At 43.4% G+C, this 72,089-nt stretch overlaps 1 long non-coding RNA gene across 2 annotated transcripts; it reads right to left on the reverse strand.

The window, feature by feature from the left end:
* Positions 1 to 5,042: 5,042 nt before the first annotated feature.
* On the reverse strand, positions 5,043 to 49,191 carry LOC146007979 (uncharacterized). Of its 2 annotated transcripts, XR_014444438.1 has the most exons (6): positions 48,769 to 49,191; positions 45,973 to 46,175; positions 38,730 to 38,800; positions 37,752 to 37,823; positions 32,990 to 33,032; positions 5,043 to 9,275 (listed from the first exon to the last, which is right to left on the reverse strand). It is a non-coding gene; the product is annotated as an uncharacterized LOC146007979 (long non-coding RNA). The 2 variants fall into 2 exon arrangements; XR_014444437.1 differs by lacking the exon at positions 32,990 to 33,032 and having other exon boundaries at positions 5,043 to 6,939.
* Between the last annotated feature and the right edge of the window lie 22,898 nt (positions 49,192 to 72,089).

The raw sequence follows: 72,089 nt of genomic DNA on the forward strand, positions 1-72,089 counted from the left end.
GGGGACCGCGTATATTCACTACACCCGATCGTAACGATCGGGTGCAGTGAATATATGAATATCTAATGAGTGGCTCGGCTCCGGCGCCCCCTGCTGGCTGCTGTGTAAAAAAAAAATATATATATATTTTTTTAAATTAAATATATATTCATGTGCTTACAGCACATGAATAAAAATAGCATGCCCCTCCTCAGAATAAAATTCCTGATTTTTTTTACACCAAATGTAAAAAACAAAACACTTTATTTTAAAAGTTCACATTCCACTTCTCCATAAAAAGATAGCGATTGCTACTCGGTGAATCATGGCGAAAAAAACCTTCAAATGTATTCGCCATGTGGTCATTGAATAGGGTGATTCACGGTTTTAGTCAAAAATTCGCCAAACAGCACAAATTCGCCATAAAAACATGGCGAATCAGGCTCATTGAATACCGCCCAGTGTGTGTCTCCGGCAGGGTGCGCGATCCTGAACAGCTAATTAGCTGTGCGCTACTCCCTCACCTGCTCCTGCGGCTTACAGCTGGTGGTTCACTCCAGCGGCGGGTGGAAGATATTGCAAGACTCCCTTACTAGGAAGGGAGCTTCACATAGATGTCACACTTGGCGTCTCGGGTGTCTGCATATAAGTGTCTCTAATTTTCTCATAAATCTCCTTTCTCTCCTGTATATTCCTGCAGTGAGCGACTGACTCCAGGCTGCTGCCCCCTCCCCCCCCTGTGCCTTGCCACACCCCCTGCTGCATCCCTCTCATGCCCCCTGTGGTATCCCAGAGGAGGCAGCCAGGTAGTTTGCAAGTAAGGAGAGCAAAATGTGAAGTTAGATTTGGCACTGTTCAGTGCCAGAATACTATGTTTCATAATATCTGTATCTGTTTCTTTGTGACTGTACGATGCCGCTCCTTGCCTGTTCCCTTGGTTCTGCTTCTCATGATCTTCTGGTTCTGACTATGGGCTTTTTGTAACCTGTTCTGCCTGCTCTTTTGGTGCTGCTTCTAGTGATCTCCCAGTTCTGAATGTGACTATTCCTCTGACCATCCCCATGTACTACATTTCCAATATGGTTCTGACCTGCATTCTGTTGATTATGCTCTTTGGACAACTGTTTAACAGAGTTGAGAAACAAAGGCACAACCAGGCACAGATCATGTGGTGTAGAGGGTTGGTGCTATGCAGTCTCCTCATGAACAGCATGAGCCACCACCTATAGTTCTGATTCAAGTCACTGGAGTCTTGTCTCAGTTGCAGTTAACTATTCCCTAATAGGTTGATGGCGCCCCAGTAGTTTTTTTTAACTAGTGCTCAGTGGAATTTAAATTTACAGTGTGCCAAATTGCCCATGTAAAACACAAAAGTGGCTTTTTTCTTTTGTCTGGTCAGGCCTTGGCTTAAACATCCTCTTTGTGGGAAAGTAACAGTCCTCTGGTGCACATTGGTGCAAACTTCCTTGTCCTTTTTAAAAAAGGTTTTTGACAAGCCTGGTCGAGTATTGCCTGCAACCTCCACCATCTTGCACCTAAAACAGTGGACCTAATGCATAGGCCAATAAGCAGTATATTTCAGGACTCTTTCTTCCAAGGAGTGTGGTATGCTGGGCTGACAGTCAGGATTCCGGCTGTCTATATACCAACATCAGAATCCCAACCGTCGGTATTTGGACGCAATGAAGGCCTTGTGGGCAAGCTGCTCTTGCCATGCTGCAGGCTGGGTGGCGTGCTGCTCTAGCCACAGGTTCTATTTTCCTTCTATGGGGATCGTGGACCCCCACGAGGAAGAATAGCCCCTGTAAATCAGGACCCAGATGGTCAGGATTCCGATGTCGGTATAGTGACCATTGGAATCCCGACTGTCAAGAGGTCATCTGGCTTTCCAAGCACCACTGTAATTACTGTTCCAACCTTCTGGCAGGGATTATACAAACTAATCATAGTCAAATTAGCATCCAGGGAGCTGCCACCATCCAGGGGTGGTGGGGTGGTACCTGTCGTTCGGCGCTGTCTATTTAAATCTGGCGGCGGAGGCAGCGGGGGTCCCTGCAGTCTATTAAAAATCACGAGCACTATCCGCCGGGCTATGCGGAAGCGCTTCTAGTGTGAAAACACTGGCAGCACGCTGATTGGCTGAGATCAGCGTGCGCCGTGCTGCCAGAGTTTTCACACTAGAAGCGCTTCCGCATAGCCCGGCGGATAGCGCTCGTGATTTTTAATAGACTGCAGGGACCCCCGCTGCCTCCGCCGCCAGATTTAAATAGACAGCGCCGTAGCTAGGACAGGTACCCGGGCGGCATTTTCTGCCCTCCAGTGGCCGGCGCCCTAGGCAAATGCCTAGGTTTGCCTAGTGGTGGCGCCGGCCCTGCTTCTATGCCTTTTGTGAGGTATCATAGGGTGGTGGAATATGGCCCTTTAAATTTAAGACAGAGCTTTATGTCAATCCCTGACATTGGTTACTGTCTCCATTACTGAGCGGTAGTTCCGCTCCTCAACTGCTTCAAGGACCACCAGCATCTCTTTCTTGCTGCGGCTTTCATCCCTGCAGCTCATGTTGGAAAAGAAGAGCAGATTAGATGGCCCAACTGCTTCTTATCTGCTGCAGAATTTTAGGTCACTATGTTTCAGCTGCAAGTTTTGTCACAGCCGCTACTGCAAAATTATGCTAATACTGGAGCTGATGTGAAATGTACACCAGCTGTAGCTCTCTGTTCTGCTGCGTACAATGGAGTACCATCAGATTTCTGAGCAATCCTATGGTTACTCAGACTGCCCAATGCTATTTGGCTGCTGGTGTCTTTCGATGCAGCCCCTGACACCGAAAAGCTGCCGACATGAGACACGCCCTCTGCCCTGCCTAGAAATGTCTATTAAACTTGCATGCATCTGCATGCAGTTCCGATCTGTGCCTGCCATCGGTGACCATTGAGACACAGTGCTAACATTTCAAATCCTCACCTCATTTCCCACTGTTGTGTCCCGTAATATTTTTGCCATTTTGGCTTATCTGCTTTTTAGGTTTATATGGCAGATTATTTTGGGTTTTTCCTATTGTCGATTCCTGGAACACCATACATTACTTGTGGCAACCGGGTGCAGGCACTTAAACTGATAACCAAGTGAAACTGATTTATATTTTAAAGCCCAGGCCAAGACATAGCTGGCCGTGACGAGTTCCATTGTAGTCAAGTGTCTAGTTAATCTTTTGAACTCTAGCATTTTTCATTCTACACATATATATGCGTGACTTTGTCAGGACAGCAGAACTATGCCAGGTTCTTCAGATCCCCTTGTTCAAAACGCAGAGTCCCGTGTGCTTTCTTTCACTTGTGCCAAAGTCCTTCAAAAGGAAAGGAACACGGTTACAGCATTTGGCACCAATAGTCTGATATGACTTAAGCTCTAGACTTGGACGGCATTATTTTGCTGCAGTGTAAAATAAAAAGCCTAGAATGATATGTCAGACAGAAGTACAGCCCACATCTATGCGTCCTGGGCTGGCATTACCGAATGTGGGCAGTTTGTAACCCTCTCATTGCCGTTCAGCAGATTCACAAAATATGAACCTAGATCCTAATTTAGAATTAGAAGCACATTTTTGATGAGTGCAGCAAATCCTGTGGCATTTGTTTGCATTTCTGTGCCATTACTGCATTCGCTTGCATGCTGCACACAAAGTCAGCAGTAGGGTATCCTATTATCTGGAGTAATTTGCAGCATATAATTACTCAGATGGAGATATTCAGTTAGACCATATGCCGGCACTAACTGACCATTTTTTCTCTAAAAAAGTGGTGTAAAAATAGGTCTGCGGCTTTTTGCAAACCTTACGTGTTTTCGTGAGAATATATATACATATTCTCAAGAAAACACATAAGGGGCCAAATGTAATAGGGTGAGAGTTTCAGAAAGTTAGAGATTTTGGGAGAGTTTTCCCATGTTTTTTAAAGCAGCTATCAATTACATGGCAAAATCAACCTGGTTTTGCAGTGTAATTGATTGCTGCTTAAAAAAAAAAGGGGAAAACTCTCCCAAAATCTCTCACTTTCTGAAACTCTCACCCTATTACATTTGGCCCCTGGTCCGCAAAAAGCCACAGACTATATATAGAGTGTAGCGAGCCACCAAGCCAGAAGCGCGTCGAGCGAAGCGAGCCCCACGAGGGGACGCAGAATACACGTCAAGTAATCCGCGTCCCCTTGTGGGGTTCGCTGCGCTCGCCACACTTTAGAAAATCAACATGGAGAGTGGGTGTATGAACAAGTTGGGAGGATGCGTACCTCGTACCCTCGCGGGGCTCGCTGCACTCCCCACACTTCGGGCTGGCATGGGGGTGCATGTGATACGATCGCACATGTGATACGATCGCACATACGATACGATCGCACATGCGATACGATCGCACATGAGATACGATCCGCGGGCAGGGGAAACATGAAACTACAAAAGTACCATCGCATCGCAATTTTCCTGCCACCGTGAAACTACACAAGTACCTTTTATTCCTTACGTGATAGAAGTCATATAATTTATTTATTTACAGTTTCTTATATAGTGCGGCACATTCCGTTGCGCTTTACAATAGTAGACAGTGATATAACAAACTGGATAACAACAGACTTGGAGGTAGGAGAGCCCTGCTGCAAGCTTACAATCTATAGGGATATAGGAGGGAAACACAAGGACAGGCACCAGTAATAGCATAGCAGCCCGCAACATTTTGATCCTTACCTGACCTTCCTCAGGCCAAATAACAGAGCAACAGGACATTAGTATCCTCCGGAGTCTCGCTCCTGGACTCCGGAGGATACTGATGCCGTGAGTGGCTATGGATGCATTCAGGAAGTCAAAGTTTCTTGCATCTGCGTTGTGGTTGCAAAGGAGAATGCAGTTGCTGAGCATGTTGGGATGCCGGAAGGGGATGCGTGTGCATGGGTCACAAACGCATCCCGTTCAACCGGAGCACCCCGCCGCATCGTCGCCGGTTCCAAACACAGTCCCCCACCTCCCTGCCCCCCCCCCTTCCTAACCGTCTCCCTGATGCGGAGATGGTCAGGATTCGTGTCCCAGCCTGCACAGTAACTGGGACGCACGTGCGTGTGGGCACTCGCATGTCCCAGTCAGTTGGAGCGCCTGCTCGCCAGAGGAAGTAGTCTGGTGAGCCCCAGCACTGAACGAGAGGCGCTCCATCTGTATCTCTGTTCGTTTGTGGGCAGCTATTACACTTGCGTTGCTTCGCAGTTTCATAACTAAATAAGTTTCATAACTAAAATAAGCAAAATTGAATAGAAAAAGAGAGCATATCTCACCGAGTGTACCCTCTATAAGAATGACAATAACAAAACAAAAGTAATCCAGAAGTGCTTACATTAATACCCCTTTACACTGCACTTGTTAAATGGTATATTGCCATTTTTTCCCCATTTCAAAACGTTTAAGGCTGCAGTGGGAAAGCGCCAGAGTTGATTTACCGGTTAAAGATAACCGGTATTTCAAAACGTTTAAAAAGCAGAGTCCTACACGTTTCAGAGCCGTTTTTTATGCAGTGTGAATGGCTCTGAAACAGTATTTAGTAAAAACAACAGATTACAGACCTGTGATAGGCTGTCCCCTGCATTCTGCTTTGAAACGTGTTCAGGGGATTAAACGGGTTGACTGATGTGAATGGTACTTAAACGGTATTTAAAAACGGTAATCTACTGCAATGTGAAGGCTCAGACCCGTTTTAAATACCATTTAATATTTACAGATTTTTAAAACGTTTTGGCAGTGTGAAAGTGGTATAATACACTGTTTTACTGTATTTGTAAAAAAAAAAGTTTTTATCACGGTTATGAAACAAAATGCTTTATTTATAATGCTGACTACGGGTTTGTATCTGTATTTTTTGATTACTGCATTTTTACTTTATTTGCTTTCTTTTAGTGGAACTGAGATCCTATATACTGTATATGGTTTGACAAAAACACTAATAAAGTGCTGAAACTTTGCATGTACCAATCTTGTGAGCGTATTTCTTTCTACAAAGTCTGGAGCACCGCTGTCACTTCTGTGTTTGTATTCCTGCTTCTCTCTCACCATGGAATATACTGAAAGCACCAGGCAAGTATACTACTGTCTCCACTGAGTGCTTATATGTGGGCATTATATATATATATATATATATATATATATACACCAGTACACCAGTTTTTCACTTGCAATTTTTCACCTGCACCAGTTTTTGTATTATGCATTTTAGATTTCAAGTGTTGACGTCTTTCTCCACTCTTTCCCTACAGTGCCGCCCGCGTCATACTGATCTGCCCATCCAACGGGTTACAGCCTCCCGGAAGGTTGCTAAGGCAACCAGCAGTTTGCGCTCCACTTGCGTGTCAGACACACACAGCGGCTGACAATCTCCGGCTGGTCAGGACGCACTTCCGCCCTATGGCGTTCAGGCTGGTGCGGACGAACGGGGAACAGACACGGAGGAGGGTCCTTCCACACCTATTTAGGTAAGATGATTTCATTTTGCACTGTTGTTTTTGAGCACCTTGACAAAGGGGTTACTGCACCCCGAAACGTTGGTTTCTGTCTCACCCCATTAAAATCTTTGAAAATTTCCTCGGAGTGCCGTCCATCCTTGTCTGCATATATATATATATATATGTATATATATATGTATACATATACACACACACTCACAGTATATATGGTTAAAAGTATAAATATTAATAAGTAAAATGATCGGAAATGGTTCCTCTTATACCAATAGCTGTTGTGCTGAGCTCTGTCCTGCTCTCTCAGTAATTAATTATTACTGCCATTCCCATTGGTGAACTAACACTTCTCTCTTCCAGTAACTGTACCGAGCTACCAGGTATCCAAACCTTTGTCTTTGTCTTCTCATTGTCAGCATTTTAATGCTTCATTTGTCCTTAGGTCCTGTGCGGGAATCTGCTTTCCTCAGCTCTGCAGTGAAATAAGTGGAAAACAAGCCAGTTTGTAATTAAATTGTTGTTTAGCGAGTGTAATGAACATAATAAATTTCTGCTTTCATAAATACACACTGGTGCGTACAGTATATTCCGATTTACTTAAGACACCGTAAATTCAATAAAGGTACAATACACAATGAATGTGGATCTATGTGCACACAATGAGTTCTAATGTCATATTTTATGATGATAATGATGTTACCGCTTCAATGTTACTGGTAAAAATTGTGTAAGGAGCCATGCACCATTTTCTGTTATTTATACGATGTGTAATAGAGATGGGTGGTGGAATAAACTTTCTACTTCCCAACATTTCTTCAGAAGGTATTCGGAGGTAGGCTGTCAAAAGTGTTGTAGCAGATGTATTCTGCTTTTGTGTTTCTGATCTGTGGAAATGGGGTGGATTAATAGATTGACAATGACTAGTTGGTTATTAGGCCAACACCATACAGCCGACATTATGAATGTTAATATGCCTCCTACATACCGGACCAACCCTACCTCCTTGTGGAAGTGTATATGTCTAATACCAATACTTATTAAGGGTGTATCTTATGGGAAATTACTGATGGATATGAATTGCCATCCCTGTGCTTCCAGTGATTGAGATAACTGACATAACTGACAGTCATCTTCTTTCATAGATAATGCAAAGCAAAATACATTAAGCATCTTATACTGAGGCTGTCATATAGCGGGTATTTCAGTTGTGATGACTATCTCCATTCAACACTTTGGAAGTTATTTATTAAATGACTTATCAAAGCTACCACTTGGTATGGTCATGGTTACAATATCTAAAAGTGCCAATGCCAGCATACTGACACAGGAACATTCAGCTTTACCAACCTTTATGAAGCTATACTGCTAACACTGTTAAAGTAGTTTAAACTGCCTGATAGCTGTGCCACTCATGGCACCAACTACACTTTGCAGGTTAGATTTCGTTACATATGGGTTCCCTGAGCACAATATAATTCCATTGCTTTTATACTGAACTCACCACTGTTGTAGTACTGCCTTTAATGCCACTGTCTTTTCATTTTTCTTATATTTTCCTCCCTCATAGACCCCCACATGTTGATTTATTCATATAGAGTAGGAATTTCTGGCCTCTATCATTGGGCGCCCTGGCAATGCAGGTATTTGTGGTATCCAGGCTTCAGTACAGAGGTACTAACTGTGTAACCTAAGCTCAGGAACAGATAGCATTGGGCCAGTTTGGGAATGCCTGATGTAAAGTAGATCATATTCCTCGCTTTCATTTTTCCCATATATATAACTTGGGTCCTTGTATCTCCCACAGTGTAACCTTTGTAGTGTGCCCTGCATGACTGCTTGGTATAAATACAGTAGCCTGATGTTGTTAGGACCCTACTACAAACGCTAGAATGCTGCAACCAACATATTTTGTGTATTCTACTCTAGGAGTGGTCTGCTCAATACAGGGTAATCACATACAGGGCGCCCAAGTTGGCTGCCTCACCTGGTACCTTACATGGGAGGAATATGTAACTCTTGGAATTTTATACCCAAAATGACTGCACCATCCTGCATTATACTTTACATTTGACTCCTGATGGACAAAAGCGGACTAGAAATAAAATTATTACTATCTATGGAACAAAACCTTTAATATTGTGTTCTGATGCACCCTGCAATATTGACAATTAGTAATTATACTTTATGTAAACTGCAATACTCTAATGGTAAACATGTAGTGAAGAACTTAAGAAAATATATACCTTTTGGAAATCTTTGTTACTACTAAGAAAACACAAATGAAAATTGTGATGTTTACAATGGTGACGTGTGTTTTCTTGCTTTTTTCTTGGATGTCACAAAAGTTCCATTTAGACATTAACTGAAATCAATTAAAGGGAAATCAATGTTTACACATTATTGACTTGTATGTATCAGACAATACAAATGCTGATTTCCGAGGGTCACTGTAGCTTATACAGTCAATAAATGCTGCCATAATCAGCACCAATGTACCAGCTGTATAGAGCTATATTATTATCTCTATATTAATAGCAGAAGGAAGACCTTTACCAATGACTTATTTCTGTGATGCTGAGATTTCCAAGAGGTATCAATACTAAGGATATGGTGCAATGCTTTTTCATGTAAATATGCATGCGGATATGTAATGCTTTGCCACGGCAGTGTTCTCATTGGATGCAGTGTTCTCATTGGATAGAAGACGATCCAAATATTTTGAGTGCTGACAGTTGAACAACAATTTCAACGTAAGAAAGGGGCTTATGGATTTATTCTCCAATTGTGCGAGAGGTGATTTCTGTTTTGCTGCAATGACAAAGATAATACAACGTAGCTTGAATTTATAAAATGCAGAGTGGTAAGAGTTAATTTACTGCCTCACTGTGACTGTGTCTCTAGTCCCACACATACATCCAATGGTTTTTGCAGCTCAGATTTGCAGAATGGAACCAAAAGCTCAGAGTTGGGTATACAGATCCATGAAGGGACATAACGCTAGTGGAATCGTTACTGGTGATATTTATGATATTTCCAAGGTAACTCATATTGTGCAATATTTGTGGCATTAGACCTGCAATCTTTTTATTTGTTAATCATGAATACTGAAAAGTTGCTCGAAGCTTAAGATTCATTTGTTTGGCTGTAGTTTGCAACCTGCAAGGTTGCTGCATTCTCTGTAAATATGATGGATTTTATCAGTATATAATAAATTGTATGTTTTTCTTGTCAATTGAAGGGCGATTAAATCTGTGGACATCCAGGAATACAGATGCAAAAATCATCCAGACCGCAGTGTATTCATTAGCCTTCAATGCATAGAACAGTGAAGTGCTGATGCCAGGTCCTCTGTGAGGTTTAATGACACATCACCGCTCCACTGGACTCAATGACTCTCCAACCAGCTCTTTTCTAATTCTCTAAAGATCATCGAGCTGCCAGCCAATGACACCATAATACAGTTTAAGTTACTCAACAATGCTCTCTACTGGCCAAAGAGGTGCACAGCAGTGGTGGATTGCAGAACGCTCTGAAAGGATTTACAGCTGCATAAATTTGTCTGCTCGGTAGATGAAGGGTCATTTATATCAGCCAGCACTGGAGTAAATGTATTTATTGTATTCAAATTTTTTTATAACTTTTTTATGCTTTTAATGAAATGCAGATGGTATATTGCAGCAACATATATTAACATCATTATCTTGACGCAATATTTTGATAATTTTGCCCCTGCAAACCATTACCAGATGGTTATTTTTAAAGGACTTGTCTGGTGCTGAGCATCTGTATATGCAAGGTTGTTTTTACATATATGCAATAAGACTTGTGCATACCGCCATAGTTCATCAGCTCTAAGCACATCCAATCTTACTGCATGTTCCTGGATCTAGCAAAAAGCTTAGTTATTTAGAGAATAACCAATTTCCGCTACCTAAAATTTGGACATTTTCTAGTCCATTTTCTCTGCATCTCCCTGCATCTAATCATGCTCACACACATCTCATTTTTCTTAAAACATTTATTTTAATGGTTTTCCTAATTTATATATTGCGGGTTCAGTCAAATGGTATTATATCATTGATCAAGGTTATAGATTTAAAGAGGCGATCATTTAAAAGTCAAAATCAGGTTACATTGGGGCAGATGTATTAGGCCTGGTGAAGCGATAAAGTGGAGATAAAGTGGAAGGAAATAACGCACCAGCCAATTAGCTGTGTTTGAAATATGACAGTTGGAAGGTGATTGGCTGGTGTGTTATCACCTTCCACTTTATCTCCAGTTTATCTCTTCACCAGGCTTAATACATCTGGCCAAGTATAGGGGGAAAAAGTGTTTAAATAAAACAGTTAATGATTCTGCCTTAATCTAAAACAAGTAGCACAATACCCAATTATTGTTGCTTAAGTGCAGGTGTAATTTTGGATGCATTCAAATATTTTATCCATTAAATTCATCTTATTAGCTCTCAAATTTGTCTGATTTGTTTCTTAGAACAAAACTCAGGAGCAAACAATAAGTGATAAAGGGGGACATTTACCAAAATGGATTCGTAGAAAAAAGGTGTATTCGTAGGGAGAAATACACCTTTTTTTTACGAATTTGTGTTTTCGGGATTTACAATCCCAAAAATACAACAATTCGTATTCCTAAAGATGGAACATTCGTATTTGTATTTACAAATACGAATGTCTACACCATCGATAGGATACGACAGAAATCACCATTCAAAAGAATGGTGGTTTCTGATTTACTAAGCAGCCGTACTGATAATACGGCTGCTTAGTGGTGTAAAACAGGCATGCAAATACGACAGGAAAATAGAACACCATTTTCCTGTTCTATTTGCTTTAAGCCTGCACGGATCAGTCAGATCCGTGCAGGCTTCAGTGTAAAAAAATCGAAAAATTAAATAAATAAAAAACCGGCGTGGGGTCCCCCCCACAGCCGAAACCAGCACCAGGCTGAAGGAGCCGGGGCCGGTAATTAAAAATCAGGGAACCCGACAAATATGGGTTCCCTGATTTTTAACAACCTGCCCCAGGCTCCTGCTCTGAGGCTGGTTCCCAAAATACGGGGGACAAAATGACTAGGGGTCCCCCGTATTTTAAGAACCAGCCCCAGGCAAAACCAGCCAGCAGGGTAATGCCACAGCCGGGGGGAGACTTTTTATGTAAGTCCCCCCGGCCAAAGCATTAACCCTACCGACCAGTCAGCCTGGCCAGGGGCCCTGGGGGAGTGGGGACCCCCCCCAATAAAGGGGTCTCCCCCCTCCAGGACTTACCTGACCAGGCTGAAGCCTGGTGCTGTCCTCGATGCCCCTGGATGGTGGGCATCGAGCTGATAGTGGTGTAAAAAATAGAACAAACTATTGTTTTTTACTGTGGCACTACAAGTGCCAGCAAGCCTCCCCAGCAAGCTGGGACTTGGAGAACCACAAGTCCCAGCCTGCTGGGCATTAAAGGGCCCGCTGGGTCTTGTAGTGCCACAGTAAAAAAAATAGTTAAATAAAACACACTGACACCCATTTTAAATAAAAGTTTAATCAGGAGCCGCCTAGCCGCCTAGCGGCCAATCAGGAAAGGTCTTTCCTGATTGGCCGCTAGGCGGCTCCTGATTGGCCAGAATTCATTCTGAGCCCAGACGCCGAAGAGGAAGGATCTCTCCGGCTCTGAAAGCCGGGGAGCGTCGCGGGAGATGCCGGCAGCTGCTGGAAGTTGTCAGCAGCTGCCAGAAGACCTGGATGTCGACAGATGAAGAAAGAAGACCATCCATGGAGGACCTGGGTGAGTAGGATTTCCTTCCACAGGTCCAACATGGATTATCCTCGGACAGGACGCCAACCCCGGAGCCGCCGACACGGAGCCGCCGACACGGAGCCGCCGACACCGGAGCCAGCGACCTACCAACGGGATCAAGATAGGTTAGTATCAGTATGTGTGTAATGTGTGTATTAAACTTTTATTTAAAATGGGTGTCAGTGTGTTTTATTTAACTATTTTTTTTACTGTGGCACTACAAGACCCAGCGGGCCCTTTAATGCCCAGCAGGCTGGGACTTGTGGTTCTCCAAGTCCCAGCTTGCTGGCACTTGTAGTGCCACAGTAAAAAACAATAGTTTGTTCTATTTTTTACACCACTATCAGCTCGATGCCCACCGCCCAGGGGCATCGAGGACAGCACCAGGCTTCAGCCTGGTCAGGTAAGTCCTGGAGGGGGGGGACCCCTTTATTGGGGGGGTCCCCACTCCCCCAGGGCCCCTGGCCAGGCTGACTGGTTGGTAGGGTTAATGCTTTGGCCGGGGGGTCTTCCATAAAAAGTTTCCCCCCCCGGCTGTGGCATTACCCTGCTGGCTGGTTTTGCCTGGGGCTGGTTCTTAAAATACGGGGGACCCCTAGTCATTTTGTCCCCCATATTTTGGGAACCAGCCCCAGAGCAGGAGCCTGGGGCTGGTTGTTAAAAATCAGGGAACTCCTATTTGTCGGGTTCCCTGATTTTTAATTACCGGCTCCAGGCTCTGTCAGCCTGGTGCTGGTTTCGGCTGTGGGGGGGACCCCACGCCGTTTTTTTTTAAAAAAATTTATTTATTTAATTTTTTTTTACACCTTGCAGCCTGCACGGATCTGACTGATCCGTGCAGACTAGTGACAAGTAATTGGTAAGACAATCGCCTGGGCGCTGTAATTCTCGCTGTTTTGCTGCCTGTCCTACACCCTGTGGGGTTATTCCTAGGTACCCCGAGTAGTAATCTTGAAAAAAGGGGTTTGTTGGATGTGGGATATGGCGCTACACCGGGTCAAGCACGATATTCGAGTGGGGATACTTAGCTTAGGTGTTTCTGGGTTCTCTTTTTCTCCCTCTTGATTTTTCCTTCGCGTATTTTCTCGTCAGATTTTTCAGGAGAAAAACAGAAGGAATAAAAATATTTAGGGTTTGAGCGGGGATGGAATTTTGTTTCCAAAATACTATTGTTCTTGTCCCAGTTTTCTGATATTTCTCACCTCACTTACATATGTATGTAGTGAGGGTAAGCTTATCTGGGTTTCTTTTTGTTGGGTGGTGATTAGTGAGAGGCGTACCTCACTTACACGTTTCTGCACATGAACACTCTCATCAAGGTATCTTTATCAAGTAAGCTGCGTACCAGTACTCACGATTGATAGTGTGTGTACACGTGCATCAAGGTATCTTTAATTAGTCCAGGCTGACTTCTTTTTCTCAGGGGGAAATCAGGTTCCTCAAAAGAGCTTCCAGCAGAGAGTTAGAATCCAAGGTCAACTCAAAAGCAAGTCCTCCTGCCGACGCGTTTCGAGATGTGCATCTCTTTGTCAAGGCATTGACAAAGAGATGCACATCTCGAAACGCGTCGGCAGGAGTACTCGTGAGTACTGGTACGCAGCTTACTTGATAAAGATACCTTGATGAGAGTGTTCATGTGCAGAAACGTGTAAGTGAGGTACGCCTCTCACTAATCACCACCCAACAAAAAGAAACCCAGATAAGCTTACCCTCACTACATACATATGTAAGTGAGGTGAGAAATATCAGAAAACTGGGACAAGAACAATAGTATTTTGGAAACAAAATTCCATCCCCGCTCAAACCCTAAATATTTTTATTCCTTCTGTTTTTCTCCTGAAAAATCTGACGAGAAAATACGCGAAGGAAAAATCAAGAGGGAGAAAAAGAGAACCCAGAAACACCTAAGCTAAGTATCCCCACTCGAATATCGTGCTTGACCCGGTGTAGCGCCATATCCCACATCCAACAAACCCCTTTTTTCAAGATCCGTGCAGACTGCCTACAAATAATTTGTATTAGCGGCCGTATATACGGCTGCTAATACGAATTCCTATGACATCGGAGGGTTACAAAGCAGTCGTATATGACTGCTTTGTAAATCCCCCTCCGGAACACGACTTTGCTTACGACTCAAACAGTCGTATGCAGTCGTAGGGGAAATACTAATACAAAAAACTCGGTTTTTCATATTAGTAAATTCCCCCCAAAGTAACTGAATATGGTCACTAGGTCGACACTATGAAGGTCGACATACATTAAGTCGACCACTAAACGTTGACAGGGCTTAGGTTGACACATGAAATAGGTTGACATGGCTAAGGTCGACAGGGTCAGAAGGTTGACACAAACATTAGGAAGTCAATGGGAAGCTCGACACTGACAGTGAAAAGGTCGACATGAGTTTTTCACTTTTTTTGAGATACCGACTTTGAGCCAACAAGGAAAGCATCTCACTCCCTACCATCCACTAGTGCATGTAGGGGAAATATAATAGTGTGGCGAGCTCAGTGAGGCCCCCTGCCCGCAGCATGGCGAGGGGACGAAGTACAGTGATACCATGTCCATGTTGACTCACGTCGAAATTCAGGACAAAAAAATGTGAAAAACTCATGTCGACCTTTTGACTGTTCACCTTCCCATTGATAACCTAATGCTTGCATCAACCTTCCGACCCTGTCAATTTTAGCCATGTCAACCTATTTCATGCGTCAACCTAAGACTTTTTACAGCTACTTATTGTTGTCACTTAGGGGATTATTCTGGTGAGCTTGCTAAGCAGCGGTATTTTGCTTAGCGAACCTTCAAATGCTGCCCGGCGGGCGTGCAAATGCCCACCTCCCGCCACCCAGCGAATATCCCCACCGCTTTGTGGATGGATGTTTTCCATAAACATCCATTCGCAGGGAAGCGTGCAGGGCCAAAATCATTCGATGGTCGGCAACCATCGAATGATTTCTACCCTGCTCGCAAATCTAAGTCAGTCTAGGCTGGGACATCCGGGTCCAAGAACTGGGCAGGCGACTGACTCCCTGTTATGTCAGCCACCCACCCCCAGGAGACAGATGCCCAGCTGTGTTCGCAGCGTTTTCCCTGGGCGCACCCAGCATATTCTTGTGTACGCCCAGGAAATGCAGCGAATGCCCCCTGCCCGTCTCCAATGCAGCCGCCCTTTGTGAGCGTCACGCCGACTATACAAGTATAATAAAAGTTTTGGATAATAGTAAGAGATGTGTTCAAAGCTAGCTCCATACACAATATAAATAGGGGAATTCCATGGAGAAGACGATTAATTGATTGTCATCATCAAAATAGTAATTGGTTTTATGGAGGGGATAATATATCCACACTTGTATTCTAAGCTTATCAATCATTGTTGGAGTACGGTGCCTTGAGAGATTAAGTCTGAGCCCTGGTCCCCGTCCGCTGCAAATTATAGGCTTCAATCAGTGATGCAGAGTAATGTCCACCGGAAACAGAATCCATATATTAAACTAGTCAAATTCAACACTGTTGTGCAGAATTATGACTGTGCATCGTTATTTATTTATTATTATTATTATTTATAAGGCGCCACAATTGTTTCGCAGCACCGTACAAAGGAACAGTACAGGGAGACAAAACTTGGAATAACATTGAATAAATAACAAAAATAGAGTACAAATAAAGAGCACCACAGTTCAATACACATTACAGCTTAAATATAAGTAGTGAGGACTCAATCAACATACAACTAGAGGCTTGAGGCCAATGATGGAGATGAGTATGCGGACGAAGATGGTCACTGAGTGTTTGAGTATAGGAGAGCTGTGAGTGAAATGTGAAGAGAAGTGGGCTTTGACAACAGGAGGGAAGAGGGCCCTGCTCGGAGGAGCTTACAATCTAGTAGGAAGGGGAGACAGACATATTGCGCTCATCTCCTTCCAACGCGTTTCAACAGGATAACCTGTTGAAACGCGTTGGTAGGAGAGGAGCGCACTTGCTGTTCTTTCACTGGGATTACTGCTTGTTTACGGTGACGGTCTGGGGTATAAGGCCAATACCCCAGCCACAAGATGGGAGTTGACATCCTCCATGAAAGGAGCCCCCCTCAACAATATAAAGATACCTAGATGCGTCTGTAGTTACACATTCACTTGTGAGTATGGTACGCATCCTCTACCTTTGAAGTTACACCGGTGGTGAACCTATAAAAGATACCTTTATGTGCACCATCTTTTTTTTATCGTGAGTGAGGGTACGCTTGCAGTTACCCATTCCCAGAATTCTATTAATATTCTGATGTTTTAACAGAATTATTTCTCATACATGCTTTCATTTGCTTTGTATATTCCATATTTGGTTGGATGCTTAGATTTAGCTTGAGACACTATAGATTGTAGCAGTACATGGTGCTTTGCAGTTGGGTATAAATGATTTTGACTGCATTCTATAATGCAGGCATCTTGCAGATAAGTAAGAATAAAGGCTGAATGTGGATGGGACGTTCTGTAATAATATAGTAATGTGATGTGATATTCTGCAAGCTCAGTGTCAGATCTTCCAATTTTTATGTATTTAGGGGGTCAGCACATATTTAACAGGCGCTGCAGAGCATCTCTCTCCTCACAATAGGTTTTGACCAGACCTCAAATTTCCCATACAGGCAGTATACCTCCCTGGTACAAATGATATGGTAAAGCTCTATTCTAGAGGAACGTCACCCAATGAAACAAAAAGTTACACAAGTGTATATATGTATGTACAAAGAACAGTCTCAATGGGATAAACTGAGATGTGGATGGGGGTGGAGGAGCATCTGAATTAGGCATAATGTTCTCTCAATCTAATGATTCATTTAAGACAAACATGAGGCTAACCTGCACAGAAATGATAAGAAGTATGGAAGACTTTGGGGCAGAGCCAATAAGATGTAAGGCTCAGTTGTTAATGAGTACAAAATCTACATGAACTATTTGAACTTACTGTATTATTGCACTGTCCCATAGTAATTCTTTCAGGTGCACAATTTCATGCTTAGGGACAGATTCTCTAAGCTTCAAAAGTGATAAAATCCAGAGTGATAAACAGCCAGCCAATCAGCTCCTACCTGCCATGTCACATGCTGTGTTTGAAAAATGTCAGGCAGGAGCTGATTGGATGGCTGTTTATCACTCTCTATTTTACCACTTTTGAAGCTTAGAGAATCTGGCCCTTAATCTGAACTTCCTTTAATTAATTGAACTGCACTGTCCTACACTCACTACTACGTTGGACGGTTTTACTCTTTCTGCCAAGTGCATTTCTTTCCAGCCAGATCTGCAAACCCACAAACGTTTGCACTGAGCCTTTTTTACAGCCTAGAGGAAGGGTATGTTCTTTGTTATGTACTAGCTATGCGCTTACGATGTATTGCATGTGCCAAACTGTTTATGCTGTTAGTAAATACCAAATACTCTCTATACCACAGCTTCTTTTCATTTCATGTATTGCAGTGCTTTAAAAATGCAGATAAGTAACATATTTAATTTAGTGCTGTGGTGAGACCCTGGGACAATGAATCAGATAAAGCCGTCAGTGTATACAAGCAACAAATCTTCCTGGTGCTTTCCCTGCAGTTTCCCTGATGGATCCATCTCCCCCTTTAATTACTTTCCATCATTCGGCCACTCAGCCAATGATCATTCTATGCCTGATTCTTGCACCAGCTGTGAAATGGTTAATGTGATGGTCTAACAATAGCCATTTCCTGGTGGAAGAATAAATCTCTCATTCTTATAGTTAGTCAAATCAGTTATCTCAATTTCCCAGGTCCATATGTTTGTCGATACTGATTGTGGGTATCGCTTGTGTGCCAGAGAGCACATGTGAGAGGTGTATGAGCTAGCCCACTGATTTCTCTTTCTGTACACAGTGTAGACAGGTTTAACATGTACATTTGTAAAATGCTTTCTATGTCTGGTACACATTGGCCCAGAGAGGCTAGATCCTGCTGTGTCTGCAATCAGCCCGGAACCCACTCTGCTCTCAGGCAGCGAAAGGTGTTTTTTATTTCGTCTTTTTTAGACTTTACCCTTGGAGTGCCCTGATTATACAGAACATTGATTTTACAATGCATCCTTCCATTGATCATCGTACTTCGCTCCTCCCACAGGAAACTGCCATCAGCACTTTCTGATCATGAACCAGTATTCCCTCAGGCAGAAACATCCCTACTTAAGTTAACAACGCACCGCATCCTGACAGTGGATTGTAAGCTCTCTATCTCAGCTTGATCACGTTTCCAATATGTAATATGCACAAACACAAGTTATACATGCATCACAAGATATATACCATGATTGAGCTTTCCCTGTGGAGAGGGCAAAATAATGTTTCTCAAGTCTTGTTCTCAGGAACCATAATCTCAACTGTGAGTCTTGCAACAAACCAAATTCAAGTTACGTGAAGGTTGAGGAGGGTTTCTTATTGCAAGACCGACAGTGACGTCACAAAGCGCAGAATCCTGACATCTTCGAGGTAAGTATTCTAACCCTCTTGGCTACCACTGTGCTTATGGCTACATGTAATACAATTTAACCCTTTGATCGCCAACATTGCTGTGAGTGATCCTCAAAATATCCACTAAAAACGCCAACATCGCTCACAGCGACTGTTTGTTTAGTATTAATAAATACAAATACAGCTAAGTCAATTAATTGAAGTGTAGTTAAATAATTGTCGCTGTGAGGGGCGCTCTCATGTTTAACGGATATTTTGAGGATCTCTCACAGCTATGTTGGCACTGAAAGGGTTAAATAAGCATTTACTATGGAGACAAAATTTACTTGCTAATAATTATTTTATTTATTGATGTATTTATTAAGCAAAGCTGCATAGGACTGATGGGCATTGTTGAGAGATTGAAAGTAATTTGCAGTTTACTGAGTCTACCAGAATGAGGGGCAAATGTCCTTAAATGTTAATTTACAATGGGGTGTGCCAAATTTTTACCCAGGGTTCCCCGTGGTCTACGATAGGCCTTGACTACATCTGTCAAGCCAGTCTTTTGTCCCCGTCACTCCAATCTCCTGTCTTTCCAACCTTCTGTCTAATGCTACTGCAATCTCCTGTCTTTCCAGTATCCTGTCCCCGTCACTCCAATCTCCTGTCTTTCCAGCCTTCTGTCCCATGTCACTGCAACCACCTGTCTTTCCAGCCTCGAGTCCTGTACACTGTCACTCCAATCTCCTGTCTTTCCAGCCTTCTATAGACTGTCACTTCAATCTTGGGTCTTTCCAGCCTCCTGTCCCCTGTCACTCCAAAATCCTGTCTTTCCAGCCTCCTGATGCCTGTCACCAATCTCCTGTCTTTCCACCCTTCTATTCCCTGTCACTCCAATCTCCTGTCTTTACAGGCTTTAATCTCCTGTCACTCCAATCTCCTGTCTTTCCATCCTTCTGTCCCGTCACTCACTCCAATCTCCTGACTTTCCTTCCTCCTGTCTCCTGTCACTCCAATGTACTGTTTTTCCATCCTCATGTACTCTTTCACCCCAATCTCCTGACTTTCCAGCCTTCTATGCCGTCACTCCAATCGCCTGTATTTCCAGTCTTCTATCCCCTGTCACTCCAATATGAAAGGGTTAAATATGCATTTACTATGGAGACAATATTTACATGATAATAATTATTTTATTTATTTATGTATTTATTAAGCATAGCTACATAGGATTGATGAGCATTGTTGAGAGATTGAAAGTAATTTGCAGTTAACTGAGTCAACCAGAATGAGGGCCAAATGTCCTTAAATGTTAATTTACAGTGGGGTTTTTACCCAGGGTTCCCCATGGTCTACAATTGGCCTTCACTACTGTCATGCCAGTCTTTTGTCCCCGTCACTCCAATCTCCTGTCTTTCCAACCTTCTGTCTCCTGTCACTGCAATCTCCTGTCTTTCCAGTCTCCTGTCCCTGTCACTCCAATCTCCTGTCTTTCCAACCTTCTGTCTCCTGTCACTGCAATCTCCTGTCTTTCCAGTCTCCTGTCCCTGTCACTCCAATCTCCTGTCTTTCTAGCCTTCTATCCCATCACTCCAATCTCCTGTCTTTCCATCCTCCAGTCCTGCAACATATCACTTCAGCATCCAACCCTTTGCCTTTTCAGACTCCTGCTCATATCACTGCAGCACATCTGTCACTCCAGCCAATTTCCTCATCATTCCAGCATCCTGCCCCCTCACTTTTTGCCTTGCTTTTCCAGCTTCCTGCACCTTGTGACACTCCAGCCAATTTTCTCATCATTCCAGCATCATGCCCCCTCACCTTTAGCCTTGCTTTTCCAGCCTCCTGCACCTTGTGACACTCCAGCCTGCTGTATCACTCCAGCCTCCTGTTTCATGGCATTCGGTATGAAATCCCAACGGTCAAAATACCAACAGCTATTGACCAACGGTCAAAATCCCGACAAGGTCAAAATCCCGACAAGGTCAAAATCCCAACATGGTCAAAATACCAACATTTAAAATCCAGACAAGGTCAAAATACGACATTTAAAATCCCTACAAGGTCAAAATACCGACATATAGAATGTAGACAGGAGAAAAAGTCAACATGACTTTCGGTTGACAGGTCGCAAGGTCGACATGGGTTTTTTCACAGTTTTTTTTACCCGAATGTCGACAAGGACACAGTTGGAAGTCAACCGCAGCCCCTCACATTGCTCGCTTTGCTATGCTTCGGGCAAGGTTCCTCACTGCGCTCGGCACACTATTATATTCTCCCACCAAGCCATAGTGGATGGTAGGGCATGAAATGCCACCTGTCGGCACATGTTGGGTCAAAAAACAGTGAAAAAAACAGTCGACCTCGAAACCCAACGACCGAAAGTCATGTTGACTTTTTCACCTGTCTACATTCTATATGTCGGTATTTTGACGTTGTCAGGATTTGAAATGTTGGTATTTTGACCATGTTGGTATTTTGACCTTGTTGGGATTTTGACCTTGTCAGGATTTGAAATGTCGGTATTTTGACCATGTCGGTATTTTGACCTTGTCGGGATTTTGACCGTCGGTCAATGGCTGTCGGTATTTTGCCCGTCGGGATTTTGACTGCATCCCGTTTCATGACACTCCAGCCTTCTGCTCCATCAAGCAAACCTCCTGTCTTTCCAGCCTCCTGCTAACTCCTCCTAACTAGCATATCGCTACAATTGCCTTCCCTTAGTCTGTGTCTGCTAGGAAGTGTCTAGGAATTTCTGGCTGAAAAACATTTTTTGTGAAAAAAAGCAGATTGTCTGCTCCACTCATATTTTTTTTAATGATGCATGATGTAAAAAGGACAGATATTTCCTATCCTTTACTTGTAGTGGAAGACGCTAGTTTCAAAGCCTGTCATAAAAAATGATTGATGAATAAAAACAAGAGTACGTACACTATTAAAATGTTTTACCTTATCCTATCACTTCATAATATGTGGGTGAGTTTACTTAAGATTTCACGTGTTTACAGTGATAAATGATTGGTTCAGAATGAGAGTGTTCAGCAGCATCATACAACATGTTCCCTTGCTGTTGGATTGGGCTCACTGTTCATTATAGATTGGAAGATGCATCTTGATGGACAGGGGTCTCTAGGCATCACCTCCTCCTTGCACTTATGGTGAGGAGATTTTCCAGCACTGCCGTGACATCAGCTGTTATCTGGGCATGCTTACAGGAAAGAGGTTGGTCGTAGTACCTGGAGAAAGATTCTCACAGCTTGTCTGTCATCACCAGGCAAGACTCTGGCTCCAGACTGCCTGTACCCTGATAAAAACAGACAGGCACAAAACTTGGTGCATGGGAGAATGGAGAGCAGGGAGGGGGGTGTATGAAACACAAGGCATGACTGCCTTGAACTGCAGTCAGAGCGACTATCATAAGTCCTTATCTGCTCTCCCAGCCCTTCACAGTGGAGGTGGAAACTGTGTGCCATGTCTTGTAATGTATTACCATAACATTCCTTATTAAGCGTCCTTATTTATTTATTTATTTATTAACAGTTTCTTATATAGCGCACACATATTCCGCAGCGCTTTACAGAGTATAGTTGAACATTCACATCAGTCCCTGCACCAGTGGAGCTTACAATCTATATTCCCTACCACATGCACACGCACACACAGACATTATAGGGTTAATTTTGTTGGAAGCCAATTAACCTACCAGTATATTTTTTGGTATTGTGGGAGGAAACCGGAGCACCCGGAGTAAACCCACGCAAGCACGGGGAGAATATACAAACTCCGCACAGTTAGAGCCATGGTGGGAATCGAACCCATGACCTCAGCGCTGTGAGGCAGTAATGCTAACCATTACACCATCCGTACTGCCTTGTAACTGATTACAATGAAAACATATTGATCAATACTATATAAATGTACAACTATCAATATTGTACATAATCCTTCCAGTTTTTTAGCACATGTCAAAAATAAATGAAGAAGGATATTTAAGTATGTGTATTACAGCCCATGCACTAACAACAACTTTATCCAATACTTTCCTATTGTCTGAAAGCTTTGGTTTGATCTATCAAACGTTAGCATCTTGCAAAAGTTCATAACAGTTTATGAGACCAGCAGGAGAAGTCACATACATTCAAATTCATATCTTCCCTGAAAAAACAAACAATCTGATGCTTTTTATTTAATGGGCTTTAAAAGCCTAATCAAAGGCATGTCCAGTTTATACAAAGCTTGTGTCTGTAATGACATTATTCACCAGAACACTGTCTGATAGACATCATTCCCACCTTATGTCTGTGTTGGCTTTGATCTGGGAAAGATATGCAGTCCATTTCATTGGAAAAGATGCTTCTGGCTCCCAGGCTCCCTCTGTGACATAATTGGTAGCTTCTCTAAGACTCTACGGCTTTAAAACAGCTGTAAATCTCATGTAACTGGTCTTTGAACAGCAAAATAGGAAACCTTGGCATGTGTAAAAATCCTTTTGCTTGAGATTATGTTTTTATTCCAGATGCTTATGCTAAGCGCAGTCCTGTAGCATATACAATGAGGAGGTGATTTAATACTGAAGGTTGTATTTCACTGGAGGCTTCTGCCATTGACTTCAGTCTGTGTGATTTTACTACAGTGTAAATGGGGATGTGGAATGATACACCACTATACTAAAAGTTACCATAAATTAGTTATTGGGGCAAATTCATCTAGTTCTGCAGTAGACTGCAATTGCATTCTGTTTGTCAGCAGGGGAGGTGACACTGCGTTATGGGTACGGGGTCTGGAAAGTGCAGGCATGCCGGGAGTTTTCAATGCGGTTTGGGGTGGCTGCATGATGTAAAGATGTGAGCAAAAAAATGGCGGTGGTGCATCTGCCGGCAGGGGGCTACCCTTATGGTAGCGGTTGCATTCATTTCTGCAATTAGATTGCCATCGCATCGGAAGCCACTACTTTACATGCTGGGTAGCTTTGCCCTGTGGGGGGTGACCCCCCAGCATGCGAGAGAAAGCAGTTGCTTTTTAGCAAAACTGCAACTAAACCTAAATCGGGCCTTATTTCAACCCCCAAAAGTGATTTTCAAGCAAAATAAAAAAGATTAAAACATGCATTTTTATAGTTTATATATGGGGATGCGATTAGCATCCCAGCCATCACAAAAAAGCTCGATGCTGCCTCATTAAGGATCCACTCCCTTGACTGTTAGCGACCTGTGGGAGCGCACATCATCCATCGGTAGGAGCATACACAATGGGTGATATAATGAGCGATATCGCTCACAAGGGATAATATGAGATATATCGCTCAATTAATCATCCAGTGTTTTTCAGGGCTTTTATTGGCATCGGTTTCATGGTAGAAACACTGGCCGACGACTTGTCTACGTCGTTCAGGAGGTCTACCTCTTTTTTGGCAGATACCAGAGATTCCACTAGAATATAACACAAAGGAGTAAAGACAGTTACATTACCAATAATATGCTATAAATGTAACTAACAGAAGAGAATCCTTGAGATAAAAATCTTCCATGGAGACTTATTAAAACATCATTACTCTGCATTATATTGGCTTCAGTTTTACCCCTTTCACACCTGCAAAAATATCCCGGGTTTTTGCACATGAACGCACATCAACCCGGGATTTAGCTCAGTGTGAAAGGGTCTTGAAAGAATATCCCGGGATGAACATCCCGGGATTGCTACCCAGGTCCTGACCTGGGTAGATTCCGTAATCAACCCGGGATGCGGTCGGTGTGAATGGTATGGGATTGGGTACACGGGACTTTAAAAAAGCTGCTGCTTGGAGCTTTCTTGGGCTCACAAATGCTGATGTCATCTTTCAGAGCCCTGGAGTCCATTTCTAATGAATGCATATGTATTTGCAGGGATTTCCCGGGATCAGTGTGAATGGGGCTGTCCCGGGTCGATCCCAGGTCTGAGTGCAGTGTGAAATGCTACATTCCCGGGTAGAGTCCCGGGAAGCTTCCGTTAACACATTCCCGGGTATGACCCAGCTCTGCGAGAGTGAAAGGGGTATTTGTAGCATGGATCCAGTGTACTGGTGTTTTCAATCATATCAGCCTATCAATGAAATAATATTAATAATTTTATTTACATAGCGCTCTTTCTCCAAGAGTATGTAGTCATGTTGTTGAGGTCTGGGCTGCCGAGAGGTATCTGTAAAATTTTGGCAATGTCAGGAGGCATGGTCACCCTGTGATTAGGCCACACACCCAAAATGTTTATAGGGGGTGAAAAAAGCACTCTAAAGTCGAGGGGGGGAGGGGGGGCTTATTGTCCGTCCCCCCCTCAGCAGCAGCAGCACACACCTACAGCATGTCAATGAGACGCTCATGCTGAGCCTGCTGTATAGGTGTGTGCTGCTGCTGCCTGGGAGGGACGGAGGGGGGCCAGACCAGGGCCCCCACCGGGCTCCTCCAGCAAGCCCGGCTAATTACTACCACCCCCCCCTCTCGGCAGCCCTGGTTGAGGTCTCCACCTGAGCCTGACAATTATTATAATTGAGAATAGGAAAGGCCTTTAGAGGGTGGAAAGAAAATACATAAAAATAAATAAATAAATAAAAAGAAACCTGCGGTTTTATCATGGCAAACACGCTACAGTATATTAGGGCTTGGCTTCTGCAGCTTAGCAAATAGTAAGCAAGCAAGCAAGAAGTCATTGACATGACACCTAGAACCACAGCAACCCTTACTCCTGTTTGTAGATTATTTGCAGAGCGTACTGCATCCTATTAATAATGTATGTAAGTTTGGTACAGTATCCGACTACAATTTATCTATTTTGATAGAGGCAGGAGTTAAATCAACAGCTGAAAAGCCTCTAAGTGTGTAAGTGGATCTTCGCAGTCATAATTGTTTTCTTGGCTTAGTTATGTACATCATTCACATGTGTACTGAAGGACATGCAGTGCTAATTTTCTAAAGCTTCATATAGAACACTACGCAGTTGGAAAATGACTTATGCATATTTAAAAAAAACTGAGTCCGGTCATTTTCCTGAAAAGCAATTACTCCGCTTAATAGAAATAGAGGGATAATAAACTACAAATGATTAAATGCAATTCCTCTCTGACTTCCAGCTAAGGATCAAAAACAGCATCCCTTAACATAATGTGCTTTAGTTTTACAATCACACAATTGAAACTTAGGGCCAATGATCATTGATGTACTATGCATGCGTATGAGTCACACCGCTTATGCTTCCCCATGGTCTTGTGATTTGGACACAAACTGTTTGACAGTGAGCACTTGACACCAGGTAACCTCAATGCCATGACAGATCACAGGTGACAGAACAATTTTACCAGTTATGCCAAAGGGCTTATGGCATGTGCTGAGACCCCCAGAGTAGATCATTATGCAACCATGGTTACAGCGGAAAGGTGAGTATAGCAGAGAGTGGGGACCTCACTAATAGTTGTTGCAACAGCCCCACATTTTCTCATCAGCTTCTCAGTGTCTCTCTAGCCAATTCCATTCTATCTTTCCAGTCCCCCTGTACCTCCAGCACACAGTGCCTCTCTAACATCAGCCAGTCCCCTTCTTACCTCATTTTCCAGCCCTCCATCCCTCATACTCCAGCCCACAGAAATGTACCTTTTTCTGTGTCTTCTGGCTGCAAGTGACACCATCTCCCTAGACCTCACATATAGAAATATCCAGAACTGCTGCCTGCATCGATGCAGTAATCAGCAGGATGCTGGCAGTTGCTATAGACGGATATATCTATGCCCCTTGATCCTCACTGACCCCTTGACAACTGGCACCCAGAGACCAATGCTACATTGCCTTTTGGAGTTCCACCACTGTGTTTTTGCCCAGCACAGTATAAATACAACGATTTACAGTGGTGAAATTTAATACATAAAAATAAAGGTACTTGTTTAGTTTCACGGCGGCAGCAGCCGTGCGTCTGAGTCCCCTTGCGGGCTCGGTGGCTCGCTGCGCTCGCCACGCTATCTAAAATCAACTCTATGCCAACGTGGATAGTAGGGGTATGAACTATCTATGTTGGCATAGAGTTAATTTAGTTTATTTTAGATAGTTTGGTGAGCGCCGTACCTGGAAATTCACGGCGGCCATGCTGCCGCCGTGGAACTAAACAAGTACCAAAATAAATTATGAAATCTATGCATACAAAACTACTGAGTGACTAAAGTCAGGATTACTGTGCATGGCACTGACCAGCTGCTAACAGCTATAGCATACCCTCCAACATGACCCATTCCATTAGTTACAAAATGCTCTGTCCCTGGACTTCCCTGCCAGTGGCAGTTACAGAGGTTGGACTCAAGCACAGTCCAATATTCAAAGAGGGGGGTCACATCAACTGCCAGTGAGTCCAGGACAGTGATGTTTGAGGTGGCAGTAGCTGTGGCTCCCCTTTTTGAATTTGGACTGTGCTGCAGGCCCACATCTGTAACTGCCACTGGTAAGGAAGTCCAAAAACAGAGCATTTGTACCTAATGGAACGGGTCATGTTGGAGGGTATGCTATAGGCTAAAAAAAATGGCTGCTACGAAACATGCCCATCTCACTCTTAACATGTTTTCTACAATGCAATTAAATTCCTGCCCGTCAAGCTTTGGAAAGGGACCTACATGGAGGTCATAGTGGCCACTGAACAAGCCTTCTCTGAAAAAAGTAAAGCCCCATCCAAAGCCTGAGAAAGGGAAATACAGCCCGAAACACATTGGTGGCAGGTGACAGGAGTGCTAACCTACACAGGCACTGAAGGAAAACCCCGAATCTGGAGGCAAGGAGCTTGGATCCTGAGCCTGTTTTACCCAAATCTGATAATCCTCCACGTTGCTTGCTGTTGTGTAACATATTGTTATACTGTGCTTGAGCAAGTAAATAAATCATGAACATATTTTGGATTACACCAATTCTACCATTGATTGTGTCTCCATACTGTATATATATATCATGGATTATCGAATGTGGGTATGGTAAGAAACGACACAAAGCAATTGAGTCACAGATATCACTAAGGGAAGTGTTATTTATTCATGTTGTCTCACATAATCACTGTATACTGCATAAGGGCATTCATTTGACCCACCTAAAATTCACTTAGCCTTCCAATATCTACTGCCTTTCTCTGTGAGCCATGATCATAGCGTAGTTTTGAAACACTCAGCACAAAGCAAAGCCCTCTATACAACTATCCGATTGTGGCTATTCCCCCCATGCATATGCCACATCCTGCTGTGAGCCATGTTCACGGCTGCCAATCACATCGCCTCTGCCAAAAGTAAAGACCAAACCTCTTGCTGTGAGGTATGTTCAGAGCGCACTGTGGCACTGCCCATGTGCATAATAATGCTGCCTTAAAATATTCAACACTGCTCCACTCATGGCCATGCCACCTCTGCCGACGTGCTGCCTCCTGCTGTATCTGCAGATCATACCCCCACAGTGTCTACAGATCACAACCCCTCTGCCCAAAGTAAACGTCCAATCCAAACATCTCGATGCCCTCTCTGCATACCTCAGTGGCTTAAGTATAATTTTTTATCCCCCCTGACAAAAAAAGTTTATAGCTATCCCCCACCCCAACTCCTATGGCATTTTGGTAAAAAGAAACTGGGCTGTTTCTAGGCAAACAGTTAAATTGTGTCCCCACCCCAATAGACATTTTGAAAACAAAGAATTTGGTGCCCGTGTTCTAGGAAGGGTGTGGGGGTTTGCTGAAAGAAGTGTGGCCTTGCAGGAATACACCCCAATTTTGCAGCCTGTACTCCCAGACAATGGTCATGGGAGGAAAAACCAATCCTGATTCATGCCCCTTATTTGTCATTTTCCTCCATCAGGTTTAATTTGATGGACGAACATCTTTATTCAACATTACCTACTACTATTTTACTATATACACATTATCCTACACATGGTAATGCCCAGTATACATTACTCTACACACTGTAATGTACATAACGCATTATTCTACATACATCATACCCATTACACATTTTGCCACACTACATAATGATCATTAGACAAAATGCCACACACCAGAATACCCACTACATATCACAATCCCCTTTACACATTATGCCACACAACCTATTGCCTCATAAACATTATGCCACACACTGTAATGCTCCTTTCATATTATGCCACACACTGTAGTGCCCCTTACACACTATGCCACACACCGTAATGCCCCTTATACATTATGCCACACACTGTAATGCCCCTTAGATATTATGCCACACACTGTAATGCTCATTACATATTTTTACACACAGCATAATTCCCTTTCCACATTATGCCACAAACCATAATGCCCCTTCTACATTATGCCACACACCATAATGCCCCTTACACTTCATGCCACACACCATAATGCCTTACACATTATGGCACATACTGCAATACCCATTATATCTATACAAAACCGATGAAACCGGCACTCTGTTAATAGTTTTGTGCTGTGCCCAGTGCCTGCATGATCTGAACTGATTACAGTCCCGACCCGTACACCTAACCCTGCAGCAGCATTCCAGAGCTCCCCATAAAGCCTACCTTATATACTGTTGAATACATATGAGAAAGAGCTGACAGAAGTGGCAGTGAGCCACTGCTTTGGCAAAATAGCAGTTTGTGCATTGAGACAGTTATATTGTGTTATAAATTGTAATACTGTACATTAGGCCTTCTTGAAAATGTAACCACATAAAACAACATTATATTGTGCTAATTCACCAAGCCAGTTACATAGTTCAAAATTGAAACACTTTAATTAATTTTTTAAGTAAAAATGAAAAAAAAAACTAATAAAATAATTGCTACAAATGAAAAATAAATAATAATTTTATTTATAAAGAGTGCTTTCTCCAATAGTACAAGAGTTTAAATAAATAGTGTTAAAGAGAAAATTCAGACCTGCTCATTGGGCTGCATGTGTTCAGAGCAGGCTAACGCTGCCCCGCCGAATGCATGCCCCCCTTCCCTACCATCGCCCACTGTATTTGTAGGCATGCCCATGAAACAATGGGCATGGGAAAATTTACCAAAGGCACTCGCAGCTGGGGCCTGCACATGCACTTTAGAGACAATGCGCATGCACAGATCCCCACCATCAAAAGAGGAGCCGAATTTGGACCGCTGCAAGCAGTTCTGATTCGGCTCCTATATCTCTGATGATCGCATAAATCCAAGACATTCTAGCATGTTGTGCCATCTTCAAGTAGCCAAATTGCTATTTTGTTGGTGTTTTGGAGTGTACGCAGGCTACACATAAAGCAAGGATTGATACAATTGTTTTTCAGACAACAGCCACTAGGTGGCCCCGACAACAGCAATTCAAGTGGTATGCCACTTGGACATAATCACCATTTGCGTTAACATTATTGCTCACAGTCTCTGTATTGGTGCCAAAGGATGGGTTAATACACTACTATGTAAACCCTCGGGAGCGCTTAATCAGAGTTGCTGACTCAATAGGAGCAGCTGCTTGAGTGGGGAGAGTCAGTCCCCACACAAATATAGGAAAAAAGACAACACAAAAAGCAGCGCTCACAATCAATGATGAGTGAATCAGATTTCAAAATTCATATAACAATTTATTAAAAAACAATATTAAAAATAATTCATGTGTAGCAGAATGTTTTTTTACATATAATTGATGTTGTTCAAGTGTACACTAATACAAAAAAATTATAGTAATTAATGAATAAATATAAAAAGGTTGTTTGTAAAAACAATGACTGGTGACCAGATCTCACGTGTATCGGGATATCCCCGTCCGGGGTTGGAGGATTAATGGAACCCGCACTGTCCACACTAGATGATAGTCCCAAAATTATGGTGGAGTCCGATAAAATGGCGATTTGTAATCCTGTAGGCACACCGAGGGAGTGGCTGATGTTGTGATAGCCTACCTTCAACCTCGTGGCCGGGTATCCAGGTTAAGTTAGATGGTTGATTGAGCCGTAGACTTCCAATATTTGGTTGGGAAAGATGGTGGTCAGACGATTGAGCAGGTGGAACCTCCAAAATATTATCCAGGATCTGGCACCAGCAGTACCAACGCGTTTCGCTGTCCAAACGTCAGCTTTGTCAAGGTATCACCTTGACAAAGACTATCATCTAGTGTGGACAGTGCGGGTTCCATTAATCCTCCAACCCCGGACGGGGATATCTCGATACATGTGAGATCTGGTCACCAGTCATTGTTTTTACAAACAACCTTTTTATATTTATTCATTAATTACTATAATTTTGTATTAGTGTACACTTGAACATCATCAATTATATGTCAAAAAACATGCTGCTACACATGAATTATTTTTAATATTGTTTTTTAATAAATTGTTATATGAATTTTGAAATCTGATTCACTCATCATTGATTGTGAGCGCAGCTTTTTGTGTTGTCTTTTCTGTATTGGTGCCATCCTCTTCTTACAATCAATTTATTAGTGGCGGCTGCAGCACCGACAACATATTACAGGGGGGGGACTGCTTAGCACATAAATAAATATACATAAATACTCAGCCTAACACATCACACTCTTCCCAAGCCCACCCTCAGACTCCCATTGGCTAGTTTCATATGAGTCTGTGGGTGAGGCTTAGAAGAAGTGTGATGCCTTACGCTGAGTCCCAGGGTCCACAAAACGTCTGATACACACAGCACCACAAGGGTATTGCAACGCCCAACAGCAGCAAAACAAGAGAAACAGTGACTAAAGCTGGGTACACACTATACAATGTTCCTTGAGCAATATCATTATTGTTTTCCAGCGAACTTGTGAATGATATTGTGCATACGCTCAGTGACGTCACCTGGCTCCCTGCTGAACATGCAGTCATGGGCTATATAGATAACATTGAGCTGCCAGAACAAAGGCCGGAGGGGGGGGGTCAGTTGCATGCTAATGACCCGAGGGAGAGCACATCATCAACTAGGCCTAATCAATAAGGCCTAATTTAGACCTGATCATTGCTGTATGAAGAGCTGCGGTCAGACAGAAGCCGCCCAGCGAGAGTGAAATCGTGACCAGTGCAAGTCTGCGAATGACTTGTGAATTCGCAACTCACTCACCATCAAATGATTTTTCCAGTCTGTGTAAGTGTGTGTAACTCTGACCCTTCCACAAATCTGCGACAGTGATAGGCCTTAAAATGCCCAGGCATGCCTGCGTCTTTTCTGACACTCCCAGAATATGTCTAGTTACCCCCCAAAACACTGGCTTCCTGTCAGTCAAGTTGTTTGGTGACTGCGAAAAAAGTAATCACTGATTTTTGTCGCTGTTTGGTCACACACATGCGTGCTATGGTCAGTACGCATGTGCAGTCATTCCATAATCAATCTGCTTGTGAATTCGCACATCGATCAGGTGTGAATAAATCACACAGTTTGTACACATTGGACAATATGCACAATATATCAATAACAATATCGTTATCGTTCAAATTGTTAATATATTATCAAGTGTGTACGCACTTTTAGAGTAATAGACAATGTTTTATACAATGGTATAAAAGAATTGCTACCTCAGCTGAAATGACAATGAAATAAGCATTAAGGTGACAGAAACCAAGGTTTAGGCCAGGGCATAAAGGGTCAACAGTCAATAGGTCAGCAGTCAATAGGTCATACAGGCATAAGGTCTACATAGACAAAAGGTCAATACAATTGATATGGAAATGGTTGTAATATGAAATGGTTGACATAATTTTTTCATATTTTCTTTATGTCAATTTGTACATTTCATCACATGTACCAAAGTAGTGTACCCAGGGCCGGCTGTACCATTAGGCAGCTTTAGGCAGCTGCCTAGGTCACCAGGATCTGGGGGGGGCGCCAGCCAGTCTGCCTATCAAAAAATGAAGGAGGTCCATGAGGATCCCTGTTGTGCTTAATGCAAGTGGCAGCTGTGGAACTTCTCCTCACTTCCATACTTTCCCTTGAGTCATACTTTCCCACATTGCTGCCCCCTCCTACTTGCACTCTGTTGTGGGTTTCAAAGGTAGGTCTCCAGGGAAATTAAGGGAATTGCCCACCTTCCCGGGGGGCTTGGAGGACAACCTAATTTTTGGGAGCCTCCCTGCCATTCCGGAATGTTAGTCAAGTATGTCTTAAGGGGTTGGAAATTGGGTATTGATGGCAGTATGGGAGTGTGTGTGTGGAGGGATTAGGTTGAAGTTTTGCCTAGGGTGCTGAGAAGCCTTCCACCGGCCCTGAGTGCACCACACTTTGTTGCATTCCTTGTGTCGATCGGCATTCTTCTGGCACTTACCTTTTCCAATTGAAGTCCACGTAGATGGCACAGTGTGAAAAGTCTGAAAAAGTCCCCCCAAAAAAATTGATTCGATCAACATACTATCGACTGTATACCAAACCAAGTGCTAGGTCCTGTTGTAAGGTATATGGAGGGTCCTGTTTGCAAAAGCTTACGTTCGAAAGACAAGCGTGACGCATATGCGGTAGATATAGGCACATATTCTCACATTATAACAGCCTTATGAATTAATCCCATGGTTGCAGGATTCAGAGATCTTAGTGGACTTGATGGGATATAGTAATGATAAAATGAATGGACTATACCAGTGGTTCCCAAACTGTTTGCCGTGGCACCCTGGGGTGCCTCTGGACCTTTGCAGGGGTGCCTCGGGTTCGGGGTCCAGGACCAGTGCGAATTATTAATGGTCATTGTAATAGGCAAAACCACTGCTTGTAGCTGCCAATTATGTGGCACCATAATGCCCATTACATACTATATAACAAATTAACAAATTAAACTATGTGGGCGAGCAGAAGTGAATCCTGTCCCTTCTCACATAATTAAATCTAAAGATGACAATATTAACACAATTTATTTAATTTAAATAAAATTCTCTAAAAGAAACTTTTATCCCAGTGGTGCCTTGAAAAAAATACTTTAGGGTGCTGTGAATCCAAAAAGTTTGGGAACCACTGGACTATACCCTGGTCACAAACATGGCATAGAATATATGATGCATCTACTAATTTAGGTATGGCTGTAGTGATGCTCCAAAGAATCATCTGCATACAGAGGTATATTAACAATTAGTGGCCGTTTAATCATCCCTTTTACTGCTTCACTCTGCCTTTATCTACTCTGATGCAGTTTCACAGTGAATAGTTATGATAAAACACTGAAATGCTCGTATGTGGCTGGATGTAACATAGGCGGTTATTTCGGTTCACTCGCAAAGGTACAATCACTCTCTAATGGACAAAACCATGTGCACTGCAGGTGGGGCAGATGTAACGTGCAGAGAGAGTTAGATTTGGGTGGGGTTTGGGTACTTGTGTAGTTTCACGGCGGCAGCTTAAGCTACGTTTGAAGCTACGCTATTAGCGTAGCCCAACAGCTGCCTTACTTGTGTAGTTTCACAGCGGCAGCCTAAGCTACGTTATCAGCGTAGCCCAACGCATGCCTTTCTTTTTGTAGTTTCACGGCGGCAGCCTAAGCTACGTTATCAGCGTAGGCTGCCGCCGCGAAACTACACAAGTAACTACTGTACTGTTGCCGTGAACTGCATCTCTGTCCCCGGCGTCCCTGGCAGGCGCCTCTCTCACACAGCCGGCGCCAGCATGATCCCTTCTCTTTGACGGGATCATGCTGGCGCCGGCATCTCAGACGCTCCAGCAATGAGACGCTCCTGCGTCTGAGTAGCTATTACGGCAGGGTACAGCAACCCTGCCGACAGGGTTAGGGGTTCTGTAGTGCGTGCGTCTCCTGTCCAAAGAGGGGGTGCGGACGCAAGTGCATCTCATTCACAATGAAGGAGGCATTTGCCAGTGCTCCATGTTACTTACTGGCAAATGCCTCCATTTGAAACCCCCACTATCCACGGCAGCCCGAAGCATGGCGAGGGGACGCGTTACGCGCATAGGCGAATCTAGACTTATGGTAATGGGTGGTCCCAAATCCAAATTTATAAGGAGGGCGGACCTTTGCGTGGCGAAAAGGGGGCGTGGCCTCATGGGACAGAGGCATGGCATCACAAAATGTGGCGTGGTATTACACTTTAGACCACACACAGTAATGCCCATTACACATTTTAGCAAACTCCGTAATTACACATAAATCATTACACATAAATCAACATGCCGTAATGCCAATTACACATAAGTCCACACACCATAATGCCCATTACATACTATATAACAAAACGTTATGCCCATTGCATATTTGACACATAAGTGCCGCTTACCTACATGCTCATTGCTAGGGGGTTCTTGCTCTATGCCAAGGGGGCTTCATGCTGGATGCCAAGGGGGCTTCATGCTCGATCCAATGGGAGAATACATGTTTGTTGCCAAGAGGGAGTGAAATTGCTCATTGCCAAGGAGGGAGGGAATTGCTTGTTGCCAAGGGGGGAGGGAATTGCTTGTTGCCAAGGAGGAAGGGAATTGCTTGTTGCCAAGGTGGGGAGGGAATTGCTCGTTGCCAAGGTAGGGAGGGTTAGCTTGTTGTCAAGAGGGGGAGGGTTAGCTTGATGCCAAGGGGGGGAGGGAATTGCTAATTGCCAAGGGGGGAGGCTAATTGCCAAGGGGGGAGGGAATTCTTCGTTGCCAAGGGGGATGTCATACTACTGCACCTAATTTAAAGAAATGACAGCCGGGCAGAGAGCGCTCTGCACTGCCCGGCTGTTTAGTCTAAGGAATTGCTTGTTGCCATGGGGGGGGGGGGGGGATATTACACGCCGCTGGACTCACCTAATTGAAATAAATGACAGCCGGGAGAGCGATGTGCGCTGCCCGGCTGTAGTCTCTGCAGGCGCATCAATATTTTTAGTTCTCGCGCTGGGGTCCGGCGGCCAATCAGGAGTATCTTTCAATACCACAAATGCCGCTCCTGATTTGTTGCCGGCGGTCCAAAAGGAAAACTGAAAATATCAATGCCACTGCTTAGAGACTACAGCCAGGCAGCGCACATCGCTCTCCGCCCGGCTGTAATTTATTTCAATTAGGTGCCTCCAGCAACCAGCGGCGTGAGACATCCCCCTTGGCAACGAGCAATTCCTTAGCCTAAACAGCTGGGCAGCACACAGCCCGGCTGTCATTTCTTTAAATTTATTTTAAGCGGCTGGTGGTCTAATGGGTGGTCCAGTGCACCCCCGGACCACCCCTTAGATTCGCCTATGGTTACGCGTCCACCCGTCCTTTTCATACCCCCAATATCCACGTCGGCGTGGAGTTGATTTTATACACTGTAGTGTGGCGAGCGCAGCAAGCCCCGCGAGGGGACGCGGATCACATGTAAGGTAATCCGCGTCCCCTCGCGAGGCTCGCCACGCTTCGTGCTCGGTGGCTCGCTGCACTCGCCACACTACAGTATATAAAATCAACTCCATGGGGGTATGAAAAGGTCAGGTGGACACGTAACAAGTCCCCTCCCGGGGCTCGCTGTGCTCGCCATGCTTCGGGCTGCTGTGGATAGTGGGGGTTTGAAAAGGCACTACAGAACCCCTAACCCTGTAGGCAGGGGGGATGCAGTCAAAATCCCGACGGTCAAAATCCCGATAGGGTAAAAATCCCGAATGGGTCATAATACGGACAAGGACAAAATCCCAACAAGGACAAAATCCTGACATTTAAAATACCGACAAGGACAAAATCCGACATTTAAAATACCGACAAGGTCAAAATACCGACATATAGAATGTACAGGTAAACTGTCAACATGACTTTGGGTCGACAGGTCGCGAGGTCGACATGGGTATTTTCACTGTTTTTTGAGCCGACATGTGCCGACAGGCGGTATTTCATGCCCTACCATCCACTAGGGCGTGGTGGGAGAATAAAATAGTGTGCCGAGCGCAGCGAGGCACCGTGCCCGAAGCATAGCGAGTGATGCGAGGGGCTGCGGTTCACCTCCAACTGTGTCCATGTCGACTGTGTCGACATTCGGGTAAAAAAAACAGTGGGGAAAAACGCCATGTTGACAGTTTCGCCTGCACATTCTATATGTCGGTATTTTGACCATGTCGGTATTTTAAATGTTGGGATTTTGTCCTTGTCGGTATTTTAAATGTCGGGATTTGGTCCTTGTCGGCATTTTGTCCTTGTCGGTATTATGACCCATTCAGGATTTTGATCCTGTCGGGATCTTGACCGTCGGGATTTCATACCAAATCCAGGCAGGGTCACTGTACCCTGCCGTAATAGCTACTCAGACGCAGGAGCGTCTCATTGCTGGAGCGCGTGTCAAACAGATGGAGCACCTCTCCGCCGGCGCCAGCATTATCCCCTCTCCGCCAAAGAGAGGGGATCATGCTGGCGCCGGCGGTGTGAGAGAGGCGCTGAGTAGGCTTGCCAGGGACGCCGGGGACAGAGATGCAGTTCCCGGCAACAGTACGGTAGTTACCTGTGTAGTTTCACGGCGGCAGCCTACACTGATAACATAGCCAGGGACGCTTAAGCGGCCGCGGGAACACTACTCTACTTTTGACTGACTACGCTGGCCACGAGAACACTACGCTGATTCTGACAGGAATGCTACGCTGATGGTGTAAGCTGCCGCCGTGAAACTTCACAAGTACCGGGGTTTGTACTGCAAAATGATGTCTATATTGCAGTGTAAAAATAAAGCAGCCAGAATTTACCCTGCACAGAAACAATAAAGTACCAAAATCTAACTCTCTCTGCACATGTTACCTCTTCCCCAGCTGCAGTGCACATGGTTTTGTCCATTAGAGAGTGATTGTGCCTTTGTGAGTGAACAAGAATAACCCCCATAGTCCGAGTGCGCCGCAGGTGCGGGATGCTGACCGAACGCAGAAGGGTCTATTAAAAAGTGTCAATCATTTACAAGGCATGGTTTTGCCTTGTAAATGATTGCCCCTTTAAAAAAATGTTCGGCTAGCATCCCGCACCGCCGGTGAGCTCAGAATTTATTCAATCCAGCCGATGGGCTTCAAAAAAGATGTGTATGTAAACAAATGATAATAAATATAAGATGCTATGATGTCTAATTAATGCAAGTTTTTGCTTCAGCCTTTGTAAGGGGGGAAATAATTGTATTGTACCTTTGTCCACAAGTGAAGTGCCTGCATTCAGTAATGTTCCATGTAATATTATTTGGCAGCCAGCAGATGGAGCTGTTGATTATATGACCAGGTGTAAACTGTTAAGAATATTTCAGTAAAAGGCAAAACTTGTTTTACATAAATAGTTGTTAATTCACTTCTTCCATATGTTTTATAAGTCAACTAAATTCTAACCGTAACAGCGGCACATGACAAATAAACAATGATTACAAAGCAATATGTTTGAATATCTAAAATAAAAGACTAATGCTGGGTTACGGTACACAACAGAAAGATTTGGGCTCAGTTCCCCCAATTACATGCATCTAACGTCTGATTGTATGTAAAAAGAGAAGAATTGGTCGCTTTGGAGATTTTACCTGCTGCACTAAAGATTCGTCATCTACATTGGATTGGGTACCGATCGTGTGCAATTCGTGTGCTCCAATCCAATCATGCGACCATCGTACGATTTCAGGAAATCATTTCACGATAGTTGTACAATCATGGTGACCATCGTACAATTTCAGGAGATCATTTCACGATAGTTGTACAATCATGGTTGTTCTGGTGTCACGTGTAACCTACATTACTCTGCATGCTGCTCCTCTATGGGGGGGATTCAAGCATTTTGTGCACTGGTGGCCACTAGATGTTGCCTGACAAAGCAAATCAAGTGTTGCTGTGTGGGTGCGTACAGCTGCAGGCACTGGCATGTTATGTTGTTCTGTTATTTTGACAGCTTGTTGCTCTAGTATGTACATAACATATTTCTTAGCCAGGGATGTGGATTTGAGTCTGTATTTGTGGTGATGTGAATGTTTCTAATTATTACCATGCACTTTTTAAATTAAGCAAAGTCTTTAACAGGGTTATCAAATGCTGAGTACTGATGAGAAATCTGAAATGCTAAATAGGAAATGCAAATCTGTATCTGAATCCTCTTATTACATAGTAAGTATAAAAAGGTCTACTTACCCTTATAGAAATTGCAGGTCTTCACAATATAATAAGTATACTGCAAACTTTATCCTGCACCATATAATTCACTACAAATAACAACAAATGAATAATATTAAATATTTATAGCTGCAGAACAAATCTGTAATGGGTGACAAACCAACAGACACTAAGAGGACAATGAAAGGTCGACATAAGCAAAAGGTTGACATGGAAAAGGGTGGACATGAGTTTTTCATGATTTTATTAAAAATTAATTGTTTCTACTTTTTCATCCCAGTGAGCATAGAGGGAGAATATGATAGTTCCCAAAGCACGGTGAGCGCAGCGAGGGCGTCTGGTACACTAATACAGTGTCCATGTCGACCTATGTCAACATAGACACCAAAAAAATGGAAAACAGCTCATGTCGACCTTTTCCCATGTCAGTGACATTCTGCCTGTCGATCAATAGTGGTCGACCTGGACACTGTCAACCTAATGATGCACACCCGGTTAATTCAAGGCTGAATTTTATTTAGCTTTAATCAGCCTCAGAACCTGAGTAATTAATTAGAGTCCCAGTTTGAAGGAATAGTGTTTATATATACAGGGACCCAAACCAAGCACACCAGTTTAGTTGCAGCACCTCTGAGGATCCCCTGTTAGACAGGACCCAGAAGAAATTTAGAGATGTGAAATGCAAGGTTCAGAGGGCAGATGTATTAATCTGCCTATAACGTTTGGAGAATAACGAGTCCCACTTCTCCAGCATAACGTGGAGAAGCGGGCAAACGTTATAGGCAGATGTATTAAGCAGATAAGGAGAGCCGTTATCCCCAGCGTGAACGGCTCTCCTTATCGGCTCCCTCGCCGCCCCGCACATGCGCACTCGCATTCCCCCCCCCCCCGGCTTTCTGGGCATGCGCAAGATCTTGCTAAAACCGCGAGATCTCCAGCGCAGCCCAAGCCAGACGCAGGGCTAGCGTTGTCCCCACAGTGGGGGATAGGACAACGCTAGCCCTGAGCTGGCGAAGCGGCCGGGGTGAATTAACGCCTTGAAGGCTGTTAATACATTGCCCCAGCCGTTCATCCCTGGGGGGGATTGCAGGGGATGGCCCCGCCGAGCGTAACTCGGCGGGCTGTCACTAGCGCACGTTAGGTGCGCTAGTGATACATTAGGGAAATCGTAATCCCCCCCCCCAGTTAACCAGCGTTAAGTGCATTTTTGTACTTAACGCTGGTTCATACATCTGCCCCAGAGTGCGCTAATGAGAAATAATACACAATTATAAGAAAAATATATAATTTAATAAAAAAGTGCCCCATGGGCAACATATAAAATACAACAATGCATTTATTACAGCGTATGTTGAATAACTTTCCAGACTTTGGTTATTCCAATAGTACAATACGCCCAATGCATTTCGTCAGAAAGGTGACTTCATCAGGGGCTTACAAGCATGGAATTTTGACAACCAAATGGCGCTTCGTATGAGGCAAGATCTCATACAAACTGTCAGGGTGACGTCAATAATTCATAAGCGATAATGTATATTTTTTTATAAAAATGCATATACTGCCAAAGATTTGAATTGACAATAATATCGGACCACAATCAGTTTTTGGGACCGGATGAATGGGGATTAATATTAGCCCCAAAACCAAAAAGACCTCAAAAAGATTTTTTTAAAGTGTTGGCCCATATATATCAGGACCACCGGATGTGTGCTCACTAGAATCCAAAAGCTTTTTCCAACAGGAGATGGACAGATTGGGGTAGCCTTAGATAAATTATTTTCCAGTCTTTGGAATGCGAATCTGCGCTGAATTTTGCAAATTTACTTTTGCCAAATAAAATTGGATAACAACTGTAGATTCATTTTATATTGGGACAGTTGGAGTGGGAATATTCAGAGCAGTTTTGAAAATGTTGCTTATCTCTGCCATCCTCATTTTCCCTTACTTCCTCTTCCCTTTTAAAAAGAATACTCCACCTATTAAAGATTTTAATTTCCCACGCAGATTTGTTTATTATTGTTGCCTTGGAAAAACTAATTTCTCTAAATTGTGTTTTATTGTGTGTACACAGATCTGTTATCATATTTAATTCCAACTACACATATAACATTGTTGCCCTAAGAATCATATGCCAAGATCAGTGCTCACTCTGGTCACATATGTCATTATACATTACCTTAGTAGTTAAGGGGTGGTTCTAAAGCAACAGCAGCCTATACTTTAGTGACATTTTTAGATATTCTGCTATGTGTATTGTTATCTTCACCTCAGTCTTATGTGGGGTACACACCAGAACGACCCGTTCACGATGCACATCGTGAGCGGGTTAGTGTTTTTTCCGACCCCCTCACGATGACGCGGGGGGGGGGCACGACCCGCTCACGATGTGCACCGTGAGCGGGTCCGATCCGATGGCGACCCGCACCCGGGAGTATGGTCGTTCTTCAGATCCTACCTGCAGCAGGTAGGATCTGAAGAACGACCGACCCGCGGGACCGCGCATCGGATCGGTCCACACCAGGACAGAAAAGGGCCCAATCACCACACAATCTACATCCAATCGGTCGGAATTGGATCTAGATTGATGGGATTGGACCCTTGTCGTCCTGGTGTGTACCCAGCATTAGAAATGGTCGCACAAAGTGTTTCTTAAATGGAGAAACGGGGGCGTGCCTGAGGACAGGTCAGGTGGATACACAGAAGGCTGTGTATTCCTCATTACACATGGCCTTGAACACGGGTTCAACTCGGATCATGTTGCAGTATAAACGAGTAACCCAGGACCCATTCACTGCAATGCCAAAGTGGGTGCTCTCATCTCCCAGTGCCGGCTCAGGACCCGCCTCCGGGTGGGGAGGGCGGTGTAAATGAGGTCATAATCTGAATCGCACCCGGGTTGGAGCCGGGTACGAAATTCCAGGTAGCACTCGACTTGCAGGTGTAAAAGGGGTATCAATTGCATTTTTTAAGCTTAGTAAAGGACCATTATTGTATAAGTGGGCAGCACATTATTTTGGAAAAGATGGAGAGCTTGACATGGTAAGCATATTCTGTTACACTTTCTGGTACAAGTTAATGTTCAATTTGCTCTGGAATATATTACATGACACTACTGTAAACCAAATAACATCCCCAAAAGTTATTTTAACATTGTGTCTGGGTCACTTGAAGGTCAGTTTCTTTGACTGATTCATGGTTTTAATAAGCCATGTGGCAAAATAATGTTTTATTAAGTTGTAGCAATTTCTCTTTATCACGTGAAATATGTAAACAATGAAGTAATGTTTTTTTACTGGCAATACTGAGCTTAGGCTGAGAATCTTCATTGCAGTCATTGCTATATACAGTACATGTGAAAAAGAAGGGGGAGAGGCTTATGTCCTATCCTTCTCACTGGCAGAATACAGAAACTATAACTCAGAAAATGTATAAGTGATCCCTATTAGGGGCCTATTTATCATGCTAATGAAGTATCCAACATTGTTCCGTTGCGGAGACAGCTTGTCAATAGATCAACTGCCCCCATTATTATTGTCCTACTTTTATAGCGGTAAAACTTACCATTGTTGAGTCTGACTCAGCGGTGCTACACCAAATTAGTGAACTGGGGATCACACATGCGCACAAGAACTCTGTATCCAGTGGGAGGAGCTGAATGGGGGAGGGATACAAATAGATGCACAACCCCGTAGGAAGGAGCAGGGGTCCAGTAACAAATGCCTTATGAAGATAGCACAGGATCCTACGGTCAAGCTAAGAAAATGTTGTATATATTGTATGGGGACCAAAAGGTAAGCAGGTTATATCTCCTGCATTATCTTTTTAAGGGATAGCCCCAATACTTAATTTCTACAAAAGTGAAAATTTTAATTCTCACCTACTTTTGTATAAAATGAGGTCTTTTAGAAAAGACCCCACAGTATCACTGGAATCACGGCCTAGTGGATCATACCAGGGTATAAAGGAGAAAAAGTACTCTGTTTTGTTAGGGGCACTCTTAGTTGTATTGTTATCAGGGTGTCATCTTTCCAGGGGGTGACACTAAAATGCACAGAGGTGCTGCACACTAACAATATTGTGAAGTGCCTGATCTCTGAGGAGGAGCTGGCAATGTGGACAAATCTCCTTGGCAGGCCGAGGAACTTCGATAATTATTTGCTCCCAGATTAATGAAAAAGGAGATGTGCATGCATCATAAGAAGAGGCTTCCACTCAAGCCCATGTTCTCTCCCCCCTATATCACACCCCTATTTGGGCATTTGCTCAAAAGGAGTCTACGTAGCTCTTCAGTTTGATCAAAATATTATATTTGCTAAGATTTAGCTCCCCACTTCCAGTGGCTCCAGTGTCTTCTGTATTCACCAGACCAACACAACCTTTGCTTTCTGTACCAATGTAGACTCCTTGAATTAGAGATTTAGTTCCAGAGGCTGATCCAGTTTGTCCAGGCCACAAAACTGCACTCTACTACACATACTGTCTCCCACCCGTATTATTACCAAACTCCATGAGAAGGAGCTTTATCAAGTCACCTAGCTTCAACTGCTCTTTACCCACGTCAACATAACCCAGAGAGCTGAATTAGGGTTACCTGTATTTATAATGTTCTTTGCATTTACAATAAATAAAATATACATATTTTCTATAATATTGGTTAGAGAATTTGTTTTGCTTGGATCAATGTTGGTTAGAGAGGTCTCGTGGGATATAAATGACGATATTGTTGCTGTCTTGATAATCTGCAAATTTCCCTTTCCTACTTAATGTATATACTTTAAATATTATTAATGTTCAACTGTCCCACATCCTACTCCTGGTTAGAAAGAACATGTAACTACATAAGCTTTTTTTCTTGTTCACACCATTATCCATCATTTATGAAAATTGTTATTTAAGCAGAAAAAACAACACAGAAAGTCAGCGCTGTGTACTAACATTTATGTATAAAAATGGAAGTTCTTTCTGATATAATATTACAATGTGTTTTTAAAAACTTAACAATAAAAAAACTAACAGTAGGTAATATAAATTCCCTATTTAGTCTAACAAATTAGTCTACCACATACAGCTGATAATCAAAAATGTTCTTGGAATTAGTAGCTTTCCAGATCACTGTAGTGCGATATTTAGGGGTCAATTCAATTAGCCTGAGAGGGGTCAGTTGCTGTTGCACCTGCATGGAAACAGTGCCAAAGGCACCTAAACTTACTACCTGATCTCACCTCAGACTAAATGGCCTGATCCAAGGATTTAGTATGGAACACAGAAGGTAAGGGAGGACTAAGCTGACCTCTTCCCACCCTCCTGCATAAAGCCTGACATCTCTCATCCTAACCTTCTGTTTATGCTCACTTCTACCCCTTCTGTGTCACCCCTGTCTGTCTAACCCTCCCCTTTAGAATGTAAGCTCTCACGGGCAGGGCCCTCTCTCCTCATGTGCTTTTCTTAGAATATATAATCCTCTGCCACTGTGATGAGTGCTTCAGTGTCCTGTCCCCTGATGCAACCATCCATATTTACCATGTACTTGTCCTAAATTGTCTTGTACTGTAATTCGTTATCTGTTTTTGCTCATTTGTGTATTGTTAGGCGCTGTGGAGCCTTTGTGGTGTCATATAAAAAAAAGGATAATAATAATAATAATAATAATAATAATCATTATAAAAGATAGAAATTTTCAAATACATCAAGGGTTTTAACAAGATACAGGAGGGAGACATTCTTCAATTCTTGTGGTAGTAGAAAGGGAAAGGAAAGGGGGGAGGGGGGTTGTTATTGCTTTGCCAGTCAGAAGGTCCTAAAATGAATGGGGCAGGGATGTGATGAGGGGCCCTAAAGTCTCCCCTGATATAGAGTTAAGGTTATCAAAAGGTTAAAAATAGTAGACTGGATGGGCCAAATGGCTCTTTTCTGCTGTCAATGTTATGTTTCTATGTATTGTATTGCTTTATATCATCTTTATTAGGGCTCCTGCGTATATCCTGATTTGACCTACATTACCTTCTCACAATTCTTATATTGTAATAATTATAACTCTTACATTCTTGTCACTCAGACTCTGGATAATGTGTAATTGTTATCATTCAGACTCTACACCTAAATATACATATATATATAAGAATGAGTTTCTTTCCACTTTGACCTTATGTGGGTTCCAAAAGATTTGGTTTGACTTAATGGGCTAGACAAACAGCCTAATCTTTAGATTTTATTGTGAAATGATATACTGCATTTTATTCATTAACCTGAAGCAGAAGTTTACACCAACATCCTCTGAGCTTGATTAGAACAGGTCGAGTTGGAAGAGAAGCTTGATGTTTGTCCTAGGATGATTAAATCCATTGGGATTCATGGCAGATTCAACATTCAAGGTAAGTGACAATTTTTTTAATTATCAAACTCTACTCAAATGTGTCATTTCTACTGTTTTCCTTAATTTTTTTTCTTAATGATGCATAATCTAACAATGTATTTAAAACATACATGGAAAATAAGAGGCAAGGAGCATTTATAGTTTATGGGAGTAAAAAACCTACTTAAAGGCTGCTAGATAGAAGGCTAAAATAGTAGTTGTTTCATTAGGCTGCACTACTGCAGAAGTTTGAACAGGACAGGTTTCTATTTTGGTACATTTTTACTTGTAATAACCAGGACACTAGAACATCCATCGTTTCCATTCTTCAGATTAATAAATTGGACATTTATGCTCCCAAATCATTTGTCTCATTATTGGGAAGTCCTAAAAATATACATTGCTTTCACTCAAGATTTTTAAAGATGTTCATCCACCAAATAATGCAAAATGTAATTGTCACTAGAATTTATTCCTGTGATCAAAGCCATGTCACAAAATCATGAATAAATGCACCAGTTATTTTAACCAAAATGGCCTCATACCCCAGGAACTGATATAAGACAACTCTGGCTAGCATTGCTAATTGACAGCACGGAAGCCATGTTTTTTATTATATCTAGAGCAATATACTGTATACATGATGTTTGCACTGTATGTTCTCTGAGGATGAGTATAATCACTCCACAGTGTTTTTGTTTTCTTTATGGAGCAATCTAAAAAGATATACTGATGCTGCAATCACCACCATCTCAAATGCATGCTCATCGGTTGCACCATTTGACCTCTGGGTAACCCTGTGTCTAAGATGCTAGGACCAACTCTTAGTTGTGACATACCTACCAAATACTTACGGTACACCCACGTTTGACAAGCCACCCCTCATTACCACCCCCAAATGCTCATTACCTGTCAATCGATCTGCATCCAACTCTCCATCACAACACATGTGCAATGTGATTCAGAGTAGAAAAAATATTGTCCATTTGTGAAAACACTGGCATTGCTCCTACCCTTGAATCAGGGCCTGTGTAGGTTTTCTCTGGATGCTCCAGTTTCCTCCAATAGTGCATACAAAGCACACTGCAAGGTTAATTTACTGCTGGATATCGCTATAAAAAATATATATATTGTAAGTTAAATTGTCACATTATTGATGTGAAAGATAAAATACTGACTTTCAGTTTCAGGTCAAATGAAATATGCTTGCAATACCCATCCCTCAATGTTCAGCGGTGGTAGTAAAAATTATTGTAAATTCTTACCAACTTGTCTGGCATTAACGTTTGGGATACATCAGCAACCAGTGTGCTACCTAACCAGGTTGTATCCCATGCGTACATTACTCCCTGCTCAGGGGCATAACTAGAATGTTGTGGGCCCATAGCAAAAGCCCCCCCACCAGCCCTTGTCACTAAAATGCCCCTTAGGGGAAGGAAAACCAGGGGAGTGAGTGAGTAAGAGAAGTCAGAGAGGGAAAAAGAAAGAGAGAGGGTGTTCATGGAAAAAGAGGGAATGAGAGAAAAAGAGAGACAATGTCAGGGAGAAAGAGAGGACCAAAACAGATAGAGGGAGTGTTAGGGAGAGTGAGGGAGAAGGAGCAAGCATGAGACACTATTTGATTACAGGATGGTGGTGGAAGCATAGCCTATAGAATGTAAGCTTGCGAGCAGGGCCCTCCTACCTCTATGTCAGTTTGTTACTACCCAGTTTGTGTTATCGCTGTTTCCAATTGTAAACTGCAACTAAATATGCTGCGCAATGCAAGAAACTAAATAAATAGATGGACAAACGGAAGGACAAATGTGGGCATGGACGGAGAGATGGACGGGCAGAGCACTATATGGAGGCATTGATGGACTGATGGGAGGGGCATCGACAGACAATTAAATGGGAGGGGGCATAGACGGACAGGCAGGCTGGACCCTGTTACCATAGAGAGTGCAGGGGATGCAACTATTATGGGGTCTGGTGGCTTAGGGGCCCCCCAAGGCAATCCCACTGCACGCTCTAAAAAAAATTATATTTATTTTTTAATCTTTAATCATTGCTGCTGTAGGGCCTTTATTATGCCCCCTCCCCTGTATTGCCAATAATAACGCCGATCTTATAACTATTAACATAGCTGCAGCACGCCGGGTTGTGAGTCCATTATGTTTCTTACTGGGAGATGGAGGGCGGAGGACAGAGGATGCAGGTGAAGTCACTTAATTTTCAGACTCTGAAAGCTAGCAGTGGTGCCAGCTGGTTCGTGGATGACCAACCTGCCTTGATTATGCTTGAACAATGCATCAGCTGTGCACAGGCATCATTGCTCCTAGCTTCCGGAGTCTGCACTTGAATCGGCTTCGCCTCCCACCTCCATGCTCCATCCAGTAAATTGCAATTCAGCTCTCAACTATAGAGGGTGCTAGGGTGCAGTGGATTGCCTTTGGGAAACCCCAAGCCACCAGAAACTGCATCCCCTGCACCCTCCATAGGTACGCCACTGTCACTGCTGCTTACTTCATCTGTATGAAGGAAATCCGTGTGAAATGTACTTTTCTTACTGCTCTGGACCCCTATAAGTGATGTTGCTATCTGTGAGGTCCAATACCACTCCAGAAATTACACCCCAGAATGACTTGAGTGCATGTGCCGGAACTAAACCATGCTGATTGCTGCATGTGTGTGATAAAAGACTGTAACCCTGGACTGGAAGTCTCTCAATTGCCTGTTGAGCAAGCTGCTGGCTTGCAGTGGGAGACACCATTACTATCTGAAGGGGTGTGGTATAGAGGTCCGACAGTCGGGATCCCGACAGTCATTATCCCGACGTCGGGATCCCGACTGGCCGGACCCAGACAGCATGGCGAGCGCAACAAAGCCCCTTGCGGGCACGGTGGATCGCTACGCGAGCCACCTATTCTTTTCTCCCTCTATGGGGGTCGTGGACCCCCACGAGGGAAAATAGCCGAGGGAACCCGGCTGTCTGTGTTTTGATAGTCAGGATCCCGACGTCGGGTGAATGCCTGTCGGAACCCAGTCGGGACCCCGTCCGGCACCCACCTGAAGTGAGTGCTGTGTTGAACTGCTGTTTTGGTCAGCTGGACAGTAATAAGTCCTTCTCACAGATATAAAGGGAAACCTTGTGTATGGTTACTGCCCAGACATGCTAGGTATTATGTTTAGGATTTGTTTTTTCACTTGCTGCAAATAAAAATAGCTCCAGCTATATCCACTCTGCCACAGGGGCCTAACTAGCTGGCTCATACTCGCAAATGCCACTGCTGACTGCCCCGCTGCCCTGCCTCCACTAATGCTGACTGCCCCCATGACGCTTCTATGTGGAAGAGGATTCTCCCGCTCCTCTGGTGCACAGGGGCCATTTCAAATGTGGCCGGTCAATCAAAGCTTGCATACCAGCAGCCATGGTGATTGGCTGCTGGGCTGCGAACTCCGATAGGCTCACCAGCAGGCATCATATCTGAAACAGGGTGGCAGAAGCCTGTGTGTGCTCTGTGTGTGCTCTGAGCACTACATGGCGCATTTTATGTACGCATGGGGTGGGGGACCCCAAAAATATCAGTGTACACGGCCCCAAGATTTCTGTTGCCGGCCATCCCTGAGCTACCCTTAAAGTCTGCAAATAAACGCCAGAGCTCGTTAGATCTCTCCGTCGCATGGGTCAGAGGCCAAGGGGCAGGATGAGCTTGGGGTCCTTACCTGTTCTGGGCCCCAAAATGTATGGCAGCCCTCTGTGTGTGCCACATCAGAATCTGTTGTGGTGTATGGGTATAAGATACTCTCAGCATTTACTGATTAGTGTGAGATGTGGCAGTAAAGCACAGGAATGCCCTTTGTCAGATCCAGGTGCTCAATGCTAGGACGAAACCCCGGCACAGACGATGAGTAACGTCACGTGTGGTGTAGGATGAGCCGCAGTCCTTGGGGCTCTCAGTGCCACCATAAACCATGACCAGACCTCATTACAGCAGCGAGGCACGGTTCCTGAGAGCCGGAGTGTCAGTGGCCTGCAATTAGCAGAAGTTGTCACAGCGCAGTTTATGGCCTGAGGTGGAGCAGTGTGTAAACAACAGCTCTGGTAACTGGCAGTACCATGCCGCCGCCCGCCCGACCGCCCCCGACCCCGCCCGGCCTCTGCTGCTGTCACGCTGCTGCCGCTATTAATGAGCGTGTGTCACACAGTGCTGCTAGCCGGGAACTCTTTCCCCTCCTCTGCCACGTCCCAGTGCGGCTTCTGCTGCCGCTCATACACACACACACACACACACACACACACACACATACACACACAAAGCGCCACTGTCATTCCCCAGCTCCCACGTCCAAAGTCTAAAGACGGCGCACATCCATTCTCACCTTTACTGCTGTATACTTGCACATGTCACAGGGATTGTTGTTTCCCTTTACAACCTGACACACAATCACCTTTTAATGCCAGATGTGTCACCCACGCCACGCTACATACTGTCTGTCACATTCCTTTACCTGCCCCGAGTTATGCGCTTATTTGATTACTATTCACATTTTCTATTATCTATATTGTGAATGTATGTGGTTCTATTTATTATTTTAAGGGAATTAAATGCTCGTTGCTATGGGGGATTACATGCTCAGTGCCACAAGGGAGTTAAATGCTCGTTGCCATTGGGGATTACATGCTCCATTGGTGCTTAACATTGATGGTATAAAACCATTGACAGTTGGCCCTGCTAATGTTCTGAGGTAACAAAAAATGTAAGTACTCTTGCAGAGTGGAAATTGTTCTGTGTCCTTTCTAACAGCAGGAAAGGCCATCTAACCTGTGACCTTTATAAAAAACTGTACGGCTCGCACCAAAATCAGCTGAGCTGCCGCACCCCACTACCACTCCTGACTCCAGTCCTCAGCTCCCCTGGCCGCTCCCCGCTCTCTCCCCCGCCCGCTCCGTGCTCTGCCCGGCTGAGCTGCCCTGTCCACCGCTATTTCAATTAAAGGCCCCCATACACTATGCGATATGAGAACGATTTCACCCGATTCGGATGAATCGGGCAGTGAAATCGGCCCAAATCGCACTTGTAGACATCCCCTCCGATCCGATGCGCGGTCCCATGCGCATCGGATCGGGGTCGGGAGGTCGGACGTGGCTGCAGCCCAGCCTTGGAGCCGTGCGGGGGACAGCAGCGGGCGGGGGATGCCGGCTATAGAGAGCCAAGCAGGGGGAGGCTGCATATGGCGCCGGGCTGGAGGAAGCTGTTGCGGTGGGGTGACAGCGGGAGCAGGGAGAACTTGATGACTTGATGCTGGCTGCCGGGCAGCGCCGCAGCGGCGGGAGCCGGGAGGAACAGATAACTTGGAAAAAAAATGCCCATAGAGATGACTAGCAAGCCATTGATTGGTTGAGACCTCTCTTAGCCAATCAGCAATTGGCTGAGAGAGGTCTCAGCCAATCAATGGCTTGCTAGTCATCTCTATGGGCGTTTTTTTTCCAAGTTATCTATTCTTCCCGGCTCCCGCCGCTGCGGCGCTGCCCGGCAGCCAGCGTCATCAAGTTCTCCCTGCTCGCCTCCCGCTGTCACCCAACCGCAACAGCATCGTTCTGCACGGGTCCCTATGCAGCCTCTCCCTGCTCGGCTCTCAATTGGCCGGCATCCCCCGCCCGCTGCCATCCCCGCACGGCTCCCTCCTCCTGCAGCTCCCCGGGGACTGCATATGATAAATCCATGCGATTTATCATATGCAAACCTTGGCACATCAAGTGCCTAATCGTGTGTCCCCCTCCCGGGGAGCTGCAGGGGAAATCAGGTCCGTCTTGGACTAATGTATGGGGGCCTTAAGTCTCCCTCTAGACCGCTAGCCAATAGGCACTTACAGTCCAGCAGCCAATCAGAAACAGCATAGATGGCTGCTGGACCGCAAGCGCCTTGTGGCCAGTGGTCCAGAGGGAGACTTAATTGAATATAGCGTCGGGGGGCAGCTCAGCCGGGCAGGGGATCCCCCTTGGCAACGAGCAATTGTAGTCCACCTTGGCAACGAGCAATTGTAGTCCCCCTTGGCAACAAGCAATTTTAGTCCCCCTTGGCAATGAGAAATTTCAGTCCCACTTGGCATCGAGCATTAAGCCCCTGGCATCGAGCATAAAGTTCCTAGCAATGAGCATGTAGGTAAGTGACACTTATGTGTTAAATGTGTAATGGGCATTACGGTTTGTTATATGTTATGTAATGGGCATCATGTGTGGCCTTATGTGTAGTTAGCATTACGGCATGTGGCTTTATATTAATGGGTAATGGCGCGCACAAGCATCCCATCTCCTGCTTACAGAAAGTTGGGGGGGGGGGGGGTTACACCATGAGTTACTACACCAGGTGACACCTACCCTAGTGATGCCACTGATAAAAAACATTATGCATAATGATGCACTTAACTCGATTCCCTCAGCCCAATTTCTAATATCAACCCATTCTCTTTCAAAGCTGCATCTTTCTGTGAAACTCAAGCGGGGGGGGGGGGGGGGGGGGGGGGAGAGAGAGAGGGAGCAGCAGTATTTTTGCCTGGGTATAGCTGTTTTGCACATCAGAACAATAAGCGCCCAGCTGGAGCAACAAATTTCTTACTCCAATGGGTGCCCATTACTTTGGGTGACCCAAAAAATAATTTAATCACCACCACAGAAATTAATTTTTCAGGAATTTGTAGGTTTAAGGTCAAGAGCATTGAGCATCAAACACAATTTATTATTAGTTAATGAATACTGACAAAATGTAAAATGTTTTCATTTATCTAGGTAAATGTAGCTTTTCAGTAAGAAAAAAAAAGTTTTTGTTTTTTTTTAACAGCTTTATTAAAATTGTATATGTGCACTCTAGGATACATTTTGAAGTGTCTTAGAACACAAGAGGATAACATGATAGAAACCTGAACCTGAAATTGGATTCTGACTAAAAGGGAAATGAAAAAGAGCCTGAACCCTTAAGGCTATGCAATTTGGGCCCAATAGGATACACTATGCAATTTGGGTCCAATTTCCCCCCTATTGACCCAAACAGCATGAGTCTGACCTCCGATCCAATGCGGATCCCCGTGCGCATCGGATCAGTCCCAGAGATCATACGTGCTGCATACAGTGGGAATATAATAGTGTTCCAAGCACAGCGAGGCATCGTGCCCGAATTATGGCGAGTGCAGCGAGCCATGCGAGGGAACGTGGCACACTAATACAACATATGTCGACATAGACACCAAAGAACCTTGAAAACCTTTGATTGTCGACCATATCCATGTCCACTCTTGAGTGTCGACCAAATCCATGCTGACCTTAAGCTTGTGTCCACCTTCTGTAAAAGTCGACCTATGGTATGTCAACGATTTTTAGGTGCCAACCTAGTCACTGTCGACCATTAGTGGTCGACCTAGTGACTGTCGACCTAGACATTGTCGACCCTCTATACCATAACCGCTTACGAGCAGGGGGGAAATCATTCAATGGTGAGTGATTTTCCCCTGTTTGCATGGCTGTGATGCATTACAGAGGTGGGGGAGGAGCTCGACGGAGTGGTGTTTACCTGCTCCCTGGGTTCCAAACACTCGCAGCCCCTAATGGGAAGCTAATCTGTAAGGTGCCACCCATAAGGGTGATCTGACAAGTTTTGATAATTGTGCAATGGGGCTTACACACAGGGCGATTTCAGGGCATTTTCTAAGCAATCTCACTAGGGGCCAGATGTACTAAGCTTAAAAAGTAAGAAGATGGAGAGTGATAAACCATGTCATAGGCTGGGTTTGAAAAATGACAGGTAGGAGCTGATTGGCTGGTTGTTTATCACTTTCTATTTTATCACTTTTCAGGGCTTAGTACATCTTACCGTATATCACTTAGAAAATGTCAATACATCGCTCTGTGTGTAGGAGCCATAGCGATAGCTATGTGCCGCTATCGCCTGGCGATTAATACCCAGCATGCTGGTTAAATCTAGTTAATTGCCGGGCAAGGCCAGTGGTCTCACCGGAGAACACTGGTCCTGACAGATCGCTCAGCACACAGCGCTGACACATTGCTGTGTGCTGAGCGATCTTGTTGAGCGTTCTGAGCAATCTAAATCTCCCCATGTGTATGTCCCATAACACATTCTGACCATTTTGTTGTGGTGGAATTGTTCTTCTTGCAGGACCCATTTCAGTTTAATATACCCTTGGTATATCAATATATCCCTGGTTTATGAGCAAGAGAAGCAACATTTATATAGCTGGATGAATCCTAAAATGCTCTTAAAAATGTCTGATTAATTATGACATGCTCATTGTGCGGTCCTTCACCATCTCTACGCATGCCTCCATAGAGTGATCAGCTGTCAGTAATCTGATTGGTGAATAGCTCTTGCTATCCACCAATCAGCATACTGACAGAGATTCACTGGGAGGCAGGTAGAAAATGCTGCCTGGCAGCTCTGACCACCTGCCCCTGCTCAAAGGCCCCTAGAACTGTGGGACCTGGATGGCTGCCAGGTGGGCCTATATCATAGGTGCCGATTTATGTTTTTGCTGGTGGGTGCTCAAGCTAAAAATATAGAGGAGTGGCTTCATGGGGAAGAGATGTGGCCACAAAATAATACCAATTTATATTACGGAGCACAGTTGTCTCCAATATTCAAATTACAGCAACAGAGTTCCAAATACATAATTTCCCCCACAGTGCAGGTACATAAATGCCCTCACAATGCAGGTACATAAATGCCCCCATAGTGCAGGTACATAAATGCCCCCACAGTGCAGGTACATAAATTCCCCCACAGTGCAGGTACATAAATGCCCCCACAGTGCAGGTACATAAATGCCCCCACAGTGCAGGTACATAAATTCCCCCACAGTGCAGGTACTGTACATAAATGCCCCCACAGTGCAGGTACATAAATGCCCCCACAGTGCAGGTACATAAATGCCCCCACAGTGCGGGTACTCGGCGGACAGAATACACTCTTCCCGGCATACTGTTTCCCAGGTGGCCGCAAACTAGCAAGTTAATATTGCGGCCCAGCAGCGGGACTTGGCCCGTGGGTGCTCATCAATTTCTGTGGGTGCTCGGGCCCTTGAGCACCCACAGAATCGGCACCTATGGCCTATATGATAAGATGGTCCTGATCCAGCAACTGTAACATTTTACTCATTCTCTAAATTAATAATCCATAACATAAAAAGTAATTTTCCAATGTTTTCTGAGACACATATTTTATAGACATTCTGTTATCTTTAGATAGGAGAATGTCCTATTTGTGCAAATCTCCCTGATACCAGATACAGAAGACAAATGGAAGTGAACTGACAACTCCACAATCTCTTTCACTGACTAGATCAGCTCTACAAAAGGTCAGTTTAATTAGAGCTTAGGGACCTTACCTGTATGTCCTACCAACACTTACGAGTTGCTGGTGCGCATAAGGAGTCTTGTTTTGCTTGCCTCTTTATTGAGTTTGGTTATATATATATATATAAAAATCGATGTGTGTGTATGTGTGTGTACGTTCCCTATGGACTCCAAAACGGCTTGACCGATTTTGATGACATTTTCAGGCAATCTTCAGATTAGCCCAGCGTGTGATCCTGTGAAGTTTGGTAGCGATTGGATCAACAGAAACTTTTGTTGTTGTTTTTTTGGGGGAAATTTTCACCAAAGTTGAGCAATGGAACCAGATTGACCATCAAAAAATTGTCACCAAATTTAATCAAGGCAACAATCATCGGTGGCAAATTCAAAGGTGAAGATGTACTGATTCCACGCATAACGATGATTTCCAACAGTTTACCATTCGAATTCAAGCGGCATCAGTTCCCTTTGCGTCTGGCTTTTGTTATTACCATCAACAAAGCACAAGGCCAATCATTGACTATTGCCGGCTTCAATTTGGAAAATTCATGTTTCTCACACGGCCAATTGTATGTGGCTTGCTCCCCAAGTTTTTACTCCAAATAAAAAAAAAAAACATTGTCTATCCGCTGGCCTTAAGATGAATTAATAAAAGAAATATAATTTCCCATTTGCCTTAAATACATGTGTTTTTTTTTTCTTGGGCGTAGCAAGGCACTGTACCTATAAAACTTTGTCACATGACCGCCCCCATCCATTCACCAGAAGTCATCTGGCTATAGATAATTAGTGCTTCCCGAGCGAAGCCGGGGCGGGTCGCTTGTCCTTCATGAATTTACATTCTCCAAACCATACTTGTCGATTTCGGCAAGTCCCTCTCCTAGATTTTATATTATAAATAAATATTGGTATACAATTGCAAATCTTAATTAATACTTGTACAATGTGAAAGTTCAAATGACATGTCAATAAAAAAATAAAAAAAGGCAAACAAGAGCAAAAAAAGAAGTACACAGTGCTTAAAATACAGTAAGTATGGTTTCATTAAGGTAGATTCTATATTCTGAAATTGTGTGTAATAATGGTCAGTATATCGGTAGTGATGGTGGAGATAAGGGGTGGTGGGATGTGGAATGAGGTGGGGAGAAAATTTGTTTTATTGTTCCAGAAAAACATGTTGGAGACAATTTGTTGGTAATGATATAATGATTTTATGGGTCTGTTTATCAATAAATATTTATGGGCTAACATATAAACAAAAAATGTTTGGGGTTAAGCTACAAATATTAAGGATCAGGGCCGCCGAGATGTATGCCGGGCCCCGATAAAATTGCGGGAGGCGTGGTCACCTACCGTGATTAGGCCACGCCCTCAAAATGTTTAGGTGGGATGACAAATCAGTCTAAAGTTGTATTAAAGTTGTAAAGGTATTGTTGGTATTGTCTCCCCCCTCAGCAGCAGCACACACCTAAAGCATGTGCTGAGCTGACAGCAGGCTCAGCATGAGCTCTCATGCTGTCAGGGACAGAGAGGGAAGGGTGGGGTCAGACCGGTAATTAGTACCCCCCCCCCCCTTTGGTCGGCCAAGACAGAAGCTCTGCATATGCACATATGAGAATCAAATCAGAATCAGGGCCACTATGTGATCCTCGCCACCTCCAATATCGCCAGCTGTGAGGACCTAGCACCAGCATTGTTAGAGACCAGGTAGGTGTACCCCGTGCCAATGTGTACCCCGTGCCAATGGATGTCTAGGGCTAGTGAAGTTTTCATCATCGGATGATTTTTTCGCTGGTCACGACTCATCGCAGGCTCAGAGAATGATGAACTCAGCCAGATCGAGGCTGCAGCTGACGTCACACACACACACAGGCTTTGGCATTTTCACTGACACTCTCTGCTTTTATCCATCACGCCTAACGTTTTCCTTAGCACTCCCACTAAACTGCCGGTTACCACCCCCAGATGCCTACTTCCTGTCAATCATCTTGCGAATGGCTAGCAAAGAAAAAAAAAGTAGCAGGAGGCGTCGCACACTCGCAATGCGGTCCTTGCGCATGCGCAGTGTATAGATAATCGGTTGCTGTGTGAATTTGCAGCCGTGTGATCAGGACTGAATTACACTCAATATGACGTGGCCAATACTATTTTTATGTGGTTAAAAAAATGATTCTGTGTATTTAAATATGATTTGTAGAACTCATTATATGTAGCGTTATTTATTGTCAGCATTTTCTACTCCAGTCCCAAACGTTGGAAACCTTTGTAGCTACAGTACAACATCACTACCCCGACACTCAAAATAATTTTTCCTGCTGCATGTAACTTCAGAATTGCTCTTTGGTTGAAATGAGTTGGTTTTACCTAGAGATTTTTTATTTAACTCAGATTTTCTGCTATGGGAGTGTTAAAGACCTTCAAGTGGCATCAAAGCTACAATAAAACAGTAAAACCGCTCGCTCACAAAGGTGCATCATCCAAGTCTGATATTTCTCCTGCACCTGTTGCTTGAACGACTTAACAGCTGCTGGAAAAAACAGCTTGGACAAGGTGCAGAACATTTCAAGCTCTTTTTTTCTTGCCAGCAGGAAAACACTTGGTAGTACTGAAGAGCCGCTGTCCCCAGCTGTTTTTCTGCCTCATAAAAACTTGTGTAACAGCACTCTAATCACTGTTAAATTGATCGGTTGCATTCTCTTGGATATCAGCGTAGTCCACAAATTGACTAACTTAGCTGTGTGTAAGTGATGGTTCCACTTTAATGAGTAAGCCAAGTTTCATTTGTACATTGCCAGCACTTCCCCATCATGTGCAATTGGAGTCATTCAGCTCTTGTGTCTTGCGTTGTTTTCTTTCCCACTGATTCATAGTTACCCTTACCCAAGGTCACCCAACTTGATGAGAGCAGTGCATTGGTGCATGGTGCAGTGCCAGGTAGTGTATACACGTAGAGTCCTGCCCTGCATGGCAACCGGTATAATGGTTTTCATATTTGTTAAAGCGAGACAGTCTGGCAGGCACAGTCGGATAAGACTGTTTATTCACCACTATTTTTCCAGTTTTCTTTTCTTTGCTAGGTGAATTGATAAGGACATTCTTGAAATTCATTTTGATAACTTATTATTCTGTCTTAAAAGCAGATAGTCTTATACATAAACTGCATGTGAAAGGAGTTTCCTGTTCCCTAAGGACTATTTCAGCAATAGCAAGAGGCTCTTTGCTTATGTTTGGTTTTATATTGCAAATTGCTTTTATCTACAAATGTCCGAATATAAATGTATAATTCATCTTTTTCATTGTGTATAAATTAATTCTGCTATAGCCTCCTTTATTACCTTTTTTCTACTTGCAGGTCAAAGCCCCAGCATCGGGCAGATTTGCACTTGTCTTTAGTTTGTATCCTTTTTAGATTGTAAGTTATTTTGAGCAGGATATTTATATTCTGCTACAGTTATGTAATTGTTATAATAATGTCCTTTATACAGGCTTGCCTACCCTCTCGGGAATGGCGGGGAGGCTCCCAAAATCGGGTCCCTCTCCCGGCCCCCCGGGAAGGTGGGCAAGTCTCCCACTTTCTGCCCAGAGTCCCCGCACCTGCCTTCCCCGCTGATTCAATTACAGCAAATCGCAGGTCCGTGGAGAGGGGGGCTAAAATGATATGGTCGCTGCATTTTGCATCATTTAAGCCCCATCCCTTTTCCTCTGGCCTACAAATTACGGAATTTTGTAGCATGGGGGTGGGGTCGTGTGGTGTCAGCCTTGTCCCCACCCCCTGATGTGTTGCCTCTCCGGAGAGGTTAAAATTAAAAGTAGGTAAGTATGCCTTTATGTCATGCTTTATACAGAGCTGTGCAAGTTGTTGGCTCTATAATACCCCTTTCCCCTTTTACACAGCAACTCGGAACGGGTTATTGCTGGGTTGGTGATGCGTCGACCCTGGTCAAGCTGAGGTAGGAAAGCACCAAAGCTCACAACCCAGGTCGACCAACCCGGGGTATATAACAGGGGTTATACATAACAAGGGTATAATGTGAAAAGGTTATTACAATCTAGTTTGCTCTTTTAACCTCCTCTTCAGCATACAAAAGGTAGGTGGCTTTCCTTATACTCCAAGGCTACAAATGTCTACATGTGTCATTGTACAAGAGCTTTACCATGCCCCAATCTGCTTTGCCGCATCCCTCCTGCAGGGCCATCTTAATGTATAGGCACACTGTGCAGCTGCCGAGAGCCCCAAAATTCTAGGGGTCCTCAAGCAGGGGGTCAGTGGTGGTCACACAATCAGAGCGGTGTATCTACATTCACTACCTCTGCCTCCCAGCATGCATCTAGACAGTGAAAGGCTCACTTATTAGAAGTATGTGTAGAGATGGCACAGGACTGCAGGAGGGGCATGCTATGATATTTTTAAATTGGTGTGTAGGGGCCCCTAAAGCATTGCATTTCTTAACCCAGGGCCTACAATGCTGTTAAGATGTCCCTACTCTCATGTCCTTGGTAAAACTGTCACTGTCCAGACTGTTGGATAAAGTGGAATATGGCCAAGAATTTAAATGGCCCAAGTGTACATAGAATAAACAACTTTCTGTATGCAAATTAAAGTAATGGTTACATCTATAGCTGAGATGGAGTTATTTACATATATCATATGGTAACCAGAATTAATATTTTTTATCACAATTCAAGCATTTTATCACAAGGGGCAGCATTGCATTGGAGTCTGGCAGAATTAATGTGTACTTTTTACCTGTTCAACCATCTTTCCGTTCACTAGAGGTGCATACACACGGGGCAATATGTCGCTGGCAATATATTGCTAGCAATATATTGCTCAGCAATCATATTGCTCAGTGTCCCGTTTTCATCTGCGACCAGAGATGGTCGCAGATGGAAATGTCACACTGCCGGGAGAAGAGTCAGTGGAAGTCGCTCCTCCGACCAGCGACCATTCAGGTGCTGAAAATGGGAGAGCGTACCTGGCAATTTATCACTGGTGCACCCTCCAATCGCTGGCAATATGGTCGCTAAACGACCATATTGCCAGCGATAAGTGTACCGCGTGTACACAGCTTAAGGACTATTGTGAATTTGTGAGAGTGGGAAATGTGTGCTTATGTTATTTTGCTCATCATCTAAATAGATTATTTCAAAGTGGTACCAAAAAAATACATATTTGCAATTATAACTTGAACTGAGTTCCCAAACAAGGTCCTCAATTCACCCCAACAGTCCAGGTTTTAAGGATATCATGCTTAGGAACAGGTGACTTAATTAGTACCTAAGTTAATTTGTTTTATACCACCTGGGCAACAAGCAGGGAAATCCTTAAAATCTACTGTTTTAGCGATTTGAGGACATTCGGGAACCACTGGTTTAGGTAGTATAAATTAGAATAATAATAATAATAATAATAATAAAAAAAACACAATTCTGTAGGTATTAAACTGATACATAGTAAAAACATGGACGCTGGTCCGGTGAAAAGGTAGCATTAACAGTTCTCTCCTACCTCAAACGCAAAGTATTTTTTATTAGAATATTGAATAGTGCAAGTATGTTGGTAAAGTCTGTGTAAACACATGAGGTAATCTGCAAGAAGAAGATATCAATAGTAATTATTGGATATAGTCTACCACCACAGTACAATTAATAACAGAATTCAACCAAGGATTTCATGTTACGGGATATCCTGTCTAATGATGGAGCAACATTAGCTTATCTTGAGCTATCTGCTAATTAACACCTACATAGTAATAGAGCCAAGAATAGAGAATTAATAGAGAATTCATTCAGAGAACTTTATCTGCAATGGCTGGAGATGTAGTTTGGGGATAACCAGAGATAGAGTTAATAGAGTAGAAGATTTTTTTTTTTTATTTTAGCTTACTATCTCTCATCACCAGTCTCTGTCCTCCTCTCCTGTTATGTCCAACCATTTGGGTCCTTTTATTATTTGGTTTTAGACCCAATCACACAAATTTGCTACTGCTGTTATACAGAACAAGAATATTCTGTACAACGGGCATGTATTATGAAACACATCCAGGGCAGAGACCCTTTACTTTGTGCTGCAGAAGCCATGGTGGCCTACTGTACACCTTCTCCTGAGAGTCATTGTCCATCATGTGATTACCAGAAAGCAGTTCCAATTGGAAGCCACTGCCAGGCAGACATTGATTTGGCGGACTTAAATGGGTGCTGCAGTCTTATTTCCTCAGGGGCACCTATCGGTCAAAAGCATATAGTATTAGGCTTTTAATAATTCAATCTGTCATGTCCTGTTCCACCACAGTTTTTTCCCATTACATTTTGCTTTCAATACAACTAAAGAAACTGCTTTTCTTGAGGAACCCTACAAAAAAATCTAGTTAAGTTTCATTATAGCACCCAATCTTTCCCTTGACAACCCACCTTCTGTTGCTCATGCTGTTACATACCAAGTTTTTTGTCCTTATCTTGATTCATATGTAAAGAAACTCCTTGAGTCAACGGCTTCTCATGTTTTTGCCTGTTGTTCCTTGTCTTATCTCACTGGCTACGAGCCTCTAAAGATATTAATCCAAGATATTGGATGCATATCCGCTTTGTTTAGAGAAAAGAAAAAGAAAAAAACCCAATGTAATATTTCACATACATACTATACAACAAAACTGTTATCTTAATCACTGAGCAGTAGAATGAAAAAAAAGGGGACATTAATAATTGCCTTTTATGCTCACACATAGACGTCTCTTTCATGCGAGGTAAGCAAGTAGAGTAATTTTGTTTTTGTCATGTACCTGTCAATGACAGGGCTATAAATGAATGCTCACTATGGGGTTTATTCTAGTTCATTCTTTCTGACAAAATCCTTCTTAGATGGACAAAACCATGTACACTGCAGGGGGGCAGATGTAACATGTGCAGAGAGAATTAGATTTGGGTGAGTTATTTTGTTTCTGTGCAGGGAAAATACTGACTGCATGATTTTACACTTCAATATAGATCTCACTTTGAAGAAAAACCCCACCCAAATCTAATTCTCTCTGCACAAGTTACATCTGCCCCACCCGCAGTGCACATGGTTTTGTCCATCTAAGAAGGATTTTGTCAGAAAGAATGGACTAGAATAACCCCCTATATGATCTTGCATTATCTACTCCTTTAATTAGGGTCAGACTATCCCACAGGGGTACGTGTATTTGAGTGCAGGGTTATGGGTAGTGCAGTGTAGTGTTTGCATTAGAGTGGGTGCAGGGTTAGGGTTATTGTTCTCTATTGTAGTGTAATGTATTCAGGGAGTGGATGCAGGGTGAACGGTAGTGTAGTGCACGTGGGGAGTGGGTGTAGGGCTATAGGCAGTCTAGTCATAGCCAGAATAAGGGGGCCTGGGGCATACTGTACCCTGTCCGCCCCCTCTATCGGGAGCCCCGTGGTCACAGCACAGTAACAGCACTAGTTCCCCTGATTCATGTATTAGAGTGTTATTATGGAGGCTAGTGCTATTCCTTCATGTGAGGAGATATATGATACAGTAGATTTTATTTCTCTATGTGTATTTTAAGGTTGTTATTGAAGTTGTCATTTATTCCACTACAAGAAAAAAAATTATTAAATATTTTTCTCTCAAATAGGTGGCACTATACACAGTACCGAGGCATTATTAAACTATTAGTAAAAATATGATATACTACAGTAATTTACATTTAATATACACATCCTATACCTCCCAACATGACCCATTCCAGGAGGACAGAATGCTCTGTTCCTGGACTTTGCTCTTAATTTATGATTGCAGTCACGTGTGTTGAAATTTCTTTTTTATAAAAGAAATAGTTCAACACAGGTGAAGCCAAATATATATTAAGGGGGAAGTTCAGATCAGAGCATTTTGTCACTCCTGGAATGGTTCAGGTTGGGAGATATGCACAACACAACATTTATTACCCGTGATGTCCTGCTGCCGGTTGCGCATACGATTTATCTTATGTGCAGCCCGTCCGACCTCCAACTCCAATATGATTCGCAAGGGACCGCGCATTGGATCGGATCGGCTGTCAGACACATCCAATTTGTTCCCAATCCGTCGGTTTCAGGTGGAATCGGGCTCAAAGAGCAACTGGCTAAAGCTAACAGAAACAAACATTGTTCGGCTTGAGAATGGAATCAATCAGAACACAGATTCTATCGTCAATCTATATATATTTTTTTTATTAGAAACCTCCAAAATAAAGTTACAGACATCTAACTTAATTACATCACAATTTGATCTATTATCATTTACTTTAGGCAGGATTGTAACCTATTACCTTTAGCACTAGAAGCAGACACCTTCTGATAGAGCTATTTGCTCCTGCATATTAAGCCTGGAGATTCTGACTATATTAAACTACTCATAACTGTAAGTTGCTTCTAGTGTAGTAACATCATATAGTTAGAATTCTCAGGCATCCTAAGCAGGAGCAAATAGCAGTAAGTAAGGTGTCTGCTTTTAGTGCAATAGGTCATGTTTTCTAATATCAGGTATATTTAAGGTTTACATGTCCGTTTGTGATGTTGGCCTTGCACCATATTTGTTGGTCTTTTTTGTACAGTCTAATATATTAGAGGCATGTTTGCAGGTATATTTGAAGGAAATGGGGATAGAGTGAGAGTGTTAAAGCAGTGATCAGAAGAGAAAGAGAGAGAGAGTGGAAGAGGTAGTAGAGTATATAGTCAAATGAGCAGGTGAAGGGAATAAAAGATGAAAGGAGGATTTAGTCTTCATCCTGGGAGGTGGGGCAGCGCCAAATGCAATAGGCCAGCCCCTTTTTGGGGACACCTGTTACGCAAGAGTAGAAGTTTCCTAAACTCTGCAGGCAAACACCCATGTGCAGTCGGACTAGAGGTATGTGTTTATGACACACAACATGCCAACAACAGGTTACTTCAGGCTTATGGCTGTACTGCATTGGCTTGTCAGCCAACATCGGTATGTTCATCTCGCCCACTCCGCTCTGCACATGATCTGTGTCTCTCTTCTGCACGGATCACCAGCTCCCATTCACTATTACAAGACTTTTATCAGGCTGCTCCCATCCTATGGAATGCCCTTCCACGCACAATAAGACTCTCCGCTAGCCTCCAAACTTTCAAGTGTTCCCTGAAAACTCACCTCTTCAGGCAAGCCTATCATATTTAAGTTCTACACACATAACCCTCTGAGGCACTTATGTATTATATAGCTTCCCTTCTGGACTTGTAACTTGGTGGGACTGCTATGCTATTACTGGTGCCTGTCCTTGTGTTTCCCTCCTATGTCCCTATAGATTGTAAGCTTGCAGCAGGGCCCTCTAACCCCCAAGTCTGTCTGTTACCCAGTTTGTTTTATCACTGTCTACTATTGTAAAGCGCAACGGAATCTGCTGCGCTATATAAGAAACTGTAAATAAATAAATAAGAGAGGAGTAAAGTATGCTGCAACTCCAGCCTTAAAGCAAATCCCAAACCTACCTCTCTGACTGGTGTAAACAGGTACTGTTAGTTATCTAACATTTCTTTTTCTTGATGAAAACCCTGCAAGGATTATTGCGGAAGCAGCACACACTATACTGTCACTTGTCATTGGCCCATTCCCTTGACACTGTTATAACAGGTCTGTATATTTTGAGGGGAAAAGGGGATGGGATGGTGACCGGTGCACAAGTGATAACAATTTTAGTTAATTGGACAGTAAGATAAGAGGATCCACAGTCGAGAATAGTTATTGGAGGGAAATAATAAATCCCCCTGTTTCTAACAATTAATCAAGTGGAGGTGCACCCAGGAGAGTAAATGGGTTACTAAGAAAAGAAAGAAAAAAGACTCTCTCTTTGTTGGGGCACTCTTGAATTATTGGAATTTTGACAGTGATGAAGCAATATCATATATTATCAGGTGGGGAAGAACCTACAGGCCACTTGCCTGTCTATAATCCAGAGATGAGGAAAATAACTGGTAGAAAAGTACTAGGTAACAAGGTTCAGGAAAGTAGAGTTACAGTCCCTATGCGCGGGGCTGTCTCCAAAGCCTGTTTATGAAAGTATTGCAAGTATTAAAATATAGCTTTTAATGTAAATTCGTTAAAATATCCTAGACAAACATGTAGACAAAACAAAAACATGTAAAATACACAAGCATGTGCAGCAGGTTAGTGCGTTGCAGCACAGTCTGGGGCCGCTACAGATAACCATGCACAATGGGGCTCATATGTTGTAACTAAGTACAGAAATAATTGTAGCACAGTTGCTACCACGGAATGGTTGTTTCCTGAGTGTAGGTAGGTACTATAGAAGCTTATAATTGTGCACTAAAGGATTTGTTGTGTCAATTCTTAGGGCATTTCGACATCCATTCTTTGGACACTGTCGGCATTTACACAAGGGTTGACAATAAAGATTATTCCAAAAGACTGCAATTGGTGCAAATATACAGGTCCAGACAATATATAGGTTTGTCTAGGCTAACGCACACTCGTGTGGGTTCTATTCTGCCGACCGCTGTCGTGTCAACATATAACGCTTGTCATCCGTAGTGTGTTAGTCGGTGAACCGGCACCTGAGTATTTTGCAGGCACAGTAACCAGCTGATGAATGAGTACTTTAGCTAGCACATACAATATTGCTCAAGATGTTATCACAATCTGCCCACCATTGTGTCGGCAGTTACACAGTAACCAGTTGATAAATGAATACTTTAGCTAGCACATACAATATTGCTCAAGATGTTATCACAATCTGCCCACCACTGTGTCGGCAGTTACACCAGTGTTGGTATTTGAAAGACGATATATAGAAGTGGTTTAGCACAGATATGCAAACAATTGTGTCTATTCAGCCAACAGTTCTCGTGTCGACATGACAAGTTATGCTATGCTGTCCTTATTTATGCACTACAATTAGGTAATATCAAGATGCTATCACAATCTGCCCTCCACTATGTCAGTCGTAACACCAATCTTGGCATATGAAAATTAATATACAATGATGGTTGGCATAAGTATATAGGCAGATATATAGCAGCTTACTGTTGATTATCCTCAGCCAGCAGTTTTTGTGTCGACAAAGCCTGTTATGCTCCCTGCTTTTTATGAGTATGTCCCAAGCATTCTAGCCACATTGAGCATAGTGTCTGGTGGAACGTGCAGGATTTTCAAGGAACAATTTTAAACAGTAACAGACAAATACACCAGGTAGTTGGAAGGCTGTATAACTGTTCAATTATCTGAATCACATATCATCTAGAAAAGATATATACGTTCCCGCTAGGTAGTTGGATAGGGATTGGGAATGTATGGGTAGAGGATTGGGAAAGGGGTTAGGGTACACACCAGGAAAAAAGGGTAGAGGAGTAAGACAGTCAAGACAAAAGCGGAGTGAGTAGGAAGAAATGAAAAAAAGAATGAAAGTAGAAACCAGATGGAGAACAGAAATCTGACTATATCCACTGGGTGTGAGTGATCCCACCGACTTTATATACTCTTGACACAGGTGGGGTAGTCTGGTTAAAGGATTGGAAAGTCTCCTTTTCCCCTCTGGCAGGCAACCCACGTCCAGGTGTCAGCTGCCACCTAATAGTTGTGGGCTTTTATGAGTATTGTGGGGGAAAAAACCTCTGTCCTCAGTGGAGTCAGGAAAATAAAGATAAGTGCTGCCCTTATGGTGTAAAAGCGGCTGCTGCCCACCTTTTATACCTGTCACTAGGGGTGGAATACTGTATGTAACTCGGAGAGGTCTCCCTTCTCCTGTTTATACCTTCATACGCCCCCAGTAAGCTGCCATCTATATTTAGATGGGCTTTTTTAGGTATGGTGGGTGAGCGGGCTTGTGGTAACACTAGGGGATTTAATGCACTTAATAAAGAAAGGTTAGTGAGAAGAGAATTGGAGAAGAGACAGGAGGGTAGCGGGTAGGGGGTAAAGGGAAAGACCGGGAGGGAGAGGAGGTTGTAGGGATGCGGGTGAACGAATACCTGTGGGCGCACACCCTGCGCTGCACTGGGCCGCTGTGGCTGTCAGACGGCGGACTGCAGGAGCTGGGGCTTGTATAGGGTTGCTGTCGGCTGCTGTTAAACGGCAAGTGAGGCAGAACTGTGCTATCAGTGTCCAATGCGCTAGAATAGTGCTGGATCGGTCCACAGTGCGGCAGATTCCAATGTAATGAGATCAATGACGGCAGCGCTGTGCTGGCACCGAGGCCAGTCTATGATACAGTAGCTGCTGCTATTTACTAGTGAAGCAGAGCTGGGCTGTCAGTGTCCCAAGCGCTGGGATAGCGCTAAATAGGTCCTCAGTGCGGCGGTTTCCTCTGTAGTAAGATGACAGAGGAAGCGCTGTGCTGGCGCCGAAGCCAGTCTGTAGCGCCGTAGCTGCTGCTATTATCGGTGAGGCAGAGCTAGGCTGTAGAGCGGTCAGCAGCGCGGCTGCTGCTGCTGCGGCTTGTTGAATCTGAGGTCAGGAGGCGCTCAATGACTGCGTCACTCCCACTAGAAACCAACGATCGTTTCACCTGTAGTCAGGCTTCTTCTGACCGCTCTACAGCCTAGCTCTGCCTCACCGATAATAGCAGCAGCTACGGCGCTACAGACTGGCTTCGGCGCCAGCACAGCGCTTCCTCTGTCATCTTACTACAGAGGAAACCGCCGCACTGAGGACCTATTTAGCGCTATCCCAGCGCTTGGGACACTGACAGCCCAGCTCTGCTTCACTAGTAAATAGCAGCAGCTACTGTATCATAGACTGGCCTCGGTGCCAGCACAGCGCTGCCGTCATTGATCTCATTACATTGGAATCTGCCGCACTGTGGACCGATCCAGCACTATTCTAGCGCATTGGACACTGATAGCACAGTTCTGCCTCACTTGCCGTTTAACAGCAGCCGACAGCAACCCTATACAAGCCCCAGCTCCTGCAGTCCGCCGTCTGACAGCCACAGCGGCCCAGTGCAGCGCAGGGTGTGCGCCCACAGGTATTCGTTCACCCGCATCCCTACAACCTCCTCTCCCTCCCGGTCTTTCCCTTTACCCCCTACCCGCTACCCTCCTGTCTCTTCTCCAATTCTCTTCTCACTAACCTTTCTTTATTAAGTGCATTAAATCCCCTAGTGTTACCACAAGCCCGCTCACCCACCATACCTAAAAAAGCCCATCTAAATATAGATGGCAGCTTACTGGGGGCGTATGAAGGTATAAACAGGAGAAGGGAGACCTCTCCGAGTTACATACAGTATTCCACCCCTAGTGACAGGTATAAAAGGTGGGCAGCAGCCGCTTTTACACCATAAGGGCAGCACTTATCTTTATTTTCCTGACTCCACTGAGGACAGAGGTTTTTTCCCCCACAATACTCATAAAAGCCCACAACTATTAGGTGGCAGCTGACACCTGGACGTGGGTTGCCTGCCAGAGGGGAAAAGGAGACTTTCCAATCCTTTAACCAGACTACCCCACCTGTGTCAAGAGTATATAAAGTCGGTGGGATCACTCACACCCAGTGGATATAGTCAGATTTCTGTTCTCCATCTGGTTTCTACTTTCATTCTTTTTTTCATTTCTTCCTACTCACTCCGCTTTTGTCTTGACTGTCTTACTCCTCTACCCTTTTTTCCTGGTGTGTACCCTAACCCCTTTCCCAATCCTCTACCCATACATTCCCAATCCCTATCCAACTACCTAGCGGGAACGTATATATCTTTTCTAGATGATATGTGATTCAGATAATTGAACAGTTATACAGCCTTCCAACTACCTGGTGTATTTGTCTGTTACTGTTTAAAATTGTTCCTTGAAAATCCTGCACGTTCCACCAGACACTATGCTCAATGTGGCTAGAATGCTTGGGACATACTCATAAAAAGCAGGGAGCATAACAGGCTTTGTCGACACAAAAACTGCTGGCTGAGGATAATCAACAGTAAGCTGCTATATATCTGCCTATATACTTATGCCAACCATCATTGTATATTAATTTTCATATGCCAAGATTGGTGTTACGACTGACATAGTGGAGGGCAGATTGTGATAGCATCTTGATATTACCTAATTGTAGTGCATAAATAAGGACAGCATAGCATAACTTGTCATGTCGACACGAGAACTGTTGGCTGAATAGACACAATTGTTTGCATATCTGTGCTAAACCACTTCTATATATCGTCTTTCAAATACCAACACTGGTGTAACTGCCGACACAGTGGTGGGCAGATTGTGATAACATCTTGAGCAATATTGTATGTGCTAGCTAAAGTATTCATTTATCAACTGGTTACTGTGTAACTGCCGACACAATGGTGGGCAGATTGTGATAACATCTTGAGCAATATTGTATGTGCTAGCTAAAGTACTCATTCATCAGCTGGTTACTGTGCCTGCAAAATACTCAGGTGCCGGTTCACCGACTAACACACTACGGATGACAAGCGTTATATGTTGACACGACAGCGGTCGGCAGAATAGAACCCACACGAGTGTGCGTTAGCCTAGACAAACCTATATATTGTCTGGACCTGTATATTTGCACCAATTGCAGTCTTTTGGAATAATCTTTATTGTCAACCCTTGTGTAAATGCCGACAGTGTCCAAAGAATGGATGTCGAAATGCCCTAAGAATTGACACAACAAATCCTTTAGTGCACAATTATAAGCTTCTATAGTACCTACCTACACTCAGGAAACAACCATTCCGTGGTAGCAACTGTGCTACAATTATTTCTGTACTTAGTTACAACATATGAGCCCCATTGTGCATGGTTATCTGTAGCGGCCCCAGACTGTGCTGCAACGCACTAACCTGCTGCACATGCTTGTGTATTTTACATGTTTTTGTTTTGTCTACATGTTTGTCTAGGATATTTTAACGAATTTACATTAAAAGCTATATTTTAATACTTGCAATACTTTCATAAACAGGCTTTGGAGACAGCCCCGCGCATAGGGACTGTAACTCTACTTTCCTGAACCTTGTTACCTAGTACTTTTCTACCAGTTATTTTCCTCATCTCTGGATTATAGACAGGCAAGTGGCCTGTAGGTTCTTCCCCACCTGATAATATATGATATTGCTTCATCACTGTCAAAATTCCAATAATTCAAGAGTGCCCCAACAAAGAGAGAGTCTTTTTTCTTTCTTTTCTTACTGTTATAACAGGGCCTGCTTTTATTGCAAATCCCAAGAGCTAGGATTGCACCTTAGTGGTGATGGAGACTTACAAATTGTATGAATAATTCAACCTTTACACCTTTAGGTTGCAAGAAGTAAGATTTCCTTAATAGGAAAAAAGAATAACGTTGATTTGTTAAGTATACCTACATCCATGAGGTCATCTTGGCAAATGTTTCCCATAGCAAGAACACAGAGGAAAAGCAATCTGCCATAATACAAAGACATTTTTTAAAAGTTTGTTTTAGTAAACTAATGATTTTGTGTGATCCTCATTGCCCAATCTGTGACCTCCGCGGGACAGGGTCAGAACAAGGTCACCAACCCCAGGAGAAAAAAGAGAAAGCTATTGTCTTTGTCCTTCTTATCTCCTCTGTCCCTGGCTAGCAAGCTATACTTTGGAGAGGTTATGCCTGGAAAGGTGGCTGCCAATGACAGTCATTGGGTCATTGTTAGGTCAGAGATTATAAACTCCCCTTGTGACAGAACAAGATTCCAGGGGCAGATTAATGGAGCACAAAATAAACTGTGTCTCCAGGTCTCTGCGCAAGTGAAGCCATGTTATGATACATCTCAAGAGCAGCCTGAAAATGAAGTGTTCTTGGATATATCCAGCACAGGTCTGCAGTCAGGGAACAGTGAAGCATGCAGGGGCCATCATGATCAGATACACTTTCCCAATCCGGCTTATCTCAGCCATGCCAGGAGCTTGCATGGGGGAGGCTGTCTTCCAGGGCGTTATCATACAAATTACTATTGGCCTCTGTATTAAAGGAAAACTAAAGATGTTTTAGGACAACAAATTACATCTTTCCTGTTATTCATTGCCGGAATGTACATTTACTTACTTAAACAGGGGCTAATTACTAACAAATGTTTTTTACACAAAATCTGTAAAATCAAATGTTCCAAACCTGTATCTCCTTTTTGTGGTTTAAGTCTAAAGGGGTTTCTAGGCTATGATTTATCTCTGGAGCTTGATGAGAGGTTGAAATGAGTGTCAGAGTTACTAAATCTTCTTTTCCGATATCTTAGTTTGAGTAGGAGACTTTTTCTTGTGATACTTCCTTACGACATTGACTTTGAGTATGTTGCATACATGCCGATTTACTCGCTGCTTCCCGAATACCTGGTAACCAGGTGCTTCTCCCATTGGAAACAACGTGGAAGTCTTGGCTGGCTGAAAGAGACGAGCCTCCATCTCTCTCAGCCAATGAGCACTTCCCCATTCACTTCAAAGGTGAGAACTTCTGCTACATTGTAGCCTATGATGGGAACCACAAGATTGACCTCTAGTAACCTTTCCTTTTATTATAACGATTAAACTAATATTGCAAACTTAATAGATTATTATTTTTCCATATTCATTTGCAACCACTAATATATTTATAAAATAAATTTCCGTTTTATAAAAAATAAATAATTCATTATTGTCCCATTGATAAAGATTTCCCTAATAATTAATATGTTTTAATAACTACACTATGGTGTTTGTTTTAATAGAAATATATCATGGTGTTAAATTAGAGGATTGGGAATCTTTTCAACATCAATATGTTTAGTTATATATCAATTTTCCATTAGATTTGTGTCTCTATGATAATATTTACATTTTGTATTGAATTTTCTACCACCTTTAATCATTATAGCTGATGTTTGGAACACATCTTTGATGCAGTGGCATTTTAATCTTTAATCAAACTGCAGATTGTTTGATTAAACATTTCTAAAAGGACCTAAATGTGTTTGTTGTGGCTACTCTTTTGCACTCATATTTGTTTTAGAAGTTCCCAAGAAAATGTCTAAAACCCTGAACATTTATAAACATATAAATAATTCTGTTATTGTGTTTATATTTTTAAATCTAAAATGCTGTCATCAGTCCTATTCATTGTTCTAAACAAAAAATCATCATTAAAAAAAAGTATTTTAACAGTTGTACAGTAACTGCTATATTGAATTAGAGTAGATGTGTTTGTAGATCCACTGCATTCTATAGAATCTTTGCTGAATAGTAAGTCTTGCTGAGGTCCTGTGAGCATCGCATTGGAGCGATGGCTTGGATCGCTTATGATGCATCGTATGCAAAAGATTTAAAAAACACTTTACAAAGTAAACTTGTTGTGTAATTCCGTTCAGAGTTTTTTTCTGGTACGTTTCATATAATTCGCTTGTCCTCCATTTTTTTATTGCTTCAATTAGAAAAAAGGGTGATATGTAATAGGGTGCGATTTTTAGTCATGCTTTAAAATCACACTAAATCGCATGCAAAAAAAAATCGCACATTTTTTTTAAAAAACTCGCAAATGTAATAGGATGAATTTTAGTAAGGAAAAAATGAGATATTTAGTAAACAAAATATGCGATTTTTAGTAATGATAATGTGCAAAATCATAAATGGCATGGGGACCCCCAGTTTTTTTTGCCCCCCCCCCCCCCCCCCCCTATTTTTGGAACCAGGTCTAGCTCAATGAACCCAGGGCTGGTTATGCTGAGGAGGAGGGACCCCACGCCATTTTTGATTTATTTTA

This window comes from Crinia signifera, chromosome 6, assembly GCF_055691185.1.
Source record: "Crinia signifera chromosome 6, ASM5569118v1, whole genome shotgun sequence".
NCBI lineage: Eukaryota > Metazoa > Chordata > Amphibia > Anura > Myobatrachidae > Crinia > Crinia signifera.